Consider the following 72089-nt stretch of genomic DNA (forward strand, 5'->3'; position numbering starts at 1 on the left):
ATGCTAATATAATCTGATGGGTGAGACTGATTCCTTACCACTCAATTATTAAGAGGTTGATGCAAAAATATCAAGCTTTCTTACTCCTACAACTATAATTTTTGCATAACTTCAAAGTCCCCTTAAATTTTGCTTATCCTGATACTGAATGAAATTAATCATTTTAGTACTTAAGCATACTGCATCTCCGGGATAAAGCAAGCACCTTGTAAGTTGACTCCATTTCTTATAATCACTTGGGATGCTAAAGAAAGCAGCTCGGTATAATGAACAGGGTACCACAGGAGGAACTGGTCCACAAGCAATCATTAACCTCAGATCCTCCGTTCCCACCGTGCCACTCCAGGAGTGTACTGGGATTCATTGATGATGGTAATGTTCATGATGACACTAATGACGATAGAGATGTTTTCAGGTAAGATATGAAGCCATGGCTCTAACAGACGATTATATTTTCTGTCACCTTATCCAGAACCACATTGCATCAGTATTATGGCATAAAGACTTGAACCAACTGGTTTAACTTTCAAAAATGATAGAAAAAAAAGGCTCTGTTTGCAAAACAATATTAAAAGGTTGTGTCATTATCAAAAGACTGCTCTTGATCCACTTAGGGTGAATTCATTCTGCTTCCTAATGTCTTGCTTTCTCCTAACTCTGTGCCTGCTCTTTTTCTTCTTCGATTTTTTATTGATCTAGTTTTAGTTCTGTTATTTAAAATCATAAATAAACACCACAAAGGGACATGGGAAATTTCTCAGGGATGGAAATATTCTAAATGGTGCTTATGGTACTGGCTTGTTGTTGTTCAGTTGCTCAGTCACGTCTAACTCTTGGCGACCCCATGGACTGCAGCACGCCAGGCCTCCCTGTCCACTACCAATTCCCAGAGTTTGCTCAGACTCATGTCCATTGAGTTGGTGATGCCACCCAACCATTTTGTTCTCTGTCGTCCCCTTCTCCTCCTGCCAGTGACTATAAATATTTGTGAAAATGTATTAAACTGTACCCCTTAAAAAGTGAATTTTACTGTATTTCAAGCCTTAAAAAACATGACTGGAAAAAATGTAATAGCAAAAATATATATTTCAAAAGCTTCTTAATATGTGCCCTTATATGTTCTCAAGGGCTGCCCTGGTGGCTCGGACGGTACAGAATCTGCCTGCAATGAGGGAGACCCAGATTCAATGTCTGGGTCGGGAAGACCTCTAGAGAAAGGCATGGCTACCCACTCCAGTATTCTTGCCTGGTGAATTCTGTGGACAGAGGAGCCTGGTGGGCCATGGTCCAAGAGTTGGACACAGCTGAACAATTAGCATTTTCACTTTCATATGTTCTAAAATTTCTTTTTAAAATATAAATTTATTTATTTTAATTGAAGGCTAATTAGTTTACAATATTGTATTGGTTTTGCCATATATCAACATGAATCCTCCACAGGTATACACGTGTTCCCCATCCTGCATCCCCCGCCCCCCTCCCTCCCCGTACCAACCCTCTGGGTTGTCTCAGTGCACCAGCCCAAGCATCTGGTATCATGCATCGAACCTGGACTGCCGATTCATTTCATATATGATATTATACATGTTTCAATGCCATTCTCCCAAATCGCCCCACCCTCTCCCTCTCCCACAGAGTCCAAAAGACTGTTCTATACATCTGTGTCTCTTTTGCTGTCTCACATACAGGGTTATCATTGCCATCTTTCTAAATTCCATATATATGCATTAATATACTGCATTGGTGTTTTTCTTTCTGGCTTACTTCACTCTGTATAATAGGCTCTAGTTTCATCCACCTCATTAGAACAGATTCAAATGTATTCTTTTGAATGGCTGAGTAATACTCCATTGTGTATATGTACCACAGCTTTCTTATCCATTCATCTGCTGATGGACATCTAGGTTGCTTCCATGTCCTGGCTATTATAAACAGTGCTGCAATGAACATTGGGGTACACGTGTCTCTTACAATTCTGGTTTCCTTGGTGTATATGTCCAGCAATGGGTGTCATGAAAAATTCTGTGTGCTTTTCAAGATTTTCAATGTCACATTTCAATATACATTTTTATTATATTTTTTTTCTTGAAAACGTACTTAACTCTGGTATCTTAAGTACACGACACAACAAAACTTTACAAGCATCCATTTTAACAACCGAGTGTATTCTGATAAAACTTGTTTGCTTTGTAATCATATAATTCTGAGATGCTTCATTAATGAATATAACAATCAAATTAATTTCAGATATTTGGATTTTGTTTTGTTAAAAAAAACTGTCAAGAACACAAGGAGTGACTGAAGTCTTCTCCTGTTTTATATTTTATTCAAATTCAAAGATTTTGAAGTTTTCTCTGCAATATATTCTGAAGTAACAAATTTTCATTACTTCAAAAATGTTGACAGTTCATTTATTAATGTAAAATGACTCATAATTATCCTTTTCAATAGTTTTTGCTTTAATTTTCATTTTATCTGACATTGATATTGAATGGTAACTATAGTGATATGATGGTTTCATTTTTCTGATATAGCTTTTCTTTTCCTTTCAACACTTTTTTCAGCGACTTTGTTTTACTTTCATAATAGGCATGACATTGTTTTTATGCATCCTTAGATGAGTTTTATTATGAGAAGTTTTAATCCATTTATTATTTTGCTTAACATATTTGAACTTCTGTCATCTCTGCTTTTCTCCTCAAGCATTTGTATAAAAGCTGCATATTTAATAACAAACACTTGATGAGTCAATGCCCAACCTTGCGTTACCTTTCCCATCATCCCTTGCAGGCATCTGGTATTACATGTGAACTCTCATTATAGGCTCTCATAGCAGTGCCTTCAGCTTCCCTTAGCCTTCTGCCAACATCAAGTATAAGCTGAGAGTGAGTGTAACAGCTGGGCTTTACTTAGTGGTGCCCGTGTACTTCCCAGGAAATGCAGCTACATTGGATATCTACTTTCTAGATCAATGGCTCATAACCATCTCTATACAGCTCGAATCACCTGAAAAGGATGTACAATGTATAGATTCCCTCCAGTTAGAAAAATTATGACCTAATTGCTCTGAGACGAGATGTGAGCATGATCAGATTTGAAAATGTCCTCGGACAACCTAATTGCAGCCCAGGCCAAGACCCTCTGTCTCTCTAGTTCCAGTCTCGTCTTCCCCACTCACTCCAAGATCTGGAATCAATTTCTTCTCATGTTGTAACGCATGTGTTTGTTGATTTTTCTGCAATGATACCCCTGAACAGTATCTTCCCAAATTCCTTCAGGCACAGAGATGCAGTCCTCTCTGGTTCCTGGCTCTGCTATCAATTTTTCTTGATATAGAGTCATTTTGGTACTTTGGTAGGAATTCTGAAAAAGGAAGTGAGCAGATTTAAATACCTGGGTTAATTTTCATTCAGAACCAAGTCTTAACACAGAATTGTCATCAGACTTACTGTTTGCCGGTACTTTTAGAGTTCTGACAGTAGAATATATCCCCATGTATTCTTATATCAAGCATCCAAAGATTACATTAATATATTAGAAGATTAAAATGCTTATTATTTGTAAGATAATGCACATCTTATGGGAAAGAAAAATCATAAAATCAATATCTATATAGCTTACAAGAAAATTTTATAGAGAAAATGTCTATATTTTCTCTAGTGGGATTTAGTTGGGTTGTTGGTAACAACACAGATAATAGTAGTATGTGTGTTAGTCACTCAGTCATGTTCGACTCTTTGGGATCTCATGGACTGTAACCCACCAGGCTCCTCTGTCCGTGGGATTTTCTCGGCAAGAATACCAGAGTGGGTTGTCATTTCCCTCTCCAGGGGATCTTCCAGTTCCAGGAATTGAACCTGGGTTTCCTGCATTGCAGCCAGGAAACCATCTGAGCCACAAGAGAAGTCCAATTGTAGTATATGGTATTTATTTATTTAAATTCAAGTAAAATAGTTGTCTTTGTATTCTCAAAATAATAATATTTAAAACCTACTGTGTCATTATTATAAACCAGGGCCTGTTCTAAATCTATTAACATTTTAATTCTGAAGATAGTACAATTAGGTGGGCAGTTTCGTTAAATAATGAAGAAATGAAAACAGAGTTTAAATCACTTGTTGGAGATCACAGTGTTGGACCCAGGCAGAAGAGCTCATGAACCCAGGTTCTAAGCTACTGTGATTCCTTTTGGTGCATGAATGAACTTTATTTTCTTTATCATATCTTTGGTTTTCTTGTCAACATCTTACTGTAATAAATGTTTATTACTATTAATCTAAATAAAATGTTAATAATAGTTAAGAACTTTTTTAGCTCAAAACAAACAATTACTTCAAACACTCATGTGGGCGTGAAGCCATGTTAAAGCATGTGTCAGAATCATTTGAAATTCTTCATGTGAAAATGTAGCGCATTTCAAGTTCACTCTGGGTCTAGATTCTATAGGCTAATGGAGCTGTATCCAACTGTTTATGATAGGTTAGGAATGATAGATTTCTGTTGACTGCTGGTATTTTTAGATAGAAAAGTTCCCCAGGTATTTCTAAAAATTTGACATAAGCATGTATGTGTCATATAACAACACTCATGGTAACATGGTGGCTTCGCCAAGGGCAGCTCAGTCAGTACCATCCAGTTTCACAGGCGATTGCACTATTTAGTTAATTAATAACCTTCTCCAGGTTTTCTTTCATATAAGAAACCATTCACAGCAGAACTAGAAGGCTCGATTTTAGTTTTATGGAAGACCAACTAAATGTGCCAAATATTAGCAGTCTATTTTCAAGGACTAGAAAGTATTTTCATGACTATTTCCCAGAAGACTGAATTTGGGAGTGACAATGACCTATGGTTTGGACCACTTGATTCTTAACATGTCAGCAACCAATTGAAGGGTCAGTCCTTTATTAAGAGAATTGCACCATCAATGTGTGTTTTTGAAGCTTTGGGGAGAACAAAATCAGTGGCAGATGGAAAGTCAAAGTAGAACTAAGATTTTGATGTCAGCCCTCCTGGCTGTTCATTTACTTAGATATATGTCTATGGCACACCTGCTGGGTGTTAAGCCCCACGCTTGGTATTGTTGTGCAAAAATATTGAGATAAGGTCTGCTCTCAAAGAGTTCAGGTCTAGTGGGGACAAAAGACCCATTATCTGACAAATTATAATTCAGTGAGCTTGATATGATACCAGGATGCTGAGACGGTATGGTGAAGAAACACAGAAGACAGAGTGGCTAACGCTGCCTGCAAACATTGAGAAATACTGTGAATATTGGAAGAGGAAGTTGAACATGACCACTATTAATATCTGTCCTCTCCCCAGAGCTAGAAAACAGAGGCAGGTCTAGATGGATCATCTGTACAACTATTTGAAAGGTATCATTCAGAGTAACAAGCCATTAAGTAACATCTCTCTTACCATGTATTTATAATGTCATAATAGCAAATGTGTGTACAGCTATGGCTATGTATGCCAAAGCTAGTCAAACATCAGTGATGATTAATTATTATTGTATTTGCCTTGATGGTCAGTGTGTACACTAGCAGTGTCCTGGTGACCAATAAAATACATACGTGCTACATGAAGGGATATATATATGTGTGTGTGTGTGTGTGTGTGTGTGTGTGTGTGTGTGTATTTTCTATACTGGCTTTCTGTTACGGAAAATTAATCAGCACAAATTTTTCAAAGAACAGGACAATTTTATGACTCCACATTTTCTGTGGGTCAGGAGTTGGGTTCCTGGTTAGCTTACTAGCTGCACAGTCTCAGCAAGCTGAAACTGCTTTGTCAGTCAGGATAGTGATTTCATTAGGGCACACAGGCCCTCAGTTCAATTCAGTTGCTCACTCGTGTCTGACTCTTTGCGACCCCATGAATCACAGCACGCCAGGCCTCCCTGTCCATCACCATCTCCCGGAGTTCACTCAGACTCATGTCCATCAAGTCCGTGATGCCATCCAGCCATCTCACCCTCAGTCATCCCCTTCTCCTCCTGCCCCCAATCCCTCCCTGCATCAGAGTCTTTTACAATGAGTCAACTCTTCGCATGAGGTGGCCAAAGTACTGGAGCTTCAGCTTTAGCATCATTCCTTCCAAAGAAATCCCAGGATTGATCTCCTTCAGAATGGAATGGTTGGATCTCCTTGCACTCCAAGGGCCTCTCAAGAGTCTTCTCCAACACCACAGTTCAAAAGCATCAATTCTTCGGTTCTCAGCCTTCTTCACAGTCCAACTCTCACATCCATACATGACTACTGGAAAAACCATAGCCTTGACTAGACAGACCTTAGTCGGCAAAGTAATGTCTCTGCTTTTGAATATACTATCTAGGTTGGTCATAAATTTTCTTCCAAGGAGTAAGTGTCTTTTAATTTCATGGCTGCAGTCACTATCTGCAGTGATTTTGGAGCCCCAAAAAAAGGAAGTCTGACACTGTTTCCATTGTTTCCCCATCTATTTCCCATGAAGTGATGGGACCAGATGCCATGATCTTCGTTTTCTGAATGTTGAGCTTTAAGCCAACTTTTTCACTCTCCTCTTTCACTTTCATCAAGAGGCTCCTTATTTCCTCTTCACTTTCTGCCATAAGGGTGGTGTCATCTGCATATCTGAGGTTATTGATAATTCCCCGAGCAATCTTGATTCCAGCTTGTGTTTCTTCCAGTCCAGCATTTCTCATGATGTACTCTGCATAGAAGTTAAATAAGCAGGGTTACAATATGTAACCTTGACGTACTCCTTTTCCTATTTGGACCCAGTCTGTTATTCCATGTCCAGTTCTAACTGTTGCTTCCTGACCTGCATACAGATTTCTCAAGAGGCAGGTTAGGTGGTCTGGTATTCCCATCTCTTTCAGAATTTTTCACAGTTTATTGTGATCCACACAGTCAAAGGCTTTGGCATAGTCAATAAAGCAGAAATAAACACAGGCCCTTACTAAGCACTTATTATTGGCAGAACCTTGTTCCTTGTGCTTTAAGGACTGGGGCTCTTGTTTTTCTTGCTTGTTCTTAACCTGAACCCATTCTAACCTTCTAAAGTCCTCCTACCATTCCTACCCATTTATACAAAGTGTATATATCAAGAGAGCAGGAATACAGAACAATGCTTTAAAATAAGTGACTCTAAATGGTAACCCACTCCAGTACTCTTGCCTGGAAAATTCCATGGACTGAAGAGCCTGGTAGGCTACAGTCGATGGGGTCGCAAAGAGTAGGACATGACTGAACAACTTCACTTTCACTTTTGCTTTTAGAAAACACAGACTTCTTTGAATCTTATATATAAAATAAGGATGTTGATAAAATGGAATACTGAGGAAAAGAAGTCTTTAATTAAAGCTCTCCAAGATGCCTCCATATGAAAATCTGATTGAAACTGAAGTATGAAAATATAAACTCAAGAAAAGAAAATGGATCTATGTACTTCACTCTGATCTTAAGAATTGAAAATGCCCAATGAACTCACTGGAAAAGACCCTGATGCTGGGAAAGATTGAAGGCAGGAGGAGAAGGAGACAACAGAGGATGAGATGGTTGGATGGCATCACGGACTCAATGGACATGAGTTTGAGCAAACTCCGGGAGTTGGTGATGGACAGGGAGGCCTGGCATGCTGCAGTCCATGGAGTCACAAAGAGTTGGACACGACTGAGTGACTGAACTGAACTGAATGAACAAATCTCTATTCTCTCTCCTTCACTTCTTTCTTACGCTAAGCCTCCTAAGGAGCTTCCCCAGTGGCACAATGGTAAAAAATTCACATGTTAATACAGGAGATTCAAGGTACACAAGATGGTCATATAAACTTTAGTAGGACTATTTAAAATTTAGGTAGCAGGGCAATTTGAAGAAAGCTGCCACAGTGGGATTAGTGACAGTTTGCAAAATCCAACGAAGGTGACAGTGGCAATACAACTAGGCTTTCCCGCAGCATGGACTGGGCTCTTACTGCAGCCATCCTCCTAGGGTACCACCCATCACAGTTTGCCAAGGGCTAAGGGATTTCCCATGCATGGGACTTTCAGCATGAAAATTCGGAATGTCTCAGGCAAACCAGCATGAATTGGTCACTCTACAGCCAGCTCTTCTGGTTTCTTTTCCAGTATCTGAGGTTTGTTCTTCCAAGGGATCCTGTGACCTATCTCAGCTATTTCCTTAAGAGCCCTTTCCTGTTGAAATTAGCACAGGTCTGTTTCTGATTTCAGCATTACAGAACCCTGACTGGTATAGCAATAGGCACAGGGTGTGGGTTGCAGGCAAGAAACCTTCCGGGAAATCAAATAACCTGATATCGGTTATCTGGCTAAGTGAAAATTCATTTAATTTTCAGGGAGGGGATATTATGTGGGACAGAAAGTCAAGTTCTCACCGATTGTAGCCTGAAATTAAGTGCTGATGGAGCACTGGCTTTGAAGAAAGTGAGAGGCCCTGGCTACAGGAAGACAAGAAGGACATGAGACTCTGGGGACTAACGTGGAGTGGCCTCTGTGAATAGGTCTGCAGAGCTGTAAAGGAAGAATCTTTGAATACTTGGTAGAATAACAACTAAAGCTTGAGACTTTTCCAGGACTATGATAAAGAAACTCTAATGTGTAGCAGCTGCAAAACTAAAATAGAAAACTCTAAATCCAAAGTCTAAGCCTAAGCATCATTGTATTATAAGTTAGTGCAATTCACATCCCCGCCTAATACTTTCTGTGAAAGCCAAGACAATGATCAGAAAAGAGTGGGATCCTGAAACTGAGACCGAGCTTTGGGGTTCGGTGCCCTGGATTTGGAATACGGCAGCGTCAAATCGCCGCCAAACTGCCCTGGCCATCCAAAGAGCCTCTGCGTATCTTGAAGAAGTTTATGGCTTCCTCGGTGGAGGGAGTGACCCTATGTCAAGAACAGAATTTTCTTCCTGAGTCCTTCACTTCACTATGACTTTTTCTGGTCTCCATATCTATAACTAGAATCAGCTCCAAGTTTATCTTGGAAGCAAGCTTTCTGTAACAAAAAGTTAGAGAAATTTGCTAATTTTGTTTACAAAATTCTACTGAGAACACAGCAAAAAGAATAAGGATCTAATTATTGGATTAAGCTGGTTCTAGGAATATCATCTAACTTACCCCCAATTCTGGGTTCCATGTGTTGGATTAACAGCTAAACTAGGGCTGCATGCTGCCTCATGACATCCCTGAGTTGAGAAAAACCATTTGGGAGAAACATCAACGACCTCAGACATGCAGATGACACCACCCTGATGGAAGAAAGCAGAGAGGAACCATAGAGTCTCTTGATGAAGATGAAAGAGGAGAGTGAAAAGGCTGGCTTAAAACTCAACAAAACTAAGATCATGGCATCCAGTCCCATCACTTCATGGCAAATAGATAGGGAAACAATGGAAACAGTGACAGAGTTTCTTTTCTTGGGCTCCAAAATCACTACAAACGGTGAGTGTAGCCATGAAGCTAAAAGATGCTTGCCCCTTGGAAGAAAAGCTATGACCAACCTAGATAGCACATTAAAAAGCAGAGACATAGATTTGCCAACAAAGGTCTCTCTAGTCAAAGCTATGTTTTTCCAGTAGTCATATATGGATGTGAGAGCTGGACCATGAAGAAGGCTGAATGCTGAAGAATCAATGCTTTTGAACTGTGGTGTTAGAGAAGACTTGAGAGTCCCATGCACTGCAAGGATATCAGACCAGTCAGTCCCAAAGCAAATCAATCCTGAATATACACTGGAAGGACTGATGTTGAATCTGAAGCTGCAATACTTTGGCCAGCTGATGCAAAGAACTGACTCATTGGAAAAGACCTTGATACTGCAAAAGATTAAAGTAGGAGGAGAAGGGGATGACAGAGGATGAGATGGTCGGATGGCATCACTGACTCAATGAGCATGAGTTTGAGCAAGCTTGGGGAGATGATAAAAGACAGGGAAGCCTGGAGTACTGTAGTCCACAGGATCGCAAAGAAGCAGACGTGACTGAGTGACTGAACACCAACAAAGATTAGAGTGGAAGCAATCAATAAGAGGCTTTGGAAGTTTTTCCACATCCTGACTGTTGCAAATAGTGCTGCACTGGACACTGGGCTGCATTTGTCCTTTGAATTATGGTTTCTCAGGGTAAATGCATAAAAAAAAAAAGATGTGCTACATATAGAGAAAGGAAAATTACGGAGCCATTAAAAGGAGCAAAGTTGGGTCATTTGTAGAGATGTTGATGGACCTAGGGACTATCACACAGAGTGAAGTAAGTCAGAAAGAGAAAAACAACTATTTTATATGAATGTGTATATGTGGAATCTAGCCAAAAAAAAATGGTACAGATGAAACTATTTGCAAATCAGAAATAGACACATGGACATAGAGAACACATGGATGGACACCAAGTGGAAGGAGAGGGATGAATTGGGAGAGTGGGCATGACATTTTTACACTGCTATTCATAGAACAGATCAATAGTGAGAGCCTACTGTACAGTGCAGGAAACTCTACTTGATGATCTGCGGTGACCTAGATGGGAGGCAAGACCCGAGGGAGAGGATATATGTATGCACATGGCTGATTAATTTCCCAGTACAGATGAAACTAGCACAAGACTGCAAAGCAATTATACCCCCATAAATAAAATAAAAATAAGTTAAAAGGCTATAGATATTCAAATAATTATATGAAAGCTTCTTGTTCCTTCATTCACTCAATCAAACTACAGTCCCACAAAGGACCTAGAAGTTACCCTCTACACCGAGGCCCATTGAAACACACTGGTGAGTGGAGGGAAGGTATTTCAGAAAATTATTTTAGTAATTGGTGGAAAGGCAGCAGTCGAAGTGGTCTCCCCGACAGAACGGGAAGCAAAAGATAGTAGAGGTGCAGAGGCCATAGAGCAGCATAAATTTTGGAGGGAAGTTGAATATGGGGCCCATGTAAGAGAGCAGGCCACCATAGTAATCCGAATGGTGGGGCACGTGGAGGCTGGTCACATGCAGGAGTTTGTCTCCCTGACTGATTAAGGAGGCTGTATGGCACAGGTGGGCATCCTTTTTGTAGGGACTTGGAACACCTCATCCAGTTTCTAGTCTTAAATTATTTCATGGACCTACAGCCTCTTAAATGAAGAAAAAGGCTGATAATTTTGAGGAGAAAATTGTTATATTTGCAAATAGTGCTGGTTCTGTAAATTCTCTTCTGTAAGAAAGTTCAGTTCAGTTCAGTCGGTCAGTTGTGTCTAAATCTTTGTGACCCAATGGACTGCAGCATGCCAGGACTCCCTGTCCATCACCAACTCCCAGAGTTTACCCAGACTCATGTCCATTGAGTCGGTGATGCCATCCAACCATCTCATCCTCTGTTGTCCCTTTCTCCCCCCTCCCCCCCCACCTTCAATCTTTCCCAGCATCAAGGTCTTTTCAAATGAGTCAGATCTTCACATCAGTTGGCCAAAGTATTGGAGTTTCAGCATCAGTCCTTCCAATCAACACCCAGGACTGATCTCCTTTAGGATGGACTGGTTGGATCTCCTTGCAGTCCAAGGGATTCTCAAGTCTTCTCCAACACCACAGTTCAAAAGCATCGATTCTTTGGCACTCCACTTTTTTTATAGTCCAACTCTCACATCCATCCATAACTACTGGAAAAACCATAGCCTTGGAAGGAGATAGGGAAATATTCAGAAAACAGTGGAATTTTATCTGCCTGTGGCTACTAGCATCTCTTAAATCCTGGGTATGTAGAAAGCCACTGTGATCCAGAGACACAGCTTAAAGAGTGGAGTAATAGGCAGCATCAGAGAAGGCAATGGCACCCCACTCCAGTACTCTTGCCTGGAACATCCCATGGATGGAGGAGCCTGGTAGACTGCAGTCCATGGGATTGCGAACAGTAGGACAGGACTGAGCGACTTCACTTTCACTTTTCACTTTCATGCATTGGAGAGGGAAATGGCAACCCACTCCAGTGTTCTTGCCTGGAGAATCCCAGGGATGGGGTAGCCTAGTGGGCAGCCATCTATAGGGGTTGCACAGAGTCGGAGATGACTGAAGCGACTTACCAGCAGCAGCAGCAGCAGCAGCAGCAGCAGCAATAGACAGCATTGCATTATTTGTTTATATCACGATAGATCCTGCTGCAGGCAAGAATTCTGGAGTGGGTTGCCATTTTCTTCTCCAATGCATGAAAGTGAAAAGCAAAGGTGAAGTTGCTCAGTCGTGGCTGACTCTTAGCGACCCCATGGACTGCGGCCCACCAGGTTCCTCTGTCCATGGGATTTTCCAGGCAAGAGTACTGGAGTGGGGTGCCATTGCCTTCTCCAACGATACATCCTATTGGACTCCAAAAATAACACTTGCTTTCTTTGCCGGATCTTGAGTTAATAGTTAAAATATGTCCATAGCAACTGCCATGCTCCTACTTTAGCTCCCTGGACCATAGGCTATTTTCATAGAAAAGGTCATAGAGAAGTCTTTAGCACTTCCTTTACATGCTTACATAAGTAAGACTAGCTGTGTTTTTAGGGAATCACAGGCGTTCCCACCACTATCAGAGATGTGAAATGAAACTGGCAAAGGGAGCAATTCTAGTCACATCTGTTCTAGCTTCTCAGCTCAGCTGGTGCAGGAGATAGGTTTTGGGGATCAGCAGAGAACCATCAATGAGCTCAACCAGAGAAAGACTTCAACTGCAGCTCATGCTGCAAATGAGCAAAACCTTGATAGCTGGCATGCACTTATTGATCTGGAGAGTGCTCTTTTTTCTACATCCACTTTGCTATCATATCAAAGGGACACACACGCTCCTTGTTTTGCCTCAGGATTATTTCAGCCCTCTTGCTCTGAGACACAGTTTAGCTGGGAGAGAAACTGACCATTTCATAGTCCATAGACCTGGAGGCAGTTCTATCATTGAAAGGATCAATGTTAATTGGATTCGGAGAGCAAGAAGAAGCAGATGTCTTAGACACATTGAAGAGGGGGAAGATAAAATCTGTGAAAATAGAGAAGCTGGCTTGTGCCTGAATTTTCTGGGAATCAAGTGCTCTGGGCTGTGTGAGGACATGACCTGAAAGGTAAAGAACTCATCGCTGCCTCTTGTACCTCTTACTGACATAAAACGGCCTCCTGATTTTGAAACCAACAAATGCCACATGCAGGAGAGCCGCTTTGTTACATTTACCAGGTGACCAAAAAGGCTGTCAACGGTGGGAATGTCCTAGGGCCAGAAAAGTCCCTGTGGCTGATTTTGGCCAAAGTACAAGGAGTCCCTCTTGACCCTTATGAACCAGCCATTTTTGTGACAGATCAAAATGCTAAATAAAAACTACAGTTTTAAGATTATGCAACGAAGCTCTGCTCTTTTGTGCATGCACATTACACATATGCTTTCTACATATTTTGTGCAGAAACAAAACGTTGGCTCTGAGAGAAACTTTTGTTCAATATTCAGAGCTGAGACGGTGCTCTAGTTCCAAGCTGGTCAAAGTCCAAGTGACCGGAAACAAAGGAATACATCCAAGTCACAAAGCTTTAAAAGAATTGTAAAAGGTATACCTTCCACGTATTCCATCTGTTCTCCAAAGTTAGAGGAGCAAAGTAAAAGACAAAACAAAACAATAATAAAAAGAAAGACAAAAAAATGTGTTTTTTTTTTTTTTTTTTTTTGAAGGAGAAGATCCAGACAGCGCTAGTTAATCACATACATCTATAACCCCCTGTGGCATTCAAAATCAACTGCTCACTTCATGGCAAATATATGGGTAAACAGTGGAAACAGTGGCTGACTTTATTTTTAGGGCTCCAAAATCATTGCAGACAGTGATTGCAGCCATGAAATTAAAACAAGCTTACTCCTTGGAAGGAAAGTTATGACCAATCTAGACAGCATATTAAAAAGCAGAGACTTTACTTTGCAAACAAAGGTCCATCTAGTCAAGGCTATGGTTTTTCCAGTGGTCATGTATGGATGTGAGATTGGATTAAAAAGAAAGCTGAGCACCAAAGTATTGCTGCTTTTGAACTGTGGTGTTGGAGAAGACTCTTGAGAGTAGCTTGGACTGCAAGGAGATCCAACCAGTCCATCCTAAAAGAGATCAGTCCTGGGTGTTCATTGGAAGGACTGCTGTTGAAGCTGAAACTCCAATACTTTGGCCACCTGATGCAAAGAGCTGACTCATTGGAAAAGACCCTGATGCTGGGAAAGATTGAGGGCAGGAGAAGGAAATGACAGAGGATGAAATAGTTGGATGGCATCACCAACACAATGCACATGAGTTTGGGTAAACTCCGGGAGTCAGTAATGGACAGGGAAGCCTTGCGTGCTGTGGTTCATGGCGTTGGAAAGAGTTGGACACGACTGAGCAACCAAACTGAACAGAATGATAGAAAATATTTCCATCACTTGCACAGTAACTACAATTGTTTCACATACTGAAAACTATTTTATTTGTCTTTCTTCTCGTTTTGTTATTGTTTTGTTTTGTCTTTTACTTTGCTCCTCTAAATTTGGAGAACAGATGGGATAGTTCGAAGGTATACTTTTTACAAGCCTTTTAAAGCTTTGTGAGGTAAATTTCTCCAAGTTCTTCACAATGAGGTAAAACAGGTTTGCTAGAAATTATCTTTAAAATGTACAAAAGACCCTGCCTCCAAAACTAAAAGTAATGTTGGCAATAAAACACAACAGCTTTTCTTTTTCTGTGTGTGTATGCTTTTCATAGAAGTCCATAACCCACTCCCCAAACTGTCATGCATAATTTGAGACAAATGGGTGATCTGCCTTTTAGGTTTTAACACAGAACAGAACTGGCAGGGGGAACAAAGTCACCTGTAAGTTGTTGCAAAGGCAGTCAGCTCTCTGCGAATCAGGATAAGGGTAATTAGCTGGGAAGTCCACACTCTAATTTGCCTGGAGAGAAACAAATGAAAAAAATTATATACAATATGTACGCATGTGCACGTGCGTGTATCCATATGTGTGTTTACATTTTCGGCATTACTGTTGCATTCATTTGCCAAGATTCAGTTTTCTCTCCCCCTACACTGAATAAAACCCAGGTGCCACTGCCAATATTGTAATACTTACTCAATAGGGAGCAGTGGGTGGCAGTCTTTTTTTTTTTTTTTAAACCTGCTGAATTTCTCTTATTTCTTGCCAGGCATGGCCGTCACCCTTTACATGCCTGAACTTTGCAGAACAAGTCAGCTGTAAGATGATTTTGCATGCCTCTTATTTTTTAGCTCCCAGTAATTTGCTCAACAAATAACAAAAACCCCAGTTATTTGCTGCAAACCCTAAGGCAGCTGACTTAAAAATACACTTGTAAATGCAGTTTGCAGCACTCTGATCTCAAATATTGAGACACTATTATCTTTTTTCAACATGTGCATCTTTCCCTTTCCCAACTCCAGCTACACTGTATTTTCACATTTCACTTTTTCCTTCTCATTTTTCACCATCATGTTAAGAATAATGTATTATTTATTTCTTCTTTCATTCAAAAAGTGTTGACAAATTTTTCTCTGTCTCCTAAAAACAAGTTCGTGACAGAGAAAACCGTGTAAATGTATGCATCTGTGTGTATTTTGCAAATTCATAGGAATGATAGATCATATTTTAATCAAATTGAGAAATCTATCTGACGGGCTTGTGCCCTTACCTGTCAAAGACTGAGAGGTAGGCAGGCAATCTAACTGAGCAGACCTTTGGCTTCTATGTAAACTTTTAGATCCATGAATGTCAACTTTATCCTGCATTTTTCAATGAACTATTTACTAAAATATGACTTCAAATGTACACACAAAATATATGAGATACAGATGTCTTCCCCTTGGTACTCTTATCAGATCTCCCTCTTGCTTGACCCTCCCTCCCTCAAGGACTGGTACTCTGCAGGTCACCTCACCAGTCAAATATAGCCAGAAATATCTGCTATTTTCACACCAAACCAGAAAAACAGCTGTTTCTTGGCTGGTGGTCCCCCTCCCAACTCTACTTTGTCACCTTTCCAATACGATGGTCACAACAGATTATTTTCTCCCAGCTTTAGGGAAAAGAATATGTCAAATACACACATACTCTCTCTTTCGTCCTCCTCCTCCTCCTCCTCCTCTTCCTCCTCTTTTCTCTCTTTCTCTCTCTCTCTCTTTCTCTCTCTCTCTTTCTCTCTCTCTCTCTCTCTCTCTCTCTCACACACACACACACACACACACACACACACACTTACTTTATTTCTGCCTGCTTCACTTCAGCAAAATATAAAGTGGAAGATTTTCTCAGAGCCCTTTCTCTCTTCTTTACACCTCCTTTTTGCTAATGGACAATGTTCATATCAAACCTCTGCTCATATTCACTTGGAAAAGGATCCTTCCCACCTTTGCCTGCAGCTCAGGATTAAAATTCATGTTTGAGGAAAATCGCAAATTGCAAGACACTACAGACTTTAGTGGGTTTCCCTGGTAGCTCAGACAGTAAAGAAAGTGCCTGCAATGTACAAGACTACGGTTCAACCCCTGGGTCAGGAAGATTCCCTGGAGAAAGAAATATCTACCCACTCCAATATTGCCAGGAGAATTCCATGGACAGAGGAGCCTAAGGGGGCTACAGTCCATAGTGTCACAGGTCAGACAATACTCAGCAACTAACACTTTACAGACCTGGATGGTGTCACATTAAAGAAAAGAGGGATGCTAACTCTTCTCTAGTTATGCGAAGAGAATGCACCGGTCATGGCAAACACCCACTTCCAACAGCGCAAGAGAAGACTCCACGCATGGACATCACCAGACAGTCAGCACAAGAGAAGACTCCACGCATGGACATCACCAGACAGTCAACACCGAAACCAGACTGATTATATCCTTTGGAGCCAAAGATGGAGAAACTCTATACAGTTAGCAAAAACAAAACTGGGAGCTGGCTGTGGCTCAGATCATGAGCTCCTTATTGCCAAATTCATACTTAAATTGAAGAAAGTAGGGAAAACCGCTAGACCATTCAGATATGAGATAAATCAAATCCCTAACGATTATACAGTGGAAGTGAGAGATAGATTGAAGGGACTAGATCTGATAGACAAAGTGCCCGATGAACTACGGATGGAGGTTTGTGACATTGTACAGGAGACAGGGAGTAAGACCATTCCCAAGAAAAAGAAATGAAAAAAAGCAAAATGGCTGTCTGGGGAGGCCTTACAAATACATGTGAAAAGAAGAGAAGCGAAAAGCAAAGAAGAAAAGGAAAGATATACCCATTTGAATTCAGAGTTCCAAAGACTAGCAAAGAGAGATAAGAAAGCCTTCCTCGGTAATCAATGCAAAGAAACAGAGGAAAACAACAGAATGGGAAAGACTAGAGATCTCTTCAAGAAAATTAGAGATACAAAAGGAACATTTCATGCAAAGATGGACTCAATAAATGACAGAAATGGTAGGGGCCTAACAGAAGCAGAAGATAATAAGAAGAGGTGGCAAGAATACACAGAAGAACTGTACATAAAACATCTTCATAATCCAGATCATCACCAAGATATGATCAGTCCCACTCACCTAGAGCCAGACATCCTGGAATGTGAAGTCAGGTGGGCCTTAGGAAGCATCACTACGAACAAAGCTAGAGGAGGCAATGAAATTCCAGCTGAGCTATTTCAAATCCTGGAAAATGATGCTGTGAAAGTGCTGCACTCAATATGTCAGAAAATTTGGAAAGCTCAGCAGTGGCCACAGGACTAGAAAAGGTCAGTTTTCATTCCAATCCCAAAGAAGGTAATGCCAAAGGATGCTCAAACTACCGCACAATTGCACTCATCTCACAGGCTAGTAAAGTAATGCTCAAAATTCTTCAAGCCAGGCTTCAACAATATGTGAACTGTGAACTTCCTGATGTTCAAGCTGGTTTTAGAAAAAGCAAAGGAACCAGAGATCAAATTGCCAACATCCGCTGAATCATCAAAAAAGCAGGAGAGTTCCAGAAAATCATCTATTTCTGCTTTATTGACTATGTGAAAGCGTTTGACTGTGTGGATCACAATAAACTGTGGAAAATTCTGAAAGAGATGGGAATACCAGACCACCTGACCTGCCTCTTAAGAAATCTGTATACAGGTCAGGAAACAAACAGATAGAACTGGACATGGAACAACAGATTGGTTCCAAATAGGAAAAGGAGTATGTCTAGGCTGTATATTGTCACCCTCCTTATTTAACTTATATGAGAGTACATCATGAGAGATGCTGGGCTGGAAGAAGCAGGAGGTGGAATCAAGATTGCTGGGAGAAATATCAACAATCTCAGATATGCAGATGACACCACCCTTATGGCAGAAAGTGAAGAAGAACTAAAGAGCTTCTTGATGAAAGTGAAAGAGGAGAGTGAAAAAAATGGCTTAAAGCTCAACATTCAGAAAACGAAGATCATGGCATCTGGTCCCATCACTTCATGGCAAACAGATGTGGAAACAGTGGAAACAGTGTCAGACTTTATTTTTCTGGGCTCCAAAGTCACTGCGGATGGTGACCGTAACCATGCAATTAAAAGACGATTGCTCCTTGGAAGGAAAGTTATGACCAACCTAGATAGCATATTGAAATGCAGAGACATTATTTTGCCAACAAAGGTCCGTCTAGTCAAGGCTATGGTTTTTCCAGTGGTCATGTATGGATGTGTGAGTTGGACTATAAAGAAAGCTGAATGCCAAAGAATTGATGCTTTTGTTGGAGAAGACACTTGAGAGTCCGTTGGACTGCAAGGAGATCCAACCAGTCCATCCTAAAGGAGATCAGTCCTGGGTGTTCATTGGAAGGACTGATGCTGAAGCTGAAATTCCAGTACTTTGGCCACCTGATGTGAAGAACTGATGTGGCCACCTGATGTGAAGACCCTGATGCTGGGAATGATTGAAGGCAGGAGGAGAAGGGGACGACAGAGGATGAGATGGTTGGATGGCATCACCGATTCAATGGACATGAGTTTGGGTAAACTCTTGGAGTTGGTGGTGGACAGGGAGGCCTAGCGTGCTGCAGCTCATGGGGTTGCAAAGAGTCGCACACAGCTGAGCGACTGAACTAACTGATGCTTGCTGCTTAGTCGTGTCTGACTCTTGTGACCCCAGTGGCTGTAGCCCCCCAGTCTCCTCTGCCCATGGGATTTCCCAAGCAAGAATACTGGGGCAAATTGCCATTTCCTTCTCCAGGGGATCATACATACCCAGGGATGGAACCCAGGTCTCCTGCATTGGCAGGTGGATTCTTACCACTGAAACACCAGGGAAGCCCTCAGCCATATATAATAATGAAAATAGAGACAGTTAACAAGAGAATTTAAAATGGATAGTTCTACAAATGCTGATCAAAACAACATCTATTAATTTCAACTGTCACAGTTGAAGGGAATGAGAGTACACTGATTTTCTTTTTTTAAGTGTGTTAGATTACTTGTTTGTAGGGGAACAAAGATTTGACTTTGGTTATTTATTGTGCAAACAAATTATTCAGTTATTTTAGTGAGTGGATTTTGGTGGTATATCTGATATTCTGTAATTTATATCTGACCTAAAAATTTTCAACATAACCCTGGAGCTGTCCACCTGTGAGGATGTCATTCCAGTTCTAGAACTTAGACACTTATGCTAAGTTCTATACCTTAATATGTTCCTAAGAAGGTAGGAAATCTATTTTCCTAAACAAATGGAAGTATGATCAATATTTTTAAGCAGAGGGAGAGCAAATCATTCATAAAAATTAGTCAATTCAATTCCATGGTTTATGTGTAGCAAAATACAGCTGGTTGACCAGATGTTTTATTTATTTTTCTAGTTATATGATTATACTGTGGCTGAGTATCTTTTGCAATGCTGTTATAGTCCAGTTACTCTTTAAAATAAGCTCATTTGATGCCAGTGATAAATGTGTATATCAGTTTTTTAGTAGTGATAATAATTTGGGATTTTTTAGGACACAATTTTTGGAGGAAAAATATTAAATTTACTTACTAAATTATTAAATTTAGCTCTCTAGAAATGCCACTAGAAAGTGTAAAATACTAAGTAGTTATTGGTAAAATATTTGACAATTACAGAGTTCTGAAACTAAATGAACCCAACAATGGATGCATACAATCATCTCAAATTTTAACAGCACAGAAGCCAGATATCTGGGGTATCACTGGCTTTTCAAGTCCAGGGACCCTTCCCTTTTGGTCTTATCACCTCTTCTTTCAACCAGGTAGGAAGGGACCTCCAAATGTGATTAATTCCAGGCCTTAAACCTACCTCAGACTTGGCCCTGAATGGTGCCTTTGAAGGTGAATGGAGGTCCAGATGAAAGAAGGGCTGACTGGAAAAGCCCACAGAGAAATGTGTTGCGAAGATTAACATGCCACAACCTCTTAATCAAAACCACTGAACAAAAGTCAACAGGCCGCAGAGACCATATTCCGAGGTTGCTGAAGTGAAAGTGTGGAAAGAAAGGGCATCTGGACAGGAAGGAGGGGTTGAAATAATCCTGACCGCTCCATGCTGACTGAAGTAAATCAGGAAATGCAAAAATCTGGGAAAGATGAAAGAATTACGAGTATACTGAGTGGGGAATTTTTTTATAGATATATAAGCATGGTACTTCATTGGAAAAGACTTTGATGCTGGGAGGGATTGGGGGCAGGAGAAGGGGACGACAGAGGATGAGATGGCTGGATGGCATCACTGACTCGGTGGACGTGAGTTTGAGTGAACTCTGGGAGTTGGTGATGGACAGGGAGCCCTGGCGTGCTGCAGTTCATGGGGTCGCAAAGAGTCAGACACGACTGAGTGACTGAACTGAACTGAACTGAACTACATTTCAGAAAGAATTACTTTTTTTATACCTACCACATTCTAAGCACTATGATTTGTTATATAAATAGCTCATTTTACCATTTTATTAGTCTATTGATATAGGGGATATTGCTCTATACTATAGATGGGAAACCTATTTATAGAGGAAAAAGGATTTGATCAACTTGCAAGAATGAATATATCTGAGAAGGATTTTGGCTAAAAAGTGTGAAACCTGAAAATTCAATTCTGGTTCGAAAGCCCAGGTTTTCTTCATTAACTTACACTGGCTCCTAAACCTCCCTATTTTAAACTGGGAGTATGAATTATACTCACATCCTTGAAAAGGAAGAGACCATAAAATCTATTCTTATATAAACATAACATTAAAATCATGGATTCAGGTATTTACTGGGCAGTAAAATGACCTGGCAATAAATGCAGATTCACTGGTTCACTTTATTTTATTTTCCAAATTCTTGTCTTTTGTGCTATAGTTTCATTTGTTTTAAGATTAACTTTTATTGGAGTATAGTTGCTTTATAGTGCTTTGTTAGTTTCTATTGGACCACAAAGTATATCAGTGGTACATATATAAATATCCACTTTTTTTTGGATTTCCTTCCCGTTTAGGTCACCATAGAGCACTGAGTACAGTTCCCTTTCCTATACAACAGATTTTCATTAGTCCTCTATTTTATATATAGTGTATATATATCATATCAACTCTATATATCTATATATATGTCACGCCAATTCACTCTCAAACAGTCCTACTGAGTAGGTCTAAGGTGGTCTCTGGGTACACTGAGCACATGTCTAGAAACCCTGGGGTTTCAGTTATTATTATTTTTTTATTGCAATTAACTGAAGCTAGCAATGGCACCCCACTCCAGTACTCTTGCCTGGAAAATCCCATGGACAGAGGAGCCTGGTGGGCTGCAGTCCATGGGGTTGCTAAGAGTCGGGCACGACTGAGTGACTTCACTTTCACTTTTCACTTTCCACTTTCATGCATTGGAGAAGGAAATGGCAACTCACTCCAGTATTCTTGCCTGGAGAATCCCAGGGACAGAGGAGCCTAGTGGGCTGCCTCCCACGGGGTCGCACAGAGTCGGACATGACTGAAGCAACTCAGCAGCAGCAGCAGCTTTGGCTCGTATAATCAGAAGGTAGGCTTGTCTGGCTAGCACAGTAATCACTCCCCAGAGGTGTCCAAATCTTAATTCTTGGGACCAGAAACTATGATCGTTTACACGGGTAAAGGGACTTTGTGGATGCAAACTAAGGCTCTTGAGATAGGGATGAGATTATTCTGGCATGTACCAGATGTAATCACCAGATTCGCTAGAGGTGAAAGAAGAAAGCAGAAGAGTCGAAATCAGAGGAGCTGTGATGAAGGAAGCAGAAGGCCAGGAGGGAGTGTGAGGGCATATAGTCCGGAGACACGCACTTGTTGACTTCGGCGATGGAGGAAAGGGCCGTGAGTCAAAGAAGCTTAGCAGCTGGAAAGGGAAAACAAAGGGATTCTTCACTGGGCCTACTGGAAAGAATGCGACTCTGTCAACATCAAGAGCTTAGTCCATTGAGACTCATTCTGCACTCTGACACCTGAAATTGTAAGATAATACGTATGTGTTGCTTAAGCCACTATGTTCGACGTGACTTTTTTACAGCAACAGTTGAAGTGCTCAAAGCGTACTTCAAAAATACATACAGTTCTATTTCTGGGTTTAACACACGCTCTGCTCTCTGATCAGATTATTAGTTTAGAGTACCCATACTCTCATTATCTTTTTTTTTTTTAATGGCTTTAGTACCTAGGGGGGTTCCCAGGTGACACAGTGGTAAGGAATCACCTGCCAAAGCAGGAGACGCAAGGAGAGAGGGATTAGGTCCTTTAGTCAGGAAGATCTCCTGGAGAAGGAAACGAAACTCTGCTCTAGGATTCTTACCTGGAAAATTCCATGGACAGAGGAGCCTGGAAGGTGGGCTACAGTCCATGGGGTCGCAAAGAGTCCTGCACAACTGAGCATGGACACACATAAACAAATGCCTGGGCATTTTCCCAGATCTCTCTTGGGCTTTTGAGTAGTTTATATTGAAATTTTAACTATACCAAGCCCCTCCCAAATGCCAAGAAATATATTAATACTGCAACATTCAATTCTGATCTTGGTGTTTAATTTCTAAGTTGTGTCTGACTCTTTATGACCCCATGGACTATAGCCCGCAAGGCTCCTCTGTCTGTGGGATTTTCCAGGTGAGGATACTGGAATGGGTTTCCATTTCCTTCTCTGGGATTTTCCCCAACTCAGGGATTGAACCCATTCATTCAATAGGGACCTCTTTAGCTTTTTCTTCTCCATGCAAATTTGCTCATTTGTCTGTAAATCCTGATAACTACTTGATTGCATTATCACTCATATTTATTTCATATATTTCAAAAGAATGCATCATTGAATGGAAAACATGAATGAAAATTCCCTGACAGGACTAATCCTGTTTAGTTTTGACTAATATAACACAATCATTCAATAAACATATATTATTCCTAGCAGAGTACTCTAAGGTATATAAGGCAATTCATTGAAATGGTTTGTTTTTTCCTTTTTGTTATTAATGGGGTGTGATAAGAGGGATCATATTTTGGGCCTCTCTCTGGCATACTTACACACATGAATAATATCCACTGTAGCTTCTTCTCAGGCAAAGAGAAATTTCATCTCTGATGAAACGACAATAGTTGTCTGACTCCACAGTTATTCTGTAAATTTTACACAAAAGACCCATAAATGGTTCAGTATACTTAGCTTGAAATATGGTATTGGAAACAAAACAATGTCTGCTTCAAAAGAAAATTCCAGAAAGTCAACAGATTGACATTCAAATTACTCAGGCTGACCGGAAATATATCCATTATTTCCTTGGCTCACTAGAAATTATTCCTTCTTAATGGCAAAAGAAAGTTATACTGATTTTATTTTGTCTGTGTCTATTCTACCATTTCTAGTTTTATCTTTTTGACTGAAATAATGGCACTTCTCTCAAAATGGATGATTTGTTTGAATATCCAGGCTTATAGGACATTTTACAAGTTAATTGTTTTTCTTCTTTTAATTTAAGAAAACACCAAGGGAATGGATAATTATTTGCTTACAGAAACACTGTCTTATTCAAGTCAATTATAAACTAAGTATGTCTAAAAAATTATGATGTTTATCATTTTGGAGTACAGCAATACAAAAATCAACAAATGAAACAAAATGAAGTAAAGCAGTCAACTTGTTTAAAGAAATTTCCTTTAATACCAGAGAGAATTTCAACCTTTAGAAATCACTGTTTAAGTGTAGAGATTCCTTAAAAAACTGGAAATAAAACTGCCATATGAACCAGCAATCCCACTGGCTGGGTATACACACCGGGGAAAGCAGAATTGGAAGAGACACGTGTATACCAATGTTCATTGCAGCACTGTTTACAATAGCCAGTTCATGGAAGCAACCCATCAGCAGATGAATGGATAAAAAAGCTGTGGTACATATACACAATGGAATATTACTCAACTATTAAAAAGAATGCATTTTAATCATTTCTAATGAGGTGGATGAAACTGCCTATTATACAGAGTGAAGTAAGTCAGAAATAAAAATATCAATATAGTATAATAGTGCATGTATATGGTATTTAAAAGATGGTAATGATGACCCTATATGCGAGACAGTGAAAGAGACAGAGATGTAAAGAACAGACTTTCAGATTCTGTGGGAAAAGGCATGGGTGGGATGATTTGAGAGAATCGCATTGAAACATGTATATTACCATATATGAAACAGATCACCAGTCCAGGTTTGATGCATGAGACAAGATGCTCAGGCCTGGTGCACTGGGATGACCCTGAGGCGCGGGATGGGGAGGGAGGTAGGATGGGCGTTCCGGATGGGGAACACATGTACACCCTGTGGCTGATTCATGTCAAAGCATGGCAAAAGCCACTACAATATTGTAGAGTAATTAGCCTCCAATTGAAACAGATAAATTTACAAAAAAAATCACTTTTTAATGAATAGTTAATAGAAAATTTGCCATAATGAAAGAAATTTGAGCTAGAACTACACTCCATGACATACACAGCTGTAAATATCTAATAGTTTAAATAACTAAAATCAAACTATTAAAAAACATTTAATAAAAGTTTAGGTGATATTGAATTATAGAAATTCTTCCTAAAAAGAAACAAAACCAAATGCCATGAAGGAATAAACCAATTGATTTGACCATTAAAGTGAAATCGCTCAGTCGTGTCTGACTCTTTGCCACCCCATGAAGTGGGGCCTACCAGAATCCTCCATCCATGGGATTCTCCAGGCAAGAGTACTGGAGTAGGGTGCCATTTCCTTCTCCAGGGGATATTCCTGACTCAGGGATCAAACTCAGGTCTCCCACATGGTAGGCAGATGCTTTACCATCTGAGCCACCAGGAAACCTACGTTTAAAATTTCATTGTGATGTATCTAAAAACATTAAAATACAAATTGTAGTTTGAAAAAATAATTTGCATCATATTTAACAAAAATTAATATGGGCTTCTCTGATAGCTCAGTTGGCAAGGAGTCTGCCTGCAATGCAGGAGACCCCGTTTGATTCCTGGGTCGGGAAGATCTGCTGGAGAAAGGATAGGCTACCCACTCCAGTATTCTGGGGCTTTCCTTGTGGCTCAGCTGGTAAAGAATCCACCTGCAATGTGGGAGACCTGGGTTCAATCCCTGGATTGGGAAGATCCCCTGGAGAAGGGAAAGGCTACCCACTCCAGTATTCTGGCCTGGAGCATTCCATGGACTGTATAGTCCATGGGGTCACAAAGAGTTGGAGATTATGAATGACTTTCACTTCACACTGTGCATGATATATGCACTCTAACACATAACTGGGAAAATTGCATGTACTCCAATAAAATAGTATTATAATATTTAATCAATCAATACACAATTAATAAAACACAAATGACAATAAAATCACTAAACTTATATTCTTATTGAGAGTCAGGAAAATAATAAAACCATAATGATATTAGGCAAAAATTTTAAAGAGTTGAAAAATGATATCGGGAAAGAAGAATACTCCTCTACTATTGTTGGAATGGATATCAGCAAAGATTATACATTGGCTATATAATTGGTTCAAAGAATGAGCCAAGGTGGTGATATATACAAAATTTTAAGTGAATCTCTTCTTGAATTATCATAGGACCTCCCTTATATGTGGAATCTAAAAAGAAATGATACAAACGAACTTACAAAACAGAGACTCACAGACTTAGGGAGTGAACTTACAGTTGCCAGGTGAAAGGGATACTTAGGGAGTTCGAGATGGACATGTACACAGTGCTATATTTAAAATGGATAATGAAAAAGATCTTCTGTATAGCACATGGAACTTTGCTTAATGTTATGTGGCAACCAAGAGGGGAAGGGGGTTTGGGGGAGAGTGGACACACGTATGTGTATGCCTGAGTCTCTTCACTATTCGCCTGAAACTATAACAATATTGTTAATAGGTTATATTCCAATACAAAATACAGAGTTCAAAATAAATAAATGAGTCCCTCCTTAAATTCAGAAACTTCATCTTATCCTTGATAGATATTTTCGTATCATTAATAAAAATGTTCACGTGAACAATAGTGTAAATATGAGGTTTTACTGTGACATAGTTTCATAATTTTGAAATAGTGAAACCACCTAAGTGTCCATCAAACAGGAAGATTGTATATTATATATTTTAAATCTTTATAATATTGACTGTGACACAACCATTAAAAATAATGAAGTTTTTATGAACTGTCATTGAAAGATCTCCAGAATATATTATTAAAGATAAAACCAGGTCTCAAAACACATGTATCATGATCCTATTTGTTTTTTAAAAAATTTTTGTGTTAAATGCACATATAATGAAAGTGAAAGAGGAGAGTGAAAAAGTTGGCTAAAAGTTCAACATTCAGAAAACGAAGATCATGGCATCCGGTCCCATCACTTCATGGGAAATAGATGGGGAAACAATGGAAACAGTGTCAGACTTTATTTTTGGGGGCTCCAAAATCACTGCAGATGGTGACTGCAGCCATGAAATTAAAAGACGCTTACTCCTTGGAAGAAAAGTTATGACCAACCTAGGTAGCATATTCAAAAGCAGAGACATTATTTTGCCGACTAAGGTCCATCTAGTCAAGGCTATGGTTTTCCCTGTGGTCATGTATGGATGTGAGAGTTGGACTGTGAAGAAAGCTGAGCACAGAAGAATTCATGCTTTTAACCTGTGGTGTTGGAGAAGACTCATGAGAGTCCCTTGGACTGCAAGGAGATACCACCAGTCCATTCTGAAGGAGATCAACCCTGGGATTTCTTTGGAAGGAATGATGCTAAAGCCGAAACTCCAGTACTTTGGCCACCTCATGAGAAGAGTTGACTCATTGGCAAAGACTCTGATGCTGGGAGGGACTGGGGGCAGGAGAAGAAGGGGACGACAGAGGATGAGATGGCTGGATGGCATCATGGACTCGATGTTCGTGAGTCTGAGTGAACTCTGGGAGTTGGTGATGGACAGGGAGGCCTGGCATGCTGTGATTGATGGGGGTCACAAAGAGTCAGACACGACTGAGCGACTGAACTGAACTGAACTGAAGTATGCATTGACCAGTCCTTTAAGTGGTGATGTCTCTTTAGAGAGAATTATATGAGGAAAAAAAATGGGAGATACTCCATTTTTACATTTTCAATAGAGTATGAGTATCTTATGAAATGTATGCATTTTACTATTTAAAAGTCAAAAATGATCATTTTTAAAAACATTTTCACATTTGGTAAAATCAAAAATGTTCCTTGAAGTGAGAATATTCACATTTTTAACAGCCTATTACCCTTTAACTTCTGTTGTTTTTCTTGCCAGAAAAAAACCCAGCAGGGCTCTGATCATTACACAGATTATACAATTTAAATGTATAATACAAAATACACAACAAACACAAGCTTCTCAAGATGATGGCTACTAATATCTCACAGGCTAACTCGTGACACCCAGCTTTTCACTTGGAACATTCTGTGGTTCCTAAATTATATTAATTTTATTTATAATTTATACATTTTGAAACTGAGGAGAGCAGTCCCTTCTGTATTCTCATTTCTACTCTGTATTGGATTTTAAATTTTTGGTCTGTCGTATCTGATTCTTTTGGGGGTTGTTCTCGTTTTTCTTAGCAAAGCAATCCAGGAATGAGACTCTCAATTTAGTAACTCTTCCTCTCTTTCCTTCTTACCTTCCTTGGCTTTGTTTTATATCAGTGTACCCATGATATATCCCTATGATCCTCTAAATAATTTCTTGCTTTGCTTTAAGAGGTATTTGACCCTGTTCCATGCAGCCATTCCTTCTAGGCTAAAATTCAAAGTATATTGAAGATGATATTTAACCTTATAAAGTAAAACACTTATATGAACATCTTAAGATTACAGGGGAAAACACACACACACACGCACATTGTGGAGTGGGCTTTGTGTATGATACATTCCCTAGGCAGAAGGAAGAATTTCTTCAAGACTCAGCATGACCAACAACAAAAAAAAATAAATAAACTGATTGTGGTGAACCTCAGCCCAGAGGCGGCATCCCAGGAAGCCAACAGACCTGAGGCAGCTCCTAAGACGTCAAAGCAAAGGTTGACAGAGCCTGCTGAGGAGCCAGATGCTGCTGTCAGAGACAGGAAAAATGGACCACGGCTTGGTGTCTGTTTCCTATGATCAGCATCAGCAGCATCCGTCACTCCCTTTTCCAGATTCATTAGTAAAATCTGGTGTGCAGAATTTCGGTAAAATGTTTGTGCAAAAGGGGGAAAAGAAACATCTGTTTCAGAGTTGCTTCCCCCTCAGTCAGAGTCCGTCAAATGTCCCTGCCTGTTGTTGTTTTCTGTATTTTGTCACTGTGCTTACATTTATTGGACATTGAAACAACACTCAGATGTAGTCAAAGGCAATAACGTTTATGTCCTTATTTTATGATGCTTTTACCAGTACTAGTTTCATAGATTAACAGTCATTGTTTTTTTACTTTTTCTCTTTCTTTCATTTCTGTTACCTTTCCTTCCTGTAACCTTTCCTCCTCCTTCTTCTTCTTCTTCTTCTTCTTCTTTTTTTGTTTTCATCACAGAAGCAGGCCTTGAGACCACCTATCAGTTTCATTTAAGAAAGAGAACAATGTATTAAAATTAGAAACACCTTCCACAAGGATTTTCTTGATGAGTCAGTGGTAAAGAATTTGCTTGCTAATGCAGGAGACTTGGGTTTAATCCTTGCGTTGGGAAGATCTCCTGGAATATGGAAATGGCAACCCATTTCACTGTTTTTACCAGAAGAAATCCCATGGACAGAGGAGCTGATGGCTACAGTACATGAGGTCACAAAAGACTCAGACAGGACTTAGCAACTAAATAGCACCATCCAATTGCACCAACTTCAAATGGACTCATTGTACACTGTGAAATGACAAGGAGGCTATGTCTTACCTCTTAACTATAAGGGCCATGTTGAAAAAAAAAAATGCAATTTTCTTTTCCCTTCAACCTCTCAGATGACAGTTACCAGTTATTTAGGGAAAGAAAAACACGTAATGACCAAAGGCAAGAACACACTACAATCAAGCTTAGAGTTCATTAATTAAAAGCTCATTACATTGAATGCTTTCTCCCCTTCTATAAAGGACATGCTGAAAACAATTCACATTTGAATAGAGCTTATAATCTGCATGTACCTGTCATGCATATTACCTAATTTTGTCTTTACAACAGTGAAAGATGAAGAAACTGGATATCAAAGAAGAGGAAACTGGATATCCAGTGAAGAAACTGGATATCATAAACTTGTCCAAAGGCAGCCAGCTGAAAACTTCTAGATCAGGGATTCAAAATCCTGAATGTCCTTCTCCAATTCCAGGGTTCGTTGAATTACATTTGCATGATTTCTGAGCGAGAGCACTGTTTCTGGTTTAAAAGTCTGTCTTGTGATTACTTTGAAATCAGGTTATCAGTCTTTCAAAGGCAGCTGCAATCTGTTTCTAACATGATTCAGAAGAACAAATGAAGGAATATTGGTGCATATTTTTTCTAACTCCAAGCCATGCCTCCCCTTTTTCTTCTTTTTCTTTTTTTTTAGGTACATACGATCCCCTGATGAAAGGAATGGCTACTCACTACAGGATTCTTGCCTGGAGAATTCCATGGACAGAGGATTCTGGCCACAGAACTACAGGGTTATAAAAGAGTGGCCAAGAGACTAACTCTTTCACTTTCAAGGATTTAGAGATGCAGATTCCCCACCTGTAGATGGATTATCTCACTGTTAAAAATCAGAAGAGGCTAGATGGTTCCTTTAGTGACTAGTGAAGATAAGGCTAGGCAGCCATATACAGACCCTGGAGAACAGCCACAGCTACCATGATAGTCATTGAGCTTAAACTTGAAAATTTTATTAGAGTGGAGGAAAAATGTGTGACCAGCTAGGATAGGGCTTTTTACCCTAATAGTTCATTTACATAAATTGCTTTGATAATCCACTTTAAATTAATAAATGAATGAAGTATCAGTTCAGTTCAGTCACTCAGTCATGTCCGACTCTTTGGGACCCCATGAATCACAGCAGGCCAGGCCTCCCTGTCCATCACCAACTCCCAGAGTTCACTCAGACTCACGTCCATCGAGTCAGTGATGCCATCCAGCCATCACATCCTCGGTCATCCCCTTCTCCTCCTGCCCCCAATCCCTCTCAGCATCAGAGTCTTTTCCAATGAATCAACTGTTCTCATGAGGTGGCCAAAGTACTGGAGTTTCGGCTTTAGCATCATTTCTTCCAAAGAAATCCCAGGGCTAATCTCTTTCAGAATGGACTGGTTGGATCTCCTTGCAGTCCAAGGGACTCTCAAGAGTCTTCTCCAACACCACACTTCAAAAGCATCAATTCTTCGGCGCTCAGCCTTCTTCACAGTCCAACTCTCACATCCATACATGACCACTGGGAAAACCATAGCCTTGACTAGATGGACCTTAGTCAGCAAAGTAATGTCTCTGCTTTTGAATATGCTATCTAGGTTGGTCATAACTTTCCTTCCAAGGAGTAAGCGTCTTTTAATTTCATGGATACAATCACCATCTGCAGTGATTTTGGAGCTCCCCCAAAAATAAAGTCTGACACTGTTTCCACTGTTTCCCCATCTATTTCCCATGAAGTGATGGGACCAGATGCCATGATCTTCATTTTCTGAATGTGGAGCTTTAAGCCAACTTTTTCACTCTCCTCTTTCACTTTCACCAAGAGGCTTTTTAGTTCCTTTTCACTTTCTGTCATAAGGGTGGTGTCATCTGCATATCTGAGGTTATTGATAATTCTCCAGGCAATCTTGATTCCAGCTTGTGTTTCTTCCAGTCCAGCGTTTCTCATGATGTACCCTGCATATAAGTTAAAGAAGAAAGGTGACAATATAGAATATTGCTATTTTAATGATATATAGTAAATACAGAAATCTCTTATTAATAATACATAAGGCTTCCTTTGTGGCTCAAAAGTAAAGAATCTACCTGCAATGCAGATTCGATCTCTGGGTTAGGAAGATCCACTGGAGGAGGGCATGGCAACCCACTCCAATGTTCTTGCCTGGAGAATCCCCATGGACAGACGAGCCTGGTAGGCCATATTCCGTGGAATCACAAAGAGTCTGACATGACTGAGGTAGCTAAAATACCAAAATGTACTATTAGTGATTTTTCAACTTTGACATGACCAAGTGGCTAATACATAAGATAGGATGCACCAAATGAAGATAAATCTGTAGTCATATTTATAACTGGCAACACCATGTCACACACTTTGAAATATACTGGTTATATATGTTATGTAATCTGTACACATGAAATCCAAATAATTAAACTTTAAAATGAAACTTCAGTCTACTGCAAATCGAATTGTGTGAAATTCTGTCTTTATACCACTCATGCAAAATCTTTGCATCTGGGTACAGTAATCTGGGCTGTAGGTTAATATACTTAGTTTAAATGATTAGATTTGAGATTTTGCCAGAAGAATTAATGTATTTTTAAAATTTAATAATGGCCTCTCTGATTATTTTTTTATCTTAAATTTCTGTTATATAAAATAGGAGATTTCATCATCAAAGCAGTTCTGTTACTAAAGTGATTTTCACATGATTGGAAAAAAGTAATACTTTATACTGAAATTTTTAATTGTGGCACAACATACCACAGAATCATTTTTTTCAAAAAGATATTTAATCAACTCAATCTCTTATCAAACTACAGTTTAAAAGTCATTCACAGATATAAAAACAGTTGTGATATTAGTTACAATACTTGAAATTAATTTAAGAAAAATTGATACACATGCTGGTAAATATAACTTTAAAAATGAACCTTTTTCCCAAAGAACTGGATGTGTATAAAAAAACCTACTATGCATTTCTATCATATTTATATTAATATACTAACCAATGGAGAAATTTTCATAATTCGAAGTTCTAGAAATTGAAAAAATGTTCAAAGTAACAAAATATTTGAATTTTGAAAAAAAATATGATGCAAAATGTTTGAAATCTTTATGATTTTAGTAGAGATGTGACCAACGTAGAATCCACTGACCAGTACTAGAGGACACAGCCTGGCAAATTTGCAGAGCAAATAGAGGTCTGTCAAACATTAACTCTTCCTGTTGCTAACATCTATCTTTTCTTCTGCTGTAGGATGACTGGTTCACAATGGTTTAATTTCTTTGGTTATTCCCGTAAAATCTGATCCTTATACTTTTTATGTATCAGTTGGTCATGCTATGCTACTGAGTTATTCGATTAAAACCAATCTAGATATTATGAAGGTGCTTTTTAAAAGTTAACAAGATTTAAATCAGTAGACTTCAAGTAGAGCAGATTACTCTTCATGATATTCCTGGGCCTTGTCCAATCAGTTGAAAGCCTTAAGAGAAAAGACTGAGGAGTCCTGAAAAGGTTTAGCTTCAGGCTCCAAACCAGGGGTCTTTTTCTGTCTCTGTCTCTCTCTCTCTTTGTGTGTGTGTGTGTGTGTGTGTGTGTGTGTGTGTGTACGTACATTTACTTATCCTGCTACATGTATAGTACATACATAGATACACCTATGTTACCTATAGACAAATACTCTCAGATACCAGAAAATGCTGAATTTTCTATGTACTGAATTTTGAAAAGGCACAGAAGAAAATATTTGAAATTAGAAACTCTCAGAAAATTCAAGATAAATAACAACCCAAAATCTTGCCACTTGGGCTTCCCTTGTGGCTCAGCTGGTGAAGAATCCACCTGCAATGAGGAAGACCTGAGTTCCATCCCTAGTTTGGGAAGAGCCCCTGGAGAAGAGAAAGGCTAGCCACTCCAGTATTCTGGCCTGGAGAATCCCATGGACTGTGTAGTACCTGGGGTCACAAAGGGTCAGACACAACTGAGCGACTTTCACTTTCACAACTTGCCACTAGAAACAAAGAAAAAGTGTCCCTATAGACACCATCGGTGAAGGATGTCTTCCTTTTATCCCACCCCACCTCCAGTTATCCTCCTATCAATAAGGTGGTTCCCTTATATGAGTAAGAAAGGCAAAGAAATTAAAAATGAAGAGGTGTCTTTTTTTATTTTGCTATAATTTCTTTTCTTTCTTTTCTTTTTTTTTGCTAATCCTTAGTTTGTAGTTTCCCGTTATAGGTATGATGACCTATCTGTGAAAAAAATGGGTCCATATCACTAAAATGTGAGTTTTGGCGACTTTATGTTTTATCTTTCTCTATTTGGTTTATCTTTCCCATTTCCAATAATATATGTCATATTTTTTCTGGCTATGCACTTAACAGGCTTCCCAGGTTTAATTTGTGTCCAGTGGGAGCACTACATTTGCTTGGTTTTGAGGTTGACACTTTCTCTTTGGAAACTTACCATATGTTTTTACAATATATATTATACTAAGTTCCTGTTTCCTCAGTGCATATTTTTCTATGTGGGGGTTAACTTGAGCAAAATGAACAGATTAAATTATATTTCAGTCATAGTCTGGCTTAATTTTCAGTTGAATTCATTTCAAACTAAATGCTTCATCCTCATTCATCTTTATTCATTCAACTGTATCCCGTGGACGTTTGCCATTTAAACACCTGGTAGTTTTCCCCTCTTGGCAGATTCTTGGACTTGTCCTAGCTTTTCTAGTGCTTTGGTAGAATTAAGGACATTATTTTTCTCAAAGGTGAGGAGGGTTTGGGGGGAAATTTAATGGAACTTATTTTCCTTTGCCAAAGATATGCTAGGGGTTTAAGAAGTAAATTTCATAGTAAATTTCATAGTTACAACCCTCCCTCCAGGCCCCATACTTGTGAATGTAAATCTCCACAGTGCATTTATGAGGACTTAGACGGGGGAGGAAGCAGAAAGTTACTGTCATAAAGCACCAGTGAAGAGCAGGGCTTTCGATGTCTGTCTCAATATTAACTAAGATGCTTAGAAAACTCAGAAATAGAATCGTGCAACACAGCAGCAACATGGCATGTAACTTTTTATTGCGCATTCTCTGGACACATGGGTTAACCACTCAAGAAGTATAAGTTTTAGCCATTTTTCATTTCCACAAAATGTGAGTATCATGTTATTTTTGCCCTTCCAATCAATGGCCGTTTCTATCTGTCCATGCTATACTTTAGCAAAATTGTTTTGTATGGTTTTGTCAATTCTACCAATAAATCCTACTGCAGTTTAAATGATGGATTAAGATCAACAATAACGGAACAAATCTACCGGCGCTCTCTCTGTATCTCCTGCAGCTTGGCATGCTCTCTGATGTGACAGAGCAGAGCTCCCTATTACAGGTAGCTTTGACCTCAATATGGATTCATTTTTTTTGAGTGAAATTTCACACCAAAGACAAAAACAAATCACAAGTTTTTCAAATATCTCCTGCATCCACAATTTTCCAATTATTTTCACACATTGATCAAACCATTGTCAATATCATGATCTTCATGCGGATGTATGGCAAAACCAATACACTATTGTAACGCAATTAACCTCCAATTAAAATAAATAATTAAAAAAATAAAGATCACACACATATGCACACTACACATGGGTGTGTGTGTATGGGTATGCTGAGCATCAAATTCTTATTTAAATAAATATTAAACATGGAAGAAAATTTTAAAGAAACAAGCAGTTGGGGAAGTCAAGTTTACACTCTGGGGTCTCTCTTCCCTAAATAAGATTGCCCAGCCTGAAAAAGATATGCAACTTTGTAAAGCACTAAAATGGATTCAAAATGATTTTCACAATTCGATGAAATCAAGCTAATTCCCTGAGATAAAGAAAGATCTATTGAAATTCGGTTTGATACGTGCATATAATAAAAATGGTGTCAATTTAATCAAAAGTAAAAAAAGATTTGAATTACAGTGCCTCATCCCATTTGTGTTTTTACCGTTTTTTAGGCAATATTTTTTTCTCTCTGGGAACATACTCTTGCAGTACATTTCTTTCACAGAAAATAAGCAATCAGGCAGATTCATGTCAATGTATAGCAAAACCAATACAGTATTGTAAAGTAAAATAAAAAATAAATAAATTAAAAAAAGAAAATAAAAGAAAATAAGTAATCAGGGTTATTATACATATGTTATTAAAAAACCTTATATATTCAGGGTTAAAATATGTTATATATAAATTGTATAAATATTTTAAAGTATACTGTATTTATATATTATATATAGATTTATACACACACACACACACACACACAAATGAATAGCTTAGTGACTTTTTTCAAAGTATGATCTCTCAGTTCCAATGAATACATTCCACAATTTCAGCAAAATTTTATTCAAATTTAAACATAGTTAAAAATGTATAATTTAAACAACATAACTAAAAATTATATACAAAACAATGTATAGTATATATATATATATATATAAATCATATCAATCAGTGTAAGTATCCAGGCTTCCCGGGTGGCCCAGCCACAAAAAATCTACTTGATACACAGGAGACTTGCAGGAGATGAAGGTTTGATCCCTGGATCAGGAAGATCCCCTGGAGTGGGAAATGTCAACCCACTCCAGTATTCTTGCCTGGGAATCGACCAAATGGTTAACCTGAACTACAAAACTGTCCATTAGAAAAATAGAATAGAACTTATTTGTTCCTTAAATTGCTGCTGAAATTTATAATGACAAAATTTCATTTGTAAATGGGGCTTTACTTAAAAAATAGGTTTGAAAACTTTTTCACCTCTTGTTTTCCACTGTGTGTAGTGAGCAGCAGGAGAACACATATTTCCCATATAATTTGAAAAAGTAATACTGAATTTTTTAAATATATAAGCAAGAGAGTGATGCAATACAGTCTATTAAATTGAGGCACCTTTTTCTTTTCTGTTAGCTGGTTTTGTTGCCTTTAATTTGGTCGCTAAGCTGGAGATAAGCTAAAAGAAAAGTCACATCAAATAATATAGTTGGATTAAACTAGATATACAATAAAGTTCAAATCATCCATGCCCTGCTTGTAAACTCAGATACAAACTTTACATTCAATACTTCTTTAAATATTTCTAAACATATATGTTTAGATAGCCACAGAGATCTGACTTAACAAAGTACAGTAAGTAGGAAAAGAAACACTCTTATCATTCAAAATCTATAGGCACGATAGGGACCTGGGATCCCAAAAGGGAGCTGAACTTTCTCAGTCTTATTCCCATCAGTAGAACCATTTTTGATTGTCCAGATATTTAGTTTTGTAAATATCCTTAATTCTGTAAACATTCCTGAAAATATTCCTATTATTTCTTCTGTGCCTTATAATATTATCATGAAACTTTAAATGACAGATGGTGATAGTCCATGTCCTCTGAGAAAGACATCAAGATCAGGTTCTACAGGCAATGATTTTCTTAGAGAAAAATCCTCAAGAAAAAAATGGGGAAGTTCTGTGGAACATGGGGACAGCTGCCACACCACTATGTCCAACCCCAAGTGAAGAAGACTGGGAAGGAGCGAGGCTGTAAATCTTCTAGACAGCTGGCAAACCAAGGAAGGATTTTCAAGGCCACCAATGAGTTCCTGAGCCAAAGTCAGCCATATGAGGTATTGTATGCCTCCCAGGAACAAGCTTGCCTTCCTATGCCTGGCAGACTCATCCATTAGGTTGGTGGAGTCCATAGGAAACATAGGGTCTGTTCAATGTGTCAGTGAGTTTCATGCCCCCCAAAACTGGAACTCTGTGTTCCATTACACTCCCTCTAGTTGAAATCCTGCAAAGTACATTCTCAGTGTTGCCATAAGTACGACTTTTTCTAGACAATATTCTTCAGTCTTGTTCTCATATGAGACAATTTTTCAGAGGAAGAAGAAAGGTCAATGGGATGGAAGAAATTCCGTAGCATGGTGGATTACACGGACCCTTGTTACAGCATTAGTGGTAATATTACCTTCTGCATGGGGACCAGCCTACTGTTACTCACAATCACTCCCTTTCCAATGTGGGTGATCAGAAGGGGCTTCCAAAATTAGCAAGAAACACGAGGAAATCAACAGAGAGTTTGATTTTGAAGCATGGGATCACTACATGGTTGCTTTAATCAAACATCGGAGTTATTCTTTAGGAAGAAGAAAAAAATAATGCTGACTGGATTTGACTTGGTTTTACTGATCATATACGAATATCATCTCCATTCAGAGGTGGCAAATTATTTTGAAATCCAGTCCCTTGTACTTCCCAACTGATTTAAAAAAATAAATAAATATCTTCTGTTTTTTCTTTTTTTTGCTATTAAGAGCAGCAAATTTCATAGTGAGTGCAACGTGTATTACTAAAATAAAGATAAGCTAACTCAAACTCTATTACAAAAGTTCTTAATACTGATGAATAATGAAGAGCCTTGCAAAAATATTCTTTGCTATTTCCATATAATATTTGTCTTCACTGTTTTAAAGAAACAATAATGTGAAGCTACCAACCCGTGAGAAATTGATCTTTAGTACTTTAATGTAATTAGTTCTTAATTCCCTCTCCAGTTTCTCTGGATCTGCTTAACTTTTGAAACTAATTCAAAGCAGTGTTTTAATTATTACAACATGTAACTTAATGGGAGTTCTTTAGTATCTCTTTGCAAACACCTAACAAATCCCTTTCACCCTCATTTTCCTGATGCCTGTATCTAATTTCCAACTTTTCACAAACCAGGCATGTATTTGTCACAGAGAAATGAAATACGATAGCCCTGTTACACATTAACACACAACCTGGAGCTGCCATTTTGTGTCTTGCGAGAAAGAAATCGAATCTTCCTCCATAGAGTCTGGAAGCGGCAGCCACTGGCTATCACTGAGGATATTTGATCTATTTCTCTGGCACATTCCTCTGCTTTCATTTCATGTAGTATTTTATTTGGTCATAATGAAAAAATTCAGCACCTAAGAGCCCAAGTGTTTTATAAACAAAAAACTAGATCCTGTGATTCTGGAAGATAAATAAGCTGTCTTTTCCACCTGGTTAAGGTACTTTCCAAGGAGTCATGATTCCTTTGGTTGCTGAATACAGCAGAAAATGAACTCACAATTTGGACACGAAGATGTCAAGATGCTGTGCTACACAGGTATAGAACATCTCATTATATTATAGTAAACAAAATAATGTGCCAATAAAATCTTTCAAACTACACGCTTTCACTTAACTTGCCTTTAAATCTTATCAGGCACTGAATTAGTAAAATGCAATTTCTGGTATTATGTCATGAATTGGGGCCTGAAACCACTCAAATACCTATCCAACACCTCGATCTTTTATACTTTCTTCCCATGTTACTTTTTTCTTCCAATTTCTTCTCTATTTTTCTACTCTTTTCCAATTCCACTTTCTTTCTAGACTCTTTTGATGATACTTTACAAATGCATCCGCAGATATTGATGCATTTCATTGTTGTCCCCTTTCACTTCGATGAGAAACAAATTTGAAATTGAAGAAAACCTGGAAATGTATATGCATATTTGGGGAGATGGGGTACAAGTTCCAACTTCCATCAGATCCTGAAAGGGTTTCTGGACCAGAAAGGTTCATGAACTGCTGTGTAGAGACATTTATTTATCCCACATCATACAGAGGTCCTTGCCTGTTCTTTTCAATTATTGTTTATTTCATTTTGACTCTAACACAAACTGTGGAAGCCAACAGGAATCTAAGGCCAGACTTTATGACATATTTTTAAGTTATTTGCATATTGAAAAAAATGCTTCAGTGTGTTAGCTGCTATGGTGGACAGAAGTTTAAGATGGTTCCCAAGATTTTAATTCTCAATCAAATACCACTTTAGGTACTATTGTCAAGAAATCTTGCACATGTAATTAAAGCCTCAAATATGTTACTCAGTCACTAAGTTTTGTCCAACTCTTTGCAACCCCATGAGGCTCGTCTGTCCTCCACTATTTCCCAGGGTTTGCTCAAATTCATGTCCAGTAAGTTGGTGATGCCATCCAACCATTTCATCTTCTTGTCACCCCCTTCTCCTCCTATCTTCAATCTCTCCCAGCATCAGGGTCTTTTCCAATGAGTCATCTCATCATAATCATGTAACCAAAGTATTGGAGCTTCAACTTCAGTAACAGTCCTTCCAATGAACATTCAGGGTTGATTTCCTTTAGGATGGACTTCCTTGACCTCCAAGGGACTCTCAAGAGTCTTCTCTAGCACCAAATCCCAAATAAATTGACTATAAAGTACAGATAATATTTGAGTGAGGCTGATCTAGTTGCAGGGTCCCTTTGAAAGTAGTTTTCTCTGGCTGGTAGCAGAAGGGAATTGGGGAGATTTGAAGTGCAATAAGGACCTGACATGAAGGAAATGATCTGTTGCTGAGAGACAGGAGGCCACCTGGCAGTCTGCAAGCAGCTATTAATAAAAGTGACCCTGGCCGATAGCCAGCAAGGCAGTCGGGACCCTGGTCTCCTACCACAAGGAAATGAATTCTGCCAACACAAGGAAACATATATCTCCCCAGTCAGGACTCCAGATGAGCACTCAGCTGGCTGACACCTTGGTTTCAGCTTTTGAGACCCTGAATAGAGGACTCAATTAGAATCCACTGGAATTCTGACCCAGGGAATATATGATACCATAAAATATTGTCATGTTAAGCCACAAAGTTTGTAGTAACTTGGGACAAAGCCATAGAAAACTAATACAGTTGCTAACTCATAAGCCTCAGGTCTTTAACTTTTTTTCTTAAGGAACTGGGGTATTTACCTACATTTAAACCAGTTCAGAATTGTTGACATCTTAGTGATTTCTCATTCTGGCAGGCGTGTTCTCTGAGCCAAAAATAAAATAAAAAAATGAAAGATGAATTGTTATCTGTTGGTCGTTTCCTATTTAAGGCATGCAACAATTAAAAAAAAAAAAAGCCCATCCATTAGCTTACTTTAAAGGATGAGCAATGATACTCAAAGTTGTGAAAAGACATCATCACTACAATTCTATTACTTGTTTATTTAATAACTTCTAGTGTTTGTCAATGTTTGAATTGAGCTCTCTGTGATCTCGTTCTTTTTATGCAAATTTGTTCTGAATCAAATGAATTCAATAAACTTAAATAGCCATAAAAATAAATTTAGCTATGTCTTATAAATATAGATTTCCAAGCATTTGCAAAAGAAAATTCTGCTTCACTTCCCTGGAATACATTTATGTAATCTGTAATTTTCACACCATCCTAGGAGGTTCTGATGGCCACAAATGTTTGGGGAAAATCTTCCTTTAGAACAATCGCACTTTTATTGAAAAATCTGACTGGTTATCTATAACATGTGGCATTAAAGCAGAAGAATGTTGATGCCCAGAGGAAGTTCCCATCGAGCAGCACAGAGAATATAGAAGCATTAAAAGATATGTAAATATATCATGCAACATGTGGTAAATTGAAGGCAGACGAATGAAAATGAGCATTGGAATCCACTGGTTGATAGGCTTTTCCACAGACTATTGTGGTTAGAGAAGATCTACTTTGTTCAATGAACCATAAACCAGATTGTTTTTAAAGCATGAAACCAAGAAATTCTAAAGTGCACTCACCAAAACAGCAGTTCCAGATAGCGTCCCAACACTTCAGGGCATAACTGCAAAAGATGGGGTTTGCTTTGTGCCTCACAATCCTTCCATTTAAGTTCTTCAAGCATTTAGAAATCCTTCTCAAAACCTTCCAATCAGGAAACTTGACTAATATTCTTAATTTTTGACTCATTTTTAATAATAATAATACAATGAACCCTTTTAAATCACCTCAATTCAGGCAACATTTTCAGAACTAGTTGTACATATAGAGATAAACTGACATCTTAGGATGAATTTTACAGATTTTCTCTCACATCTAGGAAAAATTTCACAGAAAAGCATTTATATAAACCCTGCCAAGCTTAGTATCATTTTATTAATAAAATGATTTAGCTAGCATTTGTTTTGGCTATTGTTAGAGTTCCTGATAAGCAGTTTTTTGTAAGTTTCTAAATAACTAACCTATGTCACTAGTCTTGGATGATACTGAAGAAAAGTACACTTTATTCTGATCAAGCCAAATATCCAGTTGTTTCAGCTCAGTTCAGTTTAGTCTCTCAGTCGTGTCCGACTCCTTGCGACCCCATGAATCACAGCACGCCAGGCCTCCCTGTCCATCACCAACTCCCAGAGTTCACTCAGACTCACCTCCATCGAGTCAGTGATGCCATCCAGCCATCTCATCCTCTGTCGTTCCCTTCTCCTCCTGCCCCCAATCCCTCCAGGCATCAGAGTCTTTTCCAATGAGTCAACTCTTTGCATGAGGTGGCCAAAGTACTGGAGTTTCAGCTTTAGCATCATTCCCTCCAAAGAAATCCCAGGGCTGATCTCTTTCAGAATGGACTGGTTGGATCTCCTTGCAGTCCAAGGGACTCTCAAGAGTCTTCTCCAACACCACAGTTCAAAAGTATCAATTCTTCTGTGCTCAGCTTTCTTCACAGTCCAAATCTCATATCCATACATGACCACAGGAAAAACTATAGCCTTGACTAGACGGACCTTTGTTGGCAAAGTAATGTCTCTGCTTTTGAATATGCTATCTAGGTTGGTCATAACTTTTCTTTCAAGGAGTAAGTGTCTTTTAATTTCATGGCTGCAGTCACCATCTGCAATGATTTTGGAGCCCAAAAAAATAAAGTCTGATCCAGTTGTTTACTTTGTGCTTATTTCAGCCCAAAGTACAATCTATAATGCATTGTGATCCTAGAATTCCTTACCTTCTTCCCCATCACTTTTGATATTTAATGATAAAACTATGTACGTTTGTTCATTTTAAAGATGTGTGTGTTTAAGTACAGATGCCACAGGATTCCAGGAAAAACTTGCATAAAAATTTTTGAAGCAGCTTTACCATTTCTACTTTATCATATTGGTATGTATTCTTACCGTCATTTTACAGATGAAGAAAATTAGCTTCTGAAAGGCTAAGTAATCTGGATCAGCATGCCAGTAATTAGGATGATTAGAGTTCAAATAAAATTAGTCTCATGTAGAAATCTGTGTTGTCTTTTTTTTTTTTTTCCCCCCTTACAGTACAATATCCCCAGTCAGGAGTCACAATCCTATTCATAATTGCAACTATACATAGCAGAAACAAATAAAAACATTTGCCAAACAAATATAAATGATGAATAACTCATATTGCTTTATATACATACATGCACACACACACACGTAAATAAAAAGATGCATATGTAAACCTTTTGAATATGCAGATGTTTCAGGCAATGGTGGCTTATGGCACCCTAAGGCATTTGTAACTGCATAATGGCCTTTCGACAATATTTGATCAGGAATGCAGTGCTATCTCCATTGTGCAAACACATTCCAACACAATACACTTAATAAGAGTGAACACCTTTAACCTTTCTTATCAGTAGAATTAAATTTTATTTTGAGCAATGCCCACCAGGGGGTGCTGGCATATTGACACACTAGAAAGAGGAAAACATTGGCTGCCCAGCCAGGTACTAGCAACTGACACTCTGCAAGAACCTGTTTCTGTAGGTAGAGGGTTTTTTTTTGTTTGTTTGTTTGTTTTTAAAGACAATATAAGTTATTCTATAGTCAATCTATTATTTCAGAATGACAATCTTAGAAAACATTTGGTTAGAATTAAGATCTAACTGAAATTTTCACATTTTAATATTTTTTTTAAAAGTACTTGGACTCCAAAAGTAGATTTGGATGCAACAATTTTGACATAAAATGCTTTTATCAATAGTGATAGTCATTAATCATATAAGCATGGCTTACAACCTATTTAACTATTCTTAATTTTCATATTTCATATTAAATACCAACAAAAGATACAGTCACCTGTGCTGAAGTATCTATATATAATGCATACATAAATCACTATTGAAATTATTTTGTAACTGATTCCTATTATTCTTTAGTAATTTAGGAGGTAAATTTTTGAATTTATTTTTAAGCAAATAAAATATGGAACAAAAATACAAAACTATCTAACGTTCTTGACTGCAAATAAATAACATATAGTTAAATCATTTTTTATTAAAAAAACCATCAACTTAGTAACACACTGTGACCAGTAAGTTAGATATGGTTAGTACAATCTCAAAATTAACTGGATTTTATGGGGCATACATTTTGATGGTACAAATTTTATGCAAAGTTAAGATCTTCAATAGAAACAATTTTCTTTCTCTCTTAATCCAAGATGCTTTTACCTATATAATGCAAGTCATTCAACCATAAGGAAAAATCTATACTCTTACTTTGTGGGCAAAAGCTACTTGGCTGCAGCATCTGTTAATTATTCCAAGTCTGGTTCAGGTGAATTGGTATGCCAAGTACACTCCAAAACTGTGTCCTTGATTCCAACGACAGTCTTCCCAAACAGAGGAAAAGCATTGTTACAAGATCCTTGAGTAATTGTGTCCTCTTTCTAAACCGTTATTCTTCATGGAAACTGTGTCAGAAATGACAGGACATGTGTCAATTCAAATCATGATTAAGTTCTCAAGGAGGGGGATGAGAAGGACTTTAAAGAGTATACTGTTTTAGTAAACAATGGCAACCACAAATGGGTATAGGGTTGTTTCCAAACGTTTATGCAATTAAATCACAGGAAATTTCCACTCTGAATTTATCATTTATCATTTTTTCTCATCTCTTCTCGAGCTTACCTGCATGTCCAACACATCCTGCCACTTTAAATCCAAAAATGCATTAACTGTTTATCATTAGTCTTATTACCTTAATTTATTCACAACAGTATCTTTCAAGTTTAAAGAGATCCTCAATGTACTGATAATCAAGCATTTAATGAGGACATTTACATTCACTCAATTCAGACCCTTCAAAAACTCATAGACTTTAATCATATCTTTTACCCTTCATTCTTCCAGATGAGTCATATGAAATATTCAACCCTATTATCATATGCAAATATCCTGGTTCTACTGATGTGGCAATCAAACAACAAATATTTATCTGGTTCTAGCTTTGCCTGTGACACTATGTCAGGAGTTTGGGGACATAGAAAAAATGGCTGCACCTGAGAGCCTTCCCCTGGCTAAGTCTTTCTCAACATCTAGGGTGTTGGCTGCAGGCTCCATCTAATCACTGTGCCAATCATAACCAAGACCGGCAATAGATTGTATTATCTTATCTTCACCAGCAGGTGAAATTTAGAATCAATGCTGTTCTCTCATATCCAGGATACTCTTGAGAATCCCTTGGACTGCAAGATCAAACCAGTCAATCCTAAAGGAAATCAACTCTGAATATTCATTGGAAGGACTGATGCTGAAGCTGAAGCTGATGCTCCAATACTTTGGCCACCTGATGCAAAGAGCCAACTCACTGGAAAAGACCCTGATGCTGGAAAAGACTGAAGGCAAAAGAAGAAGGGGACAGAAGAGGATGAGATGGTTAGACAGCATTACCGACTCACTGGCTATGAATCTGAGAGAACTCCAGGCAAGAGTGGAGGACAGAAGAGCCTGGGTGAGCTGCAGTCCATGGGATCACAAAGAGTCGGACACGACTCAGCCACTGAACAGCAACAGCTCAGGGTACAGTACGCCAGCAATGCATGACAACAGTCAGTTTCAGTTGATCTGTCAACAGCTTTGACAGTGTCCACATTCTAGATCATAAAGCAATTTTTTTTTTTCCTCGCGGCTTTCAAAACTCCACACTTCGTGTTTTTTCTCTTATCTTATTATCTACTCCACTCAGTTTTCTTTATTTTACCATTTTCCTCTGTTTTACCTCTAGATATCAGAAAACCACAAGAATTGAGACTAGCCCCATTTGTCTCCACTATGCATCAATCCATGAACCAACTGAAAAAGAGATCTTTGGAAACAGGAAGCATGCATTTACCTGAGGATAAGAATCAGTGTTATCTAAAGGCTCTGCCGCCAGATCCTTGAGGTGGCCCTGTTCATTTTGGAGCAGAGGCTGTATTACACCTTGTCTCTGGACTATTTATTGTCTGAGCAATCTGCAGCCAAGTGCGCTTTTTTATTTTTTTTAATATTTCCATGTGTAATTGAAGTATAACAAATTTCACATGTTTAAACCGTACAATCTGATCAATTTTGACATATGTCTTCAGCCATGAAACTGTCATTCCTATCAATATAATGAGCATACTCACTACCCCCAAAAGCTTCATTTTGATCCTATCCTTACCGAGATTGCAGTCTGATAAAAAGTGAATCTCTCTCATAATGTGAGAGACAGTATTGCATGGAGATCAGTGATGAGTGGTGAATAACAGCATGGACAAGTGACAGAGAGTTCAGAAGGTATTGTGAACACTATGATTAGAAAGCGCTTCATCATTACCTTTTGCATGCATTTTCTTAGAATATTTTTCTCTCTGGATTTTCTTTGATTATTGGGGTCAATCATTTTCCTCTGTCTTCTCCAGGTATTTATATTACATATGCTGTACTTTCTAGGTTTGATCACCTTTTGAATTTTATATAAGGATAAAATCACTTCTTCTTAGGCTGCTTAATCCTTCTTTAGGAGAAATTAACTTGACCTTTGCATTCTGATTCAGTCATAATATAAAATAACTTTAGAGTTAGATGAGATCTCAGATACTACTTTTGCAAATCCAAGATGTCACGTAATTCCACTTTGTTTTCTATTCTTACAAACACACTAATATAAGCTTTTATGTCTTCTATTTATGATAGTAGTTCAAACAGGTTTTAAGCAGGATTCTCTTCATTTATTTATTTATTTATTTATTTTTTGGAATGCCCTCTTATGCAAGAATCCTTTTTGCCACTAACCGAAATGATTTCTTCACTCACATAAGGTGGGGCTAGCTGTTAAGAACCTGCCTCCCAGTGCAGAAGACATAAGAGAAGCCAATTCATTCCCTGGAGGAGGGCATGGCAACCACTCCAGTGTTCTTGCCTGGAGAATCCCATGGACAGAGGAGCCTTGCAGGTTACAATCCATGGGGTCGCAAAGAGTCGGACATGACTAAAGCTACCTAGCACATAGTGGTAAAGAACCCTCCTGCCAGTGCAGGAGATGTAAAAGTTGCGGATTCCATCCCTGGTTCAGAAAGATCCCCTGGAGGAGGGCATGACAACCCACTCCAGTTTCTTGCCTGGAGAATCCCATGGACAGAGGAGTCTGGTGCACTACATGTCCTGAGGGTCACAAAGAGTCAGACACAACTGGAATGACTTAGCATGAACAACAGAAATGATTACTTGCCTCATGTATTTTAAAGCCCCAAGATTCAGCTGATTCCTGATTATGTTAGATGAATAACCTCAGATGATAACACTGGATTATCTCTCCCAACTCTTGCCTCTATTTTTCTTGCGTATAGAGTTGTCAAAATAAAATTCAAGCAAATGTGAACTTCAGATAAACAGTACACAATTTTGAGTATTTATGTGCTTTATGTATCTCACGGGACATACTATATTTATTTTTGCTGTTTTTATATTTTGCTTGTTTGTTTTTTCTAAATCTGGCACACTCACACTGCTCTCAGGTAGGTTTTTTTCACTGGCCTACCATCACCATACTCTCTTAGCTTAAAATCCCTAGATTAGCCACCTACAAAAAAAAAAAAAAAAGAGTTTCTTTTTCCATAAAATCTGAGTGAGTCTCACTGGATCAAACTGTCAAAACTATCAAACAAATAGCCATGCGTTAGGTGATAGAATGCATGTGTTAGGTCTGGATCACAGGCCACCTTCCATGTACAGGGAAGGGGGTATGTATGTCAGTTCCATGAAACCATATTTCTGGGACTCGTTGGAGGACTACTGTCCAAAGGAAGACCAGAGTACATAGGGGATATATATATACTAGACAAGCGAAAGAAAAACATGACTATTAGAGATCTTTTTAAATGTGGCTTTACTTTTGATATACTTGGTTTGTAATGATAGAAGCTATAACAAATTTAGTTGTATTTTAAAGGGCTGTGTATTCATCAACCACAGCTAGTTCACTCTTCATGTTATGTTGGACATGAATAAGCATCACATATCAAGGTATGGGGCAGGATGATTTAATAGGCACCACATCATCACTGGATCACAGAGGGATCCATTGAGAGTTTCTGTTAAGAAAAGAGCGTTTGGGTGAGACAAGTTTTGATTCTGATCTTTATCTTTTATGCCTCAGAGCAAATTAATTCACCTGTAAGAACTTTGGATTAAGTTTGGGACTTGAATAATTTACTTCATTGGATAATTCAAATGATTATTTGAAGTAATGCGTGCAATGACCGTAGCATAGCATCAGGAATATTACACTCTTTCAAAAATATTCATTGAATTATCATATCAACTTTACAATAATCTTCCAAGCAGCGTTCCTGAATTTTTCATTTTCTTGTTGCTCTATCGCTATGTCATGTCCAACTATTTGTGACCTTGTGGACTGCGGCACAACGGGCTTTCCCTGTCTTTCACTGTCTCCCAAAGTTTGCTGAAACTCATGTCCATTGAGTGGATGACATCATCTAACCATCTCATCTTCTAGGATCTTTCCCGATATTAGGATCTTTTCTAATTATTCAGCTCTTCACATCAAGTGGCGAAAGTATTGAAGTTTCAGCTTCAGTATCAGTTCTTTCAAGGAGTATTCAGGGTTGATTTCCTTTAAGACTAACTGGTTTGATCTCATTTTCTTCCTTCAAAGCTATTTTTACACATTCAGTAGGCTATTATGTATTGCGTTTAGGTGTATCACTTCCAGTAGGTTTTTAACTCTTTGAGGTCATCATTCATTGGTACTTTTCTCAATTTTTTCACATGAAGTTATTTCATGTCTGCTAGTTCCATCTTGTGCTTATGCAGGTGATTTTTAAATCACAATGCAGGTATTTTAAAAATCCTTCTTGAATTACAAAACTTTATTTCTTTCCACATCTTGGGCTGCCTTTACCTGATCAGTTTTTATGGATGCTCATTGGAGAAATATTTTGATGGAATTTTCTATGATCTCTCTTAAATTTCAATTCTTAATAACATTTCACTCATTATACTATTACTATGATTTTTATTAAATTTACTTTCCTTTACCAAAACATAACTGGCACTTATCTCATATAGCTGAGATCCCGGGATATCCTCCAATATATATCTTTTTCAAACCTTAATATTTTATTGCCCCTCCTGTCCCCTAAAATTGCTTGAGTTGAAGCTTAGAAATTTCAATGCATACTGTCTTTTACAGAAAAATTACAAAATATTACACCTGATAAATCTGATCATTAACTTTTGGAGAAATAACCCTATGCTACAGAAGATAATGTATAAGTATTTCTTCATGACATAAGGACAGAGGAAATATAGATATATTTGTGCTTTTATCCCATGTCAATTCAATAGAGTTAAATCAATGGTAAATAAGTAGGTAGCTAAGTAGTTAGATAAATAGATGATAGACAGATAAATAGCCTATCTATAAACATTTAATATACATGAGAATACACATAATGGAAGATCTTAATTAAACAATAGAAATCCTGATAGGAGATATGAGTGTTATATTGGGTAGACAATCTGATTAATGTTGCTAAATTCCCTTTACTGAGACTCACCACAAATATCTCTATTGGCAAAAGGTATACTTCATTCAGAACTGCAAGGCTTTAGAAACTGAAGAATAATTTCTCCTCATAAAGAATGTGTTGAGGAATGCCTGGGAAAGGTCTAAAGTGCAATGCTATGAAAAATTCAAGTGATAAAGAATCAGAAATGCTATATTTGAAACTTCATTATAATGCTTATTGCTTAAACTTGGGCAAATTATTTGCTTACTCAGATGAAAAGTTAACAGTAAGGTGGATTCAAATTCAGCTTCATCACCTACTTGTTATGTGACTTGGATAAGTTACTTTTTTTCTCTGACCTTGCTTCCTGGATGGCTAAAGTGAAAGTGAAGTCGCTCAGTAGCGTCCGACTCTTTGCGACCCCATGGACTGTAGCTCACCAGGCTTCTCCGTCCGTGGGATGCTCCAGGCAAGAATGCTGGAGTGGGTTACCGTTTCCTTCTCCACCCTGGATGACTAAGGACTAATACAAAAACTGAAATTCAGAACAATCATGGTAATGGAATAAAGTTTTATAAAAGTTTTGTACATAATATCACTCACATAAAGTGACATATATGTACATATATATATGGTGTGTATATTAATTTCTTCATTTTCTTAATAATCATCGTTGGGATTTTAGTAAAAACAGCTAATCATTAAATTCTCAGAGTTGTGTTAATAAGATAAGGTATATTAAAGAGTTTGCCAAATTCAGAGGCTAGTTTTTACCCATAAAATACTAACAATCATTACTATCAGTACTAACAACTACTCTTATAATAGAAATAATGACAGAGTTGAAAACATGCCTAAGTAGAAACTTAAAAATCTGAGTTCTAAGCATGCTTAGCTATGTACTTATTACATATATATGTTGGGTGTAGCATTATATGAAGTGCTCTATTCATCTTCTCTGCTACTTGGTTTCTTCATTATTATTTTATATTAATAACTAATATTCATATCATTATGACCCATAAATTCTCTTTGAATTCTAACATACTGTAATTATGAGAGTGCTTTCCTCATAGCTCAGTTGGTAAAGAATCTGCCTGCAATGCAGGAGACCCTGGTTTGATTCCTGGGTCTGGAAGATGCCCTGGGGAAGGGGTAAGCTACACACTTCAGTATTCTTGGGCTTCCCTTGTGGCTCAGCTGGTAAAGAGTCCACCTACAATGTGGGAGTCATGGGTTCGATCCCTGGGTTGGGAAAAGCCCCTAGAGAAGGGAGAGGTTACCCACTCCAGTATTCTCACTTGGACCTGAATCCATTATGTTGCTTGGGTTGCAAAGAGTCAGACAGGACTGAGCGACTTGCACTTTCACTTTTCATAATTATGACTGACATCTGACAGCTGGCGACGGTCAGAAGTCCCTGAGACACCTTCCAAACATGACAAGAGACCAGGAAGGAGCGTTTTTCCAGTCTGCTGAATCACAGCAGCTGTCTTCCTTTCATGCTAATTAGCTTTCAAAACCAGAAAGTAGCAGACCCATGTGAATGGCTGCCGGAAAGATTTGCCAGGCCAGTTGAGTTTTTCCCTTCTGAATCCCAATTTAGAATCCTTTCTTGATTTTTTTTTTTTTTTCTGTTTTTGGAAGGTATATAAGATGTCATGTTTTATTGTGTAGAGAAGGAAAAAAAAATCAGTGATTGTACATCTTGCGGAATTGGTAATCTTCCATAATTTGCTGCATGCTTCCTTCCTGCTGTCTCTCATGTCTGAAATGTTCTTGCATATTGGATTGTAGGCAATGTCACATAATTATAATGCAGAGAAAATACCATGCCTTTACTACAGTCCAAAGGGTCACAAAGAGTTGGACACGACTGAAGTGACTTAGCACATAGCCTGCATAGTGAACTGTAGTGAAAAACAAACAAACAAACAAACAAATTGCCACCTTGTGAAACGATCTTCTATGGTCTTTGTCAGCATTTTCCTTAAAAATCCTATTTTTCAGTCGTTTATAACATCAGCAGACAGGACTTCAGAGAAAGTGATACCATCTGTTGTGATTATGTGTGATATTGCCCAAGCTTAGGCCAGACATGTAAGACCCTTTCATCTTCAGTATTTCTTTGCTTCTCTCTGCTTACTATGAGCTTGACTAGTTGAGTTGATGAAAAGTATGCAAAGATCAATTTGGATTAAATCCAAACCCTAGTGAAAAAGCTGTGAATCAACAGAGAATCACTGATTTATCAACTCTAGCTCTCTTTTGTCTGTGGTGTGATAACATCATGTGTATACATAAGAATTTATCATTGTAATTCCAAACCCTCTAAGTCTTATCTATCCTAGAAACACTTTGATATCAGATAGTTGGAATCTCTGTATTCATGCTCTGAAATGTGTAACCCCTAAGAAGACAGTCAGAGTCTAGGACAAAGTTTCAAAGAAACTGAATTCTGAAGGTAGAAAATGCACCCATCTTGGCATATAAAAAAGTATTAAAAAGTAGCATGATATCCTGAGAAAGCAACTGTGGCCCACTCCAGTACTCTTGCCTGGAAAATCCCATGGACAGAGGAGCCTGGTAGGCTGCAGTCCATGGGGTCACCTAGAGTCGGACACACTGAGTGACTTCACTTTCCTGCATTGGAGAACGAAATGGCAAGCCACTCCAGTGTTCTTGCCTGGAGAATCCCAGGGATGGGGGAGCTTGGTGGGCTGCCATCTATGGAGTCACACAGAGTCGGACATGATTAAACTGACTTAGCAGCAGCAGCATGATATCAGCCACCACAAAGTTGGATTAATGTAGTTAGCACAAAAGAAACTATAAAATAATGATACGCAGATATCACACCAACATGAACTATAATCTTGGAAGACAGGGCTACCAGAAAATGGAGCTAAATCTAACTCATTAACATAGAAATAAAAACTGTGGTACTAATAAACATAAAAACATTAGTATTTTTAAGAGCATTCCATCTAAATATCTAATAAAAAGGTTTAGAGTCCATTTTCACATTTTTCTTCCAAATTTGGTAGTTACTAACTATGATGATTTAATGTAACTATAATAAACAGATATTTAAGTCATTATTTTTAAACGTAATTTTCTTAGTTGGAAATTTACAGGGTAAACTGTATCTGAAACAATGAAAGTATAGATTCTTGTCACCGTGTGGTTTGTTCCCTTCTCTCTTTGTTTTTAATTGTGATTTTTATTTCCTTCTATGGTCCTGCCTTCAACTCTCATTAATCCTCCCACATATTTTTTCATCTTTTATGTGACTATTCCTCAAGCATATCAGCAGCATCAAGAGAAAGCAACTAATCCAGGCTAAAGGAGTTACTAATTCCTGTTCTGATTAACAAAAAGTGACTTCTTTTTAGAGAGATCACAATTGTTTTTAGAACCCTCACATATAATTTAGCAAATGAGCTTTGTTCTAACAATAACATAGTTATCTGGTGTCTTAAAATTCACAGAGTACTCTTATACATATAAAATCATCTTATCTTTGACACATCCCACTAAAATTGGTTGAAATAAAAATTGCTTGGCAAAATCACTCAATTAGAACCTAGGGGAAGTTTAAGCAAAAACTCACATTTAAAAATTAGTATTTAAATTCAGTATAATTTTGGCCAAAGAATTCTAAACTCATTATATTGCAAACATTACCTTGTTTATCCTGTGAAAGTCTTCTTCAACCACAGAACACTATTCATTTAGTACCAGCAAGTGGTTCTGGGGCTGGGAGAAGACGCAAAGACTCATTCTTAACTAAAAAAATGATTCCCAAATTAAAATGTAAGATTCTTATTTATTTAATAGGATATCAGTAGGGCTATTTTTTTAATACCACCTTTTCCCCTCAAGAACAACAACTCAACCTTAACTCTGATTCTATGATGAGTTCTATTGGAAAATCTTATATATCAAAAAATAAAATTGTTCCTAAATATATCATCCTACCCTGTTATATTAATAATATTGGAGATTTCACCATTAATTCATTATGCTCTATTTTGATAAGATACAGATTGTACTTAAATACATCACTGTTTTAATGTTTTGATCATGAAGTCAGTAAAAATACAAAAACAAGTCAAATAATTTTACTTTTTTTAAAAATAAAGACATACATTGTTCAGAAAAACAATAGTATATATGTATCTATCTGTCTCTCTATATATATATAAATATATATTTCATATAATATATTATATTTAATACATCTAAAATTTATATATTTATGATATAAATATATGTATATAAATGACTTAAATCTATTTGTCACCTTTCATTTATATATATATATTTATTAATTAATAATATTAATTAATTTTTCCCTTAGGTAACCACTCATTCCTTCTTTATATCCTGCAAAGTTGTTTTGCATCTACATATGAAAATATGATGCTTCCCTCATGGCTGAGCAGTAAAGTATCTGCCTGCAATACATGTGAGCCAGGTTCAGTCCTTGAGTCAGGAAGATCATCTTGAAAAGGGAATGGCTACCCACTCCAGTATTCTTGCCTGGAGAATTGCATATGACAATATACTCTTAACATGACAAAACTGTTAATGTGTAGTCTTTTGTCACTAATCAATCAAGAATACTTACTCATTTCATATTAGTGTAGAGATAGCTACTTATTGTGTCTGCATAATATTCCATTACATAGATGCAACAAACCCATTTAATTGATTTGCTATTAATGAATTTTTTCTCAAAAATGTTTTTCTCTTACAGACAAGATTGTGATGAATACCTTTGTAAAAACACTCCCCATCTAGGTGAATGAATCTTATGACAAATTCTCAGAAGTGGAGTTGGCTGCGTCAACTGAGCTTATGCATTTGTAAATGTGATAGATATTGATATGTTGCTGTATATATGGTCTAAACAAATTTACTTTCTCCATAGCAATACAAAAAAAATGCTTATTTATCCATAATTTCATTAGCAAAATCAATTCTTAGATATTTGTCAATCTGATGCAGAAACTGTTCTCAGTATTCTTTTAATTTACATTTCTCTTTTTTTAAGGAAAGTGCCCAAGGATATTTAAACATAGTTTGTGTTCACTGTTTTGTGAACTCTCTATTTTTTTCAATTTCTCTATTAGGTAGTCTTTTGTCTTCTCAATTTCCAAATATCTTTTATATATTAGAGAGCTTTAAGTTAAATTGGAAGCATTATTATTCTTTTTTGTTGCTTTCTGTTTATATACAGGTTGTTTTATTTGCAATGTACATGATTTTTAATTTTATGTAGATAAAAATTGATTTATCATATATTTAACAAAGCTGAGGTATGAGAACTAGAAAGACTTTCCACACACAAAGCTCATAAGTTAGTTTGCATATATTTATGACTCCTATATGGTTCCATTTATATATTAAGTATTTTATCCATTTGGAAATTTATCCTGCACAAGAGATATGAGTATCAGCTTTTAGTTCTTCTCATATGTCTGCTAGGTGGCTGCAGCACTAAATATAACTGAGTGCTTCCTTTTGCCAATGATTTTAGAGAATTCCTTTTTAATATTCTGTATTGTTGAATATAACTTAATTTAGAATTTCTCATTTTAATTGTTCTATTAATGAGCAAATGAAACACTTTTAACAATAGGAATTTTTCATGGATTTTAATGTCATATAGAACATAGGCCATCATCAAATTTCCTGGCAATTCTTTCTTTTCTTTTAAATTAGGTTATTATAATTTTTTATTTTTTTAAAAAAGTTTTTGATTTACAAAGTTACCCAGAAGAGAGTAGAGGAAATCCACTATGAACTATAACCAATTTCCACTATTATTCACATGTTTATTACTATGAAACTTTTGACATGTTTAAAGGAGGTAATTAAGAAGAACTGACCCACCCGTCTGAAATGGCTGCCTCTCTTCCATCTCTCTTTGCCCTCTGGAGGTCAACTTCAGATTTCACTCAGCAGGCTCGGGAGGTTGACCCATTATTGCAAGTGAAGTGCATGTTTTATTCAGATTTTCTTTTTTATAATATCCTTTTTTTTTTAGCCCCTGTATCCTTTCTAGTACACCATATTATATTTATTTATCATGTCTCCTTGAATTCCTCTTGATTATGTGCGTCTCTCCCACTTTCTTTGTTTTTAATGGTCTTGACAGTTTTGAGAATTACTGGTCAGAGATATTTTCAAATATACCTTAACTGGGATAAGTCTAAAGGCTTTCTGATGATGAGACTAAGGGAAGAAAGAACATAGGTTGCTGCTGCTACTAAGTCACCTCAGTCGTGTCCGACTCTCTGCGACCCCATAGATGGCAGCCCACCAGGCTCCTCAGTCCACAGGATTCTCAGCAAGAATACTGGAGTGGGTTGTCATTTCCTTCTCTAAGAGCGCAGGGGTAAATGACAATTCTCATCACCTCATGTAGAGTACATAGTCAACACAATTAATTGCTGATGATCTTAAATTTGATCATCTGGCTTGAGGTAGCACTTTTTAGGTCTCTCCCCTGTACAGTTAATCGTTTTATCCTTCCTTTTAATGTGGCACTTTGTCAAAAATGGCACTATGGTGGCCCAAATTTACCAAGTGTAGAGTCATGTTCCCTGGAAAACAAACTTATCAACTAGAGGATGTCACTTATGTACAGTTCCTTTCTCCATTAGTCCTTACGAACTCCACTCATTTCCGAATTTACTCGGATTAGCACTTTATTAGATCTCTAAGAAAACCGGGGATATAAAGGGAACATTTCAGATAGGCACAATAAAATACAGAAATGATAAGGACCTAACAGAAGCAAAATAAATTAAGAAAAGGTGGCAAGAACACACAGAATAATTACACACAGAAAGCTCTTAATGACCCAGATAACCACAATGGTGTGGTCACTCCCCTAGAGAAAGACATCCTAGAGTGTGAAGTGAAGCACACCTATGAACAAAGCTAGTGGAGGTGATAGAATTCCAGCTGAGCTATTTCAAATCTTAAAAGATGATGCTGTTAAAGTGGTGCATTCATTATGCCAGCAAATTTGGAAGTTTGGAAAAGTCAGTAGTGACCCCAGCACTGGAAAAAGTCAGTTTTCATTCCAACCCCAAAGAATGTTCAAATTACCATATAATTGCATTCATTTCCCATGCTAGCAGGATTACACTCAAAATCCTTCATGCTAAAATTCAGCAGTACATGAACTGAGAAATTCCAAATGTACAACCTGGATTTAGAAAAGGCAGAGGAACCAGAAATCAAATTGCCACCATACAGTGGATCATAGAAAAAGCCAGGGAATTCCAAAATACATCTTCTTTTGCTTCACTGACGACACTAAAGCCTTTGACTGTGTGGATCACAACAAAAAGTAGAAAATTCTTCAAGAGATCGGAATACCAGACCACTTTGCCTGTCTCCTGAGAAATCTCTATGAGGACAAGAAGCAACAGTTAGAGCTGGACATGGAACAATGGACTGGTTCAAATTTGGGACATAAATATGGAAAGGTTGTATATAGTCACCCGGCTTATTTAACTTATATGCAAAGTACATCATATGAAATTTTGGGTTCGATGACTCAAGATTGCAGGGAGAAACAACAATCTCAGATATGCATTTGATACCATTTTAATGGCAGGAAGTGAAGAGGAACTAAAGAGGCTATTAATGAAATTGAAAGAGGAGAGTGAAAAACCTGGCTTAAAACTCAACATTCAAAAAAAGAAGATCATGGCATCTGGTCCTATCACTTCATGGAAAATAGATGGCAAAAAGGTAGAAACAGCGTCAGATTTCATTTTCTTGGGTTCCAGAATCAATGCAAACTGTGACTAGGGCCACAAAATTAAAACTATTGCTCCTTGGAAGAATAGCTATGACAAACCTAGACAGCCTATTACAAAGCAGAGATATTACTTTGCCGACAGAGGTCTGCCTAGTCAAAGCTGTGCATTTTCCAGTAGTCCTGTGCCAATGTGAGAGTTGCACCATAAAGAAGACCGAGGGAGGGAGAATTGATGCTTTTGAGTTTTGATGTTGGAGAAGACTCTTGAGAGTCCCTTGAACTGCAAGGAGATCCAACAAGTCAATCCTAAAGGAAATCAACCATGAATATTCACTGGAAGGACTGGTGCTGAAGCTGAAGTTCCAATACTTTGGCACCAAATGGTAAGAGCCAACTCATTGGAAAAGACCCTGATGCTGGGAAAGATTGAGGGCAAGAAAAGGGGAGGACAGAAGATGAGATGGTTGCATGGTATCACTGACTCAATGGATATAAATTTCAGCAAACTCAGGGAGATGGTGAAGAACATGGAAGCCTGGTGTGCTGCAATTAATGGGGTTGCAAAGAGTCAGACACTGTTTATTTAGACTATTTAGCAACTGAATAATAACTATTTCTCTACCTCTTTCAGTAAAACGATTTCATTCATTTGTAATACATTTAGATACCCCGGCTCAGAGGATAAAGCGTCTGCCTGCAATGCAGGAGACCTGGGTTTGATCTCTGGGTTGGGGAGATCCCCTGGAGAAGGAAACGGCAACTCACTCTAGTATTCTTGCCTGGAGAATCCCATGGACAGAGGAGCCTGGTGGGCTACAGTCCGCGGGGTCGCAAAGAGTCAGACACGACTAAGCGACTTCACTTTCACTCCCAAATATATTTGCTCTGATTTTTACATTTTAACATTTACTCTTGGTTCTGAAGTACTCCACGTGTAGGACATGCTCAGTTGCTTCAGTTGTGTCCTACGCTTTGTGACCAGGTGGACTGTAACTCACTGGGCTCCTCTGTCCAGGGAGTCGTCCCAAAGACCTAAACTAATTCTCAATGTTTTATATTCACCACTATAGTATATTACAGAATAATTTTTTTTCTCTAAAATAGCCCTTGTGCTTGACTTTTCATCCTTTTCACCAACCCATCAAACCCTTGGCAAAATCACAATATTACTTTTTCCAGAAGATCATATAATTGGAGATATACTGCGTATAGTTTTTTTTGGACTGATTTTTTACTTAGCAGTGTGCATTTAAGACCCACGGACATCCTTTTGTGATTTGATAGCCTATTTCCTTTTATTTATAAATTACATTCCATTATATAGCTGTTCCACAGTTAGTTTATCCATTCATCTACAGAAGGACATCTTGGTTGCTTCCAACTTTTGGCAGCAATGAATAAAGCTACTACAAACACTCATGTGTAAATTTTTATGCAGAAATATGTTTTCAAATCAGATGGTTAAATATAAAGGTACATATCTGCTGGATCATATAGTGAGATTGTGTTCGGGTTTATAAAACAAACAAACAAACAAAAAACTGGTGGCTTTTTTTCTTCCCAAAGTGGTTACACCATAATGAATTCACCCCAGGAGTGAATGACAGTTCCCGTGCCATACTTCCATGCCCTCAATTCATATTGCTATTTTTTTTTTGTATTTCAGTTATTCTAATAGGTATGTGACTGTATATCTTCTTTAAGTGTGCAATTCCTTAATAACAGTAGATGTTGAGAGTTTATTATATGCTTACTTGCCTCTAGTATATCTACTTCAGTGAAGTATCTGAGAGATTTTTGACCCTTTTTTTGAACAGACTTTCCTGCAGACTTCTGCTTCCACCAGCAGGGTGATGCGGGGGTGGTGGGCGCACCCGTGTTCTGGCACTACTGAAGCCAGGCCTGTGGTCTGGGGGTGGGAGCACTGGCCACTCTGGACCTGAACATAATGACAGGAGAAATGCCACTTTGCTCTTAAACCCAATTTTTAGCGGGTGATTTATTTTTTATTGTTATGTTTTTAGGATTCTTTGTATTTTTTAGGTGCAGTTTCATTATGAGACACATATTATCTCATGGTCTATGTCATTTTTTTTAACTCTCTTAATGACTTATAATGCAGAAATGTTCACTTTTGCCCAATTTATTTTTTTTTTTTTTCTGTCATGGATAGCACCATTGATGTATTTATAAAGCCATCACCAAACACAAGGTCACATAGGATGTTTCCTTTTGCTTTTTCTATAATTTCTATAATTTTCATTTTACGGGAAAGTCTGCAATCCATTCTGTAATTTTTGAGGCAATTTTGTGGCAGGTATAAAGAATGGGTCTATATTTTCAGCATACAAAGAATTGATAATTGACACCCAATTGTTTCAACAATATTTGACTATCCCTTCCTCAGTTAATTGCCATTGCTCCTTTGTCAAATATCAGTGGACAATATTTGTGTGCACCTATTTCTGGACTCATCATTCTGCTATATTGATCTATATATATTTATTTCATGAATATCATTATATATCAATTACTGGGTAAGAGGTAAATCTGGTAGTGTAGGTGCTTAATCCTTGTTCTTGCTCAGCATTAGGTTGGATATTTTTATTTTTGATGCCCAAATATATTTTGGAATAAGTTTGTCTCAAAAATTATTTGCTGAATTTTAATGGGGATAGCATTTTTGATTGTGATCTGTCAAGTGTACTTGAGAAGAATTGACATTTAAACAATAAAAAAATGTAATATTTTTAAAACTTTATTGAAGTGTATTTTACCTGTCATATTATGCAAGTATGTCAATAGTTTTTGAAATAAATTTACCCAATTCCACAAATTAAAAAAAAATAAATAAATAAACAATATCAAGCATTCTAATCCAGGCAAACAGAATATATCTCTGTTTATTTAGATCATTTAAACTTTTTTTAATCAGTGCTTTGTAGGCGTCCATGTGTATAGTACATACTGTATATTATACATGCACATACATATTCACAAGTTTTGTGAGACTTATGCTTAAATATTTAACTCTTTAGGTGCTGCTGCTGCTGCTGCTGCTGCTAAGTCACTTCAGTCGTGTCTGACTCTGTGCGAGCCCAGAGGCAGCAGCCCACCAGGCTCCCCGTCCCTGGGATGCTCCAGGCAAGAACACTGGAGTGGGTTGCTATTTCCTTCTCCAATGCATGAAAGTGAAAAGTGAAAGTGAAGTCGCTCAGTCATGTCTGACTCTTCGCGACCCCATGGAATGCAGCCTACCAGGCTCCTCCATCCATGGGATTTTCCAGGCAAGAATACTGGAGTGGGGTGCCACTATATAAGCAATATTTAAAAAATTCCAATTGCTTCATATTGATACATAACTTTGCTCTAGTCACAGTTTCAGGAATTTTTCACTGATTCTTTGGCATTTTTTACATAGAGAGTGGTATCATTTTGAAAACAGAGAGACTGATTTCTTCTTTTTTCAATACACAGACATTTTTTCTTGCCCATTTGTATTATCTAGGCTTTCATTCACTGCTGAATAGGAGTGGAGTGGTGGAGGAGGGCATCCTGTCTTATTTGCAATCTTAGAGGAAAATTGGGCAGTCTCTATTAAGTATAATGTTAATTGGAGGTTTTTAATAAACATTCATTATTAAGTTGGGAAAGTCCTCTTTGTTCCTAATTTGTTGAGAGTGTTCATCATGAGATTTGAATTTTGTCAAATGCTTTTTGGCTATGATTAATATGATTGTGTGAATTTTCCTGAAGCATTACATTAATTGATTTTGAACCAATGAATCAGCCTTGCATATCTGGAATAAATCCCTCTTGGTTATAGTCTATTCTTGTTCTACATTTTTGAATTCAACCTGCTAATATTTTATTGAGGAATCATGCATCAATATTAGTCAGGAATATTGTTCTATGGTTTTCTCATCTGGTAATATGTTTAGTTGAACAAGTTGTATCAAGTAAGAGATAAATATTCTCTAGTGTGAGGATTTATGTAAATCTGGCCAGGAATTGGGCTTTGTGTCATATTTGATGTAGTTACAGATATCAGAGATTGTAAATTGATCTACTGTCTTTGTTACTGCCTACCCTATTAATTTGGGTTTCTTTAATGCTATGGACTAAATTGTGTTTGTCAAAATTCATATGTTGAAGTCTAAACTAATGCGCTTTTACTTGTGATGAGGAAGAAATATCAGATATGGAACAACAGACTGGTTCTTATTTGGGAAAGGAGAACGTCAAGGCTGTATTGTCACCCTGCTTCTTTAGCTTATATGCTAAGTACATCAGGCAAAGTGCCGGGTTGGATGAAGCACGAGCTGCAATCAAGATTGCTGGGAGAAATATCAATAAACTCAGATATGCAGATGACACCACCCTTATGGCAGAAAGTGAAGAACAGCTTCTTGATGAAAGAGAAAGAGGAGAGTGAAAAAGCTGGCTTAAAACTCAACAGGCAAAACACTAAGGTCATGGCATCCAGTCCCATGACATCATGGCAAACAGACAAGGAAAAAATGGAAACAGTGACAGACGTTATCTTCTTGGGCTCCAAAATCACTGCAGATCGTGACTGCAGCCATGAAATTCAAAGACGATTGCTCCTTGGAAGAAAAGCTTTGACAAACCTAGAGAGTATATTAAAAAGCAGGGACATTACTTTGCTGACAAAGGTCCGTTTAGTCAAAGCTATAGTTTTTCCAGTAGTCATGTATGGATGTGAGAGTTGGACTATAAAGAAAGCTGAGCACTGAAGAATTGATGCTTTCAAACTGTGGTGTTGGAGAAGACTCTTGAAAGTCCCTTGAACTGCAAGGAGATCCAACCAGTCCATCCTAAAGGAGATCAGTCCTAAATATTCATTGGAAGGACTGATGCTGAAGCTGAAACTGCAATATTTTGGCTACCTGATGCAAAGAACTGACTCCTTGGAAAAGACCTTGAAGTTGGGAAAGATCAAAGTCAGGAGAAGGGGATGATGAGGTGTTTGGATGGCATCACCAACTGAATGGACATGTATTTGAGTAAGCTCCGGGAGTTGATGATAGACAGGGAAGCCTGACATGCTGCAGTCCATGGGGTTGCAAAGAGTCAGCCACCAAACTGAACCGAAGCCACCCAGCCTATGGTACTTTATTATGACTGTGCTAGCTGACTAATACACCTATGTATTCTTTCTCATGGTGTCTGTATCTTGCAGAGTTTCAGGTGTAATCCACTGTCACTATTTGTTGTTGTTCAGTGGTTCAGTCGTGTCCAACTCTTTGAGACCCCAGGGACTACAGCACACCAGGCTTCTCTGTCCATTACCAACTTCCAGAGTTTACTCAAACTCATGTCCATTGAGCTGGTGATGCCATCCAACCATCTCATCCTCTGTGTTCCCTCTGCCTTTTTTCCTTCAATCTTTTCCAGCACCAGGGTCTTTTCCAATGAGTCTTCTCTTCACATCAGGTAGCTGAAGTACTGGAGTGTCAGCTTCAGCATCAGTCCGTCCAAAGAATATTCAATGAGATTTCCTTTAGGATTGACTGGTTTGATCTCCTTGCTGTCCAAGGGACTCTCAAGAGTTTTCTCCAGCACCACAATTTGAAAGCATCAATTCTTTGGTGTTATTATGGTTTAACTCTCACGTCTGTACATGACTACTAAGAAAAACATATTTTCAACTGTATGGACTCTCATTGGCGAAGTGATGTCTCTATATTTTAATATACTGTCAGGGTTTGTCATAGCTTTTATGCCAAGGAGTAACATTTAATATCATGGCTGCAGTTGTCTACAGTGATTCTGAAGCCCAAGAAAATAATATTTGACACTCTTTTCATTTTTTCCCCTTCGATTTGTTATGAAGAAATGGGACCAGATGTCATTTTTTTTTTTTTTTTTAATGTTGAGTTTCAAGCTGGCTTTTTCACTAGCCTCTTTCACCCTTATCAAGAGGCTGTTTTGGTTCCTCTTCACTTTCTGCCATTATGTGGTATCGTCTGCATATCTGAAGTTGTTGATATTTTTCCTGGAAAGCTTGTGATTCATCTACTCTGGCAATTCATATGATGTACTCTGTATAGAAGTTGAATAAGCAGGTGACATTATACAGCCTTGATACTTTACTTTGCCAGTTTTGAACCTGTCTATTGTTCCATGTCTGGATCTAACATGATTTTTATTAATAGTCATTAAGCTAAAACTCTTAATTTTGAATGCTACATATTAGAATCAATGTTGCATTATATAATATTTGCTTCATACATGGAGTTTGGAAGTTTTCGTTTCTTTTTCTATGCCCTGAAGTAATTTAAATAGGATAGGAACCATCTTCTCTTTAAATGGTTTGGTAAATTACCCTTTTAAAAGTGTTGGCTGGGTGGTCTTTTGCTGGAAGTAATTCTTTACAGCACCTGTTGAAATAAATTTCAAGGCCCAAGATGGATCCATTACTCCCCACGGTGCAACATTAGCAACGTAAAACTTTCCTATACCTGAAATGCTCACTGTACCAGGAACACAGTACTTCCAGCCAGTCAGTCTGCAAACGTCAAGGGAATTCTGGACATTCTCATTCCAAACAAGGCCAGTAAGGTGCCCCAGTCAATCAGATATTTTCTATTCTTTTTCATTCCTGGTGCTTTATCCTTTCTGCTATAAAAGCTTCTTGTCGAAGGAGAGGGAAAGATGGTGGAGGAATAGGACAGGAAGGCCACTTTCTCCTTCACAAATTCCTCAAAAGAACATTTCAACGCCGAGCAAACTCCACAAAACTACTTCTGTAGGCTGGCAGAGGACATCAGGCAACCAGAAAAGCAGACCATTGTCTTCAAAAACAGGTAGGAAAAAATATAAAAGACGAGAAAGGAGACAAAGGAGGTGGGGAGGGAGCTCCGTCCCGGGAAGGGAATTTTAAGAAGAGAGGTTTCCAAACACCAGGAAACACTCTCCCTGCCGTGTCTGTGGCGAGCCTTGGAAACACAGAGGGCAACATAACAGGAAGGAAAAATAGATAAATAATTAAAACCAACAGATTGCAAGCCCAACAGTAACTCCCCCAGCGGAAAAGCAGCACAGACGCCTGCATCCGCCACTGGGATGTGGGGGCAGGGCAGGGATGCGCAGGAGGCGCGGGCTGCAGAGCTTTGTAAGAATCAGGCAGGAACGCCCGGCGTGCAACCAGAACGATCTAACTTGGGCGAGCAAACCAGACTGTGGGATAGCTACCACGCGAAAAGCTCGAACATAAGACACCGCCAGGACCGAGCACAGAACAAAGGACGGAACGGGAAAAGCCGGCTGCAGACCATTCCCCACCGGGACAGGCAGCCAGAGCCGTAAGGACTGGAAAGGGGCAATTGCAGACCCGGAGAGACTTGACTTACCTAACTGCAAGCAGGCTCCTTTGCTAAGACTTCTGGGGGTGCTGGACAGTCACAATCTGCCTCACGGGGTGCGCCAGCGGTCCACCCAGAAAGCTGAGCAGCAGCGGCAGAAAAGGAGACAAGCCGCGGCAATCGCGCTCGCCAAACTCCTGAGCTACTCAGACCTGGGAAGGGCACAAAGCGCAGTCCCCACCGAATCTGTGCCTCTGAGGGCTGCCTGAGCGCCAAACCTGAGTGGCTTGGACCGGGGAAGTACACTCAGCCTAGGGCCGGCCCCAGACGGTTCCCAGCTGAGCATCGAAGAGCCAGAGTGGTTTGTGTGCCTTGAGAAGGGACAGGTCAAGCGGGGCTGAGACACTGTGAGCACACGACAGTGCTATTTGTTTGCAGCATCCCCCCTCCCCACAGCGCGACTGAACTAGTGAGCCTAAAAAACCAGCAAACAGAAGAAGTTAAAAAGAGGGAACCACCTTGGAAATGATCCCACACGGCCCATAACACCAGAGAAGGGCCAGGTATATTTTCACTCTTTTTAAAATCATTCCTTTTTTGTTTGCTTTTTTGTTTTTTGTTTTTTTCTTTTTTCTTTTTTTTTCTAACTTTTTTAATTGTTAAGTCTTCTATTTTTCCTCTAATTTTTATTTCTATAACCAACTATTACTTTTTAAGGCAAACACCATATATAGTCTTTGGATGGTTGTTGGTGGGTTTTTTTTTGTTTGTTTGTTTCTTTTTTAAATAATTCTTTTTTTTTTCTTTCTTCCTTTTTCCTTCTGCTTTTCTTTAATATTGTATCTTTGAAAATCCAACCTCTACTCTAGATTTTTAATCTTTGCTCTTAGGTTTTTGTTGTCAATTTTGTACGTTTAAAAACCCAAACTTCACTACCCAAGTTTACCTGAGAGCGAGATTACTGGCTTGACCACTCTCTCCTCCTTTGGACTCTCCTTTTTCTCCACCAGGTGGCCTCTGTCTCTTTTCTCCCCTATCTCTTCTCTATCCAACTCTGTGAATCTCTGTGTGTTCCAGACGGTGGAGAACACCTAAGGAACTGGTTACTGGCAGGATTTGTCTCTCTCCTTCTCATTCCTCTCTCTTATCCTCCTGGTCACCTCTATCTACTTCCTCCCTCTCCTCTTCCCCATATAACTCTGTAAATACCTCTGAGCGGTCCAGACTATAGAGCGCACATAAGGAAGTGCCTACTGGCTAGCTTGCTCTCTCCTCTTTTGATCTCACTGCATCTCATTCCAGTTACCTCTAACTACCCCCTCCATCTTCTCTTCTCCTTGTAACTCAGTGAGCCTCTCTGAGTGTCCCTCAATGTGGAGAAACTTTTCATCTTTAACCTAGATGTTTTATCATCAGTGCAGTATAGATGGAAAAGTCTAGAGGCTACTGTAAAAATAAAACTGAAAACCAGAAGCAGGAGGCTTAAATCCAAAGCCTGAAAACATTAGAGAACTCTTGAATTCAGGGAACATTAAGCAATAGGAGCTCATCAAATGCCTTCATTCCTACACCGAAACCAAGCTCCACCCAAGGGCCAACAAGTTCCAAAACAAGACATACCACGCAAATTCTCCAGCAACACAGGAACACTCCCCTGAGCTTCAATATACAGGCAGCTCAAAATTATCCCAAAACCTTTGATGCCTCATAACCCATTACAGGTCACTCCACTGCACTCGAGAGAGAAGAAACCCAGCTCCACCCACCAAAACTCCAACACAAACCTCCCTAACCAGGAAACCTTGACAAGCCACTGATAGAACCCCACCCACAGTAAGGAAGCTCCATAATAAAGAGAACTCCACAAATTACCAAAATATAAAAAGGCCACCCCAAACGCAGCAATATAACCAAGATGAAGAGACAGAGGAATACTCAGCAGGTAAAGGAACAGGAGAGTTGCCCACCAAACCAAACAAAAGAGGAAGAAGTAGGGAATCTACCGGAGAAGGAATTCCGAATATTGATAGTGAAAATGATCCAAAATCTTGAAATCAAAATGGAATCACAGATAAATAGCCTAGAGACAAGGATTGAGAAGATGCAAGAAAGGTTTAACAAGGACCTAGAAGAAATAAAAAGAGTCAAAATATAATGAATAACGCAATAAATGAGATCAGAAACACTCTGGAGGCAACAAATTAGTAGAATAACAGGAGGCAGAAGATAGGATTAGTGAAATAGAAGATAGAATGGTAGAGAAATAAATGAATCAGAGAGGAAACAAGAAAAATGAATTAAAAGAAACGAGGACAATCTCAGAGACCTCCAGGACAATATGAAACGCTCCAACATTCGAATTATAGGAGTCCCAGAAGAAGAAGACAGAAAGAAAGATCATGAGAAAATCCTTGAGGAGATAATAGCTGAAAACTTCCCTAAAATGGGGAAGGAAATAATCACCCAAGTCCAAGAAACACAGAGAGTTCCAAATAGGATAAACCCAAGGCGAAACACCCCAAGACATATATTAATCAAATTAACAAAGATCAAACACAAAGAACAAATATTAAAAGCAGCAAGGGAAAAACAACAAATAACACACAAGGGGATTCCCATAAGGATAACAGCTGATCTTTCAATAGAAACTCTTCAGGCCAGGAGGGAATGGCAAGACATACTTAAAGTGATGAAAGACAATAACCTACAGCCCAGATTACTGTACCCAGCAAGGATCTCATTCAAATACGAAGGAGAAATCAAAAGCTTTACAGACAAGCAAAAGCTGAGAGAATTCAGCACCACCAAACCAGCTCTCCAACAAATTCTAAAGGATATTCTCTAGACAGGAAACACGAAAAGGGTGTATAAACCTGAACCCAAAACAATAAAGTAAATGGTAACGGGATCATACTTATCAATAATTACCTTAAAGCGTAAATGGGTTGAACGCCCCAACCAAAAGACAAAGACTGGCCGAATGGATACAAAAACAAGACCCCTCTATATGCTGCTTACAAGAGACCCACCTCAAAACAAGGGACACATACAGACTGAAAGTGAAGGGCTGGAAAAAGATATACCACGCAAATAGAGACCAAAAGAAAGCAGGAGTGGCAATACTCATATCCGATAAAATAGACTTTAAAACAAAGGCTGTGAAAAGAGACAAAGAAGGCCACTACATAATGATCAAAGGAACAATCCAAGAAGAAGATATAACAATTATAAATATATATGCACCCAATATAGGAGCACCGCAATATGTAAGACAAATGCTAACATGTATGAAAGTGGAAATCAACAATCACACAATAATAGTGGGAGACTTTAATACCCCACTCACACCTATGGACACATCAACTAAACAGAAAATTAACAAAGAAACGCAAACTTTAAATGATACATCAGACCAGTTAGACCTAATTGAAATCTATAGGACATTTCACCCCCAAACAATGAATTTCACCTTTTTCTCAAGTGCTCATGGAACCTTCTCCAGGATAGATCACATCCTGGGCCATAAATCTAAACTTGATAAATTCAAAAAAATCGAAAACACTCCAAGCATCTTTTCTGACCATAATGCATTAAGATTAGATCTCAATTACAGGAGAAAAGCTATTAAAAATTCCAACATATGGAGGTTGAACAACACACTTCTGAATAACCAACAAATCACAGAAGAAATCAAAAAAGAAATCAAAATATGCATAGAAACTAATGAAAATGAAAACGCAACAACCCAAAACCTGTGGGACACTATAAAAGCAGTGCTAAGAGGAAAGTTCATAGCAATACAGGCATACCTCAAGAAACAAGAAAAACGTCAAATAAATAACCTAACTCTACACCTAAAGCAACTAGAAAAGGAAGAATTGGAGAACCCCAGAGTTAGTAGAAGGAAAGAAATCTTAAAAATTAGGGCAGAAATAAATGCAAAAGAAACAAAAGAGACCATAGCAAAAATCAACAAAGCCAAAAGCTGGTTCTTCAAAAAGATAAATAAAATCGACAAAACATTAGCCAGACTCATCAAGAAGCAAAGAGAGAAAAATCAAGTCAATAAAATTAGGAATGAAAATGGAGAGATCACAACAGACAACACAGAAATACAAAGGATCATAAGAGACTACTATCAGCAGTTGTATGCCAATAAAATGGACAACGTGGAAGAAATGGACAAATTCTTAGGAAAGTACAATTTTCCAAAACTGAACCAGGAAGAAATAGAAAATCTTAACAGACCCATCACAAGCACGGAAATTGAAACTGTAACCAGAAATCTTCCAGCAAACAAAAGCCCAGGTCCAGACGGCTTCACAGCTGAATTCTACCAAAAATTTTGAGAAGAGCTAACACCTATCCTCCTCAAACTCTTCCAGAAAATTGCAGAGGAAGGTAAACTTCCAAACTCATTCTATGAGGCCACCATCATCCTAATACCAAAACCTGACAAAGATGTCACAAAAAAAAGAAAACTACAGGCCAATATCACCGATGAACATAGATGCAAAAATCCTCAACAAAATTCTAGCAATCAGAATCCAACAACACATTAAAAAGATCATACACCATGAACAAGTGGGCTTTATCCCAGGGATGCAAGGATTCTTCAATATCCGCAAATCAATCAATGTAATTCACCACATTAACAAATTGAAAAATAAAAACCATATGATTATCTCAATAGATGCAGAGAAGGCCTTTGACAAAATTCAACATCCATTTATGATAAAAACTCTCCAGAAAGCAGGAATAGAAGGAACATACCTCAACATAATAAAAGCTATATGTGACAAACCCACAGCAAACATTATCCTCAATGGCGAAAAATTGAAAGCATTTCCCCTAAAGTCAGGAACAAGACAAGGGTGTCCACTTTCACCGCTACTATTCAACATAGTTCTGGAAGTTTTGGCCACAGCAATCAGAGCAGAAAAAGAAATAAAAGGAATCCAAATTGGAAAAGAAGAAGTAAAACTCTCACTTTTTGCAGATGACATGATCCTCTACATAGAAAACCCTAAAGACTCCACCAGAAAATTACTAGAGCTAATCAATGAATATAGTAAAGTTGCAGGATATAAAATCAACACACAGAAATTTCTTGCATTCCTATACACGAATAATGAGAAAGTAGAAAAAGAAATTAAGGAAACAATTCCATTCACCATTGCAACGAAAAGAATAAAATACTTATGAATATATCTACCTAAAGAAACTAAAGACCTATATATAGAAAACTATAAAACACTGATGAAAGAAATCAAAGAGGACACTAATAGATGGAGAAATATACCATGTTCATGGATCGGAAGAATCAATATAGCGAAAATGAGTATACTACCCAAAGCAATTTACAAATTCAATGCAATCCCTATCAAGCTACCAGCCATATTTTTCACAGAACTAGAACAAATAATTTCAAGATTTGTATGGAAATACAAAAAACCTTGAATAGCCAAAGCAATCTTGAGAAAGAAGAATGGAACTGGAGGAATCAACTTGCCTGACTTCAGGCTCTACTACAAAGCCACAGTCATCAAGACAGTATGGTACTGGCACAAAGACAGAGATATAGATCAGTGGAACAAAATAGAAAGCCCAGAGATAAATCCACACACATATGGACACCTTATCTTTGACAAAGGAGGCAAGAATATACAATGGAGTAAAGACAGTCTCTTTAACAAGTGGTGCTGGGAAAACTGGTCAACCACTTGTAAAAGAATGAAACTAGATCACTTTCTAACACCGCACACAAAAATAAACTCAAAATGGATTAAAGATCTAAATGTAAGATCAGAAACTATAAAACTCCTAGAGGAGAACATAGGCAAAACACTCTCCGACATAAATCACAGCAGGATCCTCTATGATCCACCTCCCAGAATTCTGGAAATAAAAGCAAAAATAAACAAATGGGATCTAATTAAAACTAAAAGCTTCTGCACAACAAAGGAAAATATAAGCAAGGTGAAAAGACAGCCTTCTGAATGGGAGAAAATCATAGCAAATGAAGCAACTGACAAACAACTAATCTCAAAAATATACAAGCAACTTCTGTAGCTCAATTCCAGAAAAATAAATGACCCAATCAAAAAATGGGCCAAAGAACTAAATAGACATTTCTCCAAAGAAGACATACGGATGGCTAACAAACACATGAAAAGATGCTCAACATCACTCATTATTAGAGAAATGCAAATCAAAACCACAATGAGGTACCACTTCACACCAGTCAGAATGTCTGCGATCCAAAAATCTGCAAGCAATAAATGCTGGAGAGGGTGTGGAGAAAAGGGAACCCTCCTACACTGTTGGTGGGAATGCAAACTAGTACAGCCACTATGGAGAACAGTGTGGAGATTCCTTAAAAAATTGCAAATAGAACTGCCTTATGACCCAGCAATCCCACTGCTGGGCGTACACACCGAGGAAACCAGAATAGAAAGAGACACGTGTACCCCAATGTTCATTGCAGCACTGTTTATAATAGCCAGGACATGGAAACAACCTAGATGTCCATCAGCAGATGAATGGATAAGAAAGCTGTGGTACATATACACAATGGAGTATTACTCAGCCGTTAAAAAGAATTCATTTGAATCAGTTCTGATGAGATGGATGAAACTGGAGCCTATTATACAGAGTGAAGTAAGCCAGAAAGAAAAACACCAATACGGTATACTAACACATATATATGGAATTTAGAAAGATGGCAATGATGACCCTGTATGCAGGACAGCAAAAAAGACACAGATGTGTATAACAGACTTTTGGACTCTGAGGGAGAGGGAGAGGGTGGGATGATTTGGGAGAATGGCATTCTAACATGTATACTATCATGTAAGAATTGAATTGCCAGTCTATGTCTGACGCAGGATACAGCATGCTTGGGGCTGGTGCATGCGGATAACCCAGAGAGATGTTATGGGGAGGGAGGTGGGAGGGGGGTTCATGTTTGGGAACGCATGTAACAATTAAAGATTTTAAAATTTAAAAAATAAAAAACTAAAAAAAAAAAAAATCCAAAAAAAAAAAAAAAAGGGACAAAGCAGGTGATTAAGTAGCTAATCCCACTTGGAGATTAAAGTAGAAAAAAGTATGAGACACCCTTGTAAGTTAATGATTACTCAAGAAAGCAGGTATACTTAAGCACAAAACCAAGCAGGCTTGCTTAGCAATAAAACCATGCATCAGAAGCATGAGACAAGACCCAAAACAATAAAACAGTGGGGGCCAGATCCATATCCTGCTCACAGAGCTCAGTGTTAACGACCCCTAGCACATGCTCTCTGCACACATAAAAAATAATTTAGGGGAAGGTGACATTTCAAAGTGAAAGACCCTCATTTTACTGAGACCTCAAATTATTTTTTCATAGTGCCATGACAGTCCTGGCTTGACAATGTAGGGAAAATAAAACTCTCCTGCCCAAACTGGAAGAGGAACTGATTATGGAAACCTGACGTCCGTCTACTCATGCATGAGGAAGAATGTGGTTTTTCTCCCTCCCCACTTTTCCTTTGATTATAAAATTGTAGCCCACTAAGTTCTCCCTCTCACACCACTGCTTGTAAGCCTCACAAGCATCCCACTCTAATAAATCACTTCTTTCCTTGTTGGAGCTTCAAACAAACAAACAAACAAACAAACAAAAAAGCTTCTTGTCTTCTGCCTCATTGCATAGTTCTCCAAAAAGACTTTCCACCTCATAAAGAGTTAAAGTTTGTTTGTACCCCTACAGTTCAGTTGGGTCACTCAGTCAGTTCCAACTCTTTGTTACTTTTAACATTACAATGTTAGCATGTGAGATGAGTGCAGTTGTGCAGTAGTTTGAACATTCTTTGGCATTGCCTTTCTTTGGGATTGGAATGAAACCTGACCTTTTCCAGTCCTGTGGCCACTGCTTAGTTTTCCAAATTTGTTGTCATATTGAGTGCAGCATTTTAACAGATCATCTTTTAGGATTTGAAATAGCTCAACTAGTATTCCATTA

Source organism: Capra hircus, chromosome 10 (assembly GCF_001704415.2).
Source record: "Capra hircus breed San Clemente chromosome 10, ASM170441v1, whole genome shotgun sequence".
NCBI lineage: Eukaryota > Metazoa > Chordata > Mammalia > Artiodactyla > Bovidae > Capra > Capra hircus.